This window comes from Salmo salar, chromosome 05, assembly GCF_965601325.2.
Source record: "Salmo salar chromosome 05, fSalSal1, whole genome shotgun sequence".
NCBI classification, from domain to species: domain Eukaryota; kingdom Metazoa; phylum Chordata; class Actinopteri; order Salmoniformes; family Salmonidae; genus Salmo; species Salmo salar.
In genome coordinates this window covers 81552561-81624649 of record NC_138295.1, presented here as the reverse complement: position 1 = coordinate 81624649, position 72089 = coordinate 81552561, and the positions used below count along the sequence as shown (strand labels likewise).

At 46.2% G+C, this 72089-nt stretch overlaps 1 protein-coding gene across 1 annotated transcript in view; it reads left to right on the top strand.

The window, feature by feature from the left end:
* Window positions 1–71754: 71754 nt before the first annotated feature.
* LOC106574283 (acidic leucine-rich nuclear phosphoprotein 32 family member D) overlaps window positions 71755–72089 on the top strand; it is a 4730-nt gene continuing 4395 nt past the window's right edge. The window contains exon 1 of the mRNA XM_014150081.3: window positions 71755–71960. Within this exon, the coding sequence (XP_014005556.1) occupies window positions 71907–71960 (54 nt within the window). The 5' untranslated portion in view covers window positions 71755–71906. The remainder of the gene's footprint in view (window positions 71961–72089) is intronic.

Below are 72089 nucleotides of genomic sequence, written 5' to 3'. Positions count from 1 at the left end.
GGAGGTGGTGGTATGGTTTATCTCTCTACAGGGAGGTGGTGGTATCGTTTGTCTCTCTTCAGGGAGGTGGTGGTATGGTTTATCTCTCTACATGGAGGTGGTGGTATCGTTTATCTCTCTATATGGAGGTGGGGGTATGGTTTATCTCTCTACATGGAGGTGGGGGTATGGTTTATCTCTCTACATGGAGGTGGTGGTATGGTTTATCTCTCTACGGGGAGGTGGTGGTATTGTTTTATCTCTCTACATGGAGGTGGGGGTATGGTTTATCTCTCTACATGGAGGTGGTGGTATGGTTAATCTCTCTACAGGGAGGTGTCGGTATGGTTTATCTCTCTACATGGAGGTGGTGGTATGGTTTATCTCTCTACATGGAGGTGGTGGTATGGTTTATCTCTCTACATGGAGGTGGGGGTATGGTTTATCTCTCTACAGGGAGGTGGTGGTATGGTTTATCTCTCTACATGGCGGTGGTGGTATGGTTTATCTCTCTACATGGAGGTGGGGGTATGGTTTATCTCTCTACATTGAGGTGGTGGTATGGTTTATCTCTCTACAGGGAGGTGGTGGTATGGTTTATCTCTCTACATGGAGGTGGGGGTATGGTTTATCTCTCTACATGGAGGTGGTGGTATGGTTTATCTCTCTACAGGGAGGTGGTGGTATGGTTTATCTCTCTACAGGGAGGTGGTGGTATGGTGTATCTCTCTACATGGAGGTGGGGGTATGGTTTATCTCTCTACATGGAGGTGGTGGTATGGTTTATCTCTCTACAGGGAGGTGGTGGTATGGTTTGTCTCTCTTCAGGGAGGTGGTGGTATGGTTTATCTCTCTACATGGAGGTGGGGGTATGGTTTATCTCTCTACAGGGAGGTGGTGGTATGGTTTATCTCTCTACATGGAGGTGGTGGTATGGTTTATCTCTCTACATGGAGGTGGTGGTATGGTTTATCTCTCTACAGGGAGGTGGTGGTATGGTTTATCTCTCTACATGGAGGTGGTGGTATGGTTTATCTCTCTACATGGAGGTGGTGGTATGGTTTATCTCTCTACATGGAGGTGGTGGTATGGTTTATCTCTCTACAGGGAGGTGGTGGTATGGTTTATCTCTCTACATGGAGGTGGTGGTATGGTTTATCTCTCTACATGGAGGTGGTGGTATGGTTTATCTCTCTACATGGAGGTGGTGGTATGGTTTATCTCTCTACAGGGAGGTGGTGGTATGGTTTATCTCTCTACATGGAGGTGGTGGTATGGTTTATCTCTCTACAGGGAGGTGGTGGTATGGTTTATCTCTCTACATGGAGGTGGGGGTATGGTTTATCTCTCTACAGGGAGGTGGTGGTATAGTTTATCTCTCTACATGGAGGTGGTGGTATGGTTTATCTCTCTACGGGGAGGTGGTGGTATGGTTTTATCTCTCTACAGGGAGGTGGTGGTATGGTTAATCTCTCCACAGGGAGGTGGTGGTATGGTTTATCTCTCTACATGGAGGTGGTGGTATGGTTTATCTCTCTACAGGGAGGTGGTGGTATGGTTTATCTCTCTATATGGAGGTGGTGGTATGGTTTATCTCTCTACATGCAGGTGGTGGTATGGTTTATCTCTCTACAGGGAGGTGGTGGTGTGGTTTATCTCTCTACATGGAGGTGGGGGTATGGTTTATCTCTCTACATGGAGGTGGTGGTATGGTTTATCTCTCTACATGGAGGTGGTGGTATGGTTTATCTCTCTACATGGAGGTGGTGGTATGGTTTATCTTTCTACAGGGAGGTGGTGGTATGGTTTATCTCTCTATATGGAGGTGGTGGTATGGTTTATCTCTCTACATGGAGGTGGTGGTATGGTTTATCTCTCTACAGGGAGGTGGTGGTGTGGTTTATCTCTCTACATGGAGGTGGAGGTATGGTTTATCTCTCTACATGGAGGTGGTGGTATGGTTTATCTCTCTACATGGAGGTGGTGGTATGGTTTATCTCTCTACATGGAGGTGGTGGTATGGTTTATCTCTCTACAGGGAGGTGGTGGTATGGTTTATCTCTCTACAGGGAGGTGGTGGTATGGTTTATCTCTCTACATGGAGGTGGCGGTATGGTTTATCTCTCTACAGGGAGGTGGTGGTATGGTTTATCTCTCTACATGGAGGTGGTGGTATGGTTTATCTCTCTACAGGGAGGTGGTGGTATGGTTTATCTCTCTACAGGGAGGTGGTGGTATGGTTTATCTCTCTACAGGGAGGTGGTGGTATGGTGTATCTCTCTACATGGAGGTGGGGGTATGGTTTATCTCTCTACATGGAGGTGGTGGTATGGTTTATCTCTCTACAGGGAGGTGGTGGTATGGTTTGTCTCTCTTCAGGGAGGTGGTGGTATGGTTTATCTCTCTACATGGAGGTGGGGGTATGGTTTATCTCTCTACAGGGAGGTTGTGGTATGGTTTATCTCTCTACATGGAGGTGGTTGTATGGTTTATCTCTCTACATGGAGGTGGGGGTATGGTTTATCTCTCTACAGGGAGGTGGTGGTATGGTTTATCTCTCTACATGGATGTGGTGGTATGGATTATCTCTCTACATGGAGGTGATGGTATGGTTTATCTCTCTACATGGAGGTGGTGGTATGGTTTATCTCTCTACAGGGAGGTGGTGGTGTGGTTTATCTCTCTACATGGAGGTGGTGGTTTATCTCTCTACATGGAGGTGGTGGTATGGTTTATCTCTCTACAGGGAGGTGGCGGTATGGTTTATCTCTCTACAGGGAGGTGGTGGTATGGTTTATCTCTCTACATGGAGGTGGTGGTATGGTTTATCTCTCTACAGGGAGGTGGTGGTATGGTTTATCTCTCTACATGGAGGTGGTGGTATGGTTTATCTCTCTACAGGGAGGTGGTGGTATGGTTTATCTCTCTACAGGGAGGTGGTGGTATGGTTTATCTCTCTACAGGGAGGTGGTGGTATGGTTTATCTCTCTACATGGAGGTGGTGGTATGGTTTATCTCTCTACGGGGAGGTGGTGGTATGGTTTATCTCTCTACATGGAGGTGGGGGTATGGTTTATCTCTCTACATGGAGGTGGTGGTATGGTTAATCTCTCTACAGGGAGGTGTCGGTATGGTTTATCTCTCTACATGGAGGTGGTGGTATGGTTTATCTCTCTACATGGAGGTGGTGGTATGGTTTATCTCTCTACATGGAGGTGGGGGTATGGTTTATCTCTCTACAGGGAGGTGGTGGTATGGTTTATCTCTCTACATGGAGGTGGTGGTATGGTTTATCTCTCTACATGGAGGTGGGGGTATGGTTTATCTCTCTACATTGAGGTGGTGGTATGGTTTATCTCTCTACAGGGAGGTGGTGGTATGGTTTATCTCTCTACATGGAGGTGGGGGTATGGTTTATCTCTCTACATGGAGGTGGTGGTATGGTTTATCTCTCTACAGGGAGGTGGTGGTATGGTTTATCTCTCTACAGGGAGGTGGTGGTATGGTTTATCTCTCTACATGGAGGTGGTGGTATGGTTTATCTCTCTACATGGAGGTGGTGGTATGGTTTATCTCTCTACAGGGAGGTGGTGGTATGGTTTATCTCTCTACATGGAGGTGGTGGTATGGTTTATCTCTCTACAGGGAGTTGGTGGTATCGTTTGTCTCTCTTCAGGGAGGTGGTGGTATGGTTTATCTCTCTACATGGAGGTGGTGGTATCGTTTATCTCTCTATATGGAGGTGGGGGTATGGTTTATCTCTCTACATGGAGGTGGTGGTATGGTTTATCTCTCTACGGGGAGGTGGAGGTATGCTTTATCTCTCTACATGGAGGTGGTGGTATGGTTTATCTCTCTACATGGAGGTGGTTGTATGGTTTATCTCTCTACGGGGAGGTGGTGGTATGGTTTTATCTCTCTACATGGAGGTGGTGGTATGGTTCATCTCTCCACAGGGAGGTGGTGGTATGGTTTATCTCTCTACATGGAGGTGGTGGTATGGTTTATCTCTCTACATGGAGGTGGGGCTATGGTTTATCTCTCTACAGGGAGGTGGTGGTATGGTTTATCTCTCTACAGGGAGGTGGTGGTATGGTTTATCTCTCTACATGGAGGTGGTGGTATGGTTTATCTCTCTACATGGATGTGGGGGTATGGTTTATCTCTCTACATGGAGGTGGTGGTATGGTTTATCTCTCTACAGGGAGGTGTTGGTATGGTTTATCTCTCTACATGGAGGTGGGGGTATGGTTTATCTCTCTACATGGAGGTGGTGGTATGGTTTATCTCTCTACAGGGAGGTGGTGGTATGGTTTATCTCTCTACATGGAGGTGGTGGTATGGTTTATCTCTCTACAGGGAGGTGGTGGTATCGTTTGTCTCTCTTCAGGGAGGTGGTGGTATGGTTTATCTCTCTACATGGAGGTGGTGGTATCGTTTATCTCTCTATATGGAGGTGGGGGTATGGTTTATCTCTCTACATGGAGGTGGGGGTATGGTTTATCTCTCTACATTGAGGTGGTGGTATGGTTTATCTCTCTACGGGGAGGTGGTGGTATGGTTTTATCTCTCTACATGGAGGTGGTGGTATGGTTTATCTCTCCACAGGGAGGTGAAGGTATGGTTTATCTCTCTACATGGAGGTGTTGGTATGGTTTATCTCTCTACAGGGAGGTGGTTTTATGGTTTATCTCTCTACATGGAGGTGTTGGTATGGTTTATCTCTCTACAGGGAGGAGGTGGTATGGTTTATCTCTATACATGGAGGTGGGGGTATGGTTTATCTCTCTACAGGGAGGTGGTGGTATGGTTTATCTCTCTACATGGAGGTGGTGGTATGGTTTATCTCTCTACGGGAAGGTGGTGGTATGGTTTTATCTCTCTACATGGAGGTGGGGGTATGGTTTATCTCTCTACATGGAGGTGGTGGTATGGTTTATCTCTCTACAGGGAGGTGTTGGTATGGTTTATCTCTCTACATGGAGGTGGTGGTATGGTTTATCTCTCTACATGGAGGTGGTGGTATGGTTTATCTCTCTAGATGGAGGTGGTGGTATGGTTTATCTCTCTACATGGAGGTGGGGGTATGGTTTATCTCTCCACATGGAGGTGGTGGTATGGTTTATCTCTCTACAGGGAGGTGGTGGTATGGTTTATCTCTCTACAGGGAGGTGGTGGTATGGTTTATCTCTCTACATGGAGGTGGGGGTATGGTTTATCTCTCTACATGGAGGTGGTGGTATGGTTTATCTCTCTACAGGGAGGTGGTGGTATGGTTTATCTCTCTACATGGAGGTGGTGGTATGGTTTATCTCTCTACAGGGAGGTGGTGGTATCGTTTGTCTCTCTTCAGGGAGGTGGTGGTATGGTTTATCTCTCTACATGGAGGTGGTGGTATCGTTTATCTCTCTATATGGAGGTGGGGGTATGGTTTATCTCTCTACATGGAGGTGGGGGTATGGTTTATCTCTCTACATGGAGGTGGTGGTATGGTTTATCTCTCTACGGGGAGGTGGTGGTATTGTTTTATCTCTCTACATGGAGGTGGGGGTATGGTTTATCTCTCTACATGGAGGTGGTGGTATGGTTAATCTCTCTACAGGGAGGTGTCGGTATGGTTTATCTCTCTACATGGAGGTGGTGGTATGGTTTATCTCTCTACATGGAGGTGGTGGTATGGTTTATCTCTCTACATGGAGGTGGGGGTATGGTTTATCTCTCTACAGGGAGGTGGTGGTATGGTTTATCTCTCTACATGGCGGTGGTGGTATGGTTTATCTCTCTACATGGAGGTGGGGGTATGGTTTATCTCTCTACATTGAGGTGGTGGTATGGTTTATCTCTCTACAGGGAGGTGGTGGTATGGTTTATCTCTCTACATGGAGGTGGGGGTATGGTTTATCTCTCCACAGGGAGGTGAAGGTATGGTTTATCTCTCTACATGGAGGTGTTGGTATGGTTTATCTCTCTACAGGGAGGTGGTTTTATGGTTTATCTCTCTACATGGAGGTGTTGGTATGGTTTATCTCTCTACAGGGAGGAGGTGGTATGGTTTATCTCTATACATGGAGGTGGGGGTATGGTTTATCTCTCTACAGGGAGGTGGTGGTATGGTTTATCTCTCTACATGGAGGTGGTGGTATGGTTTATCTCTCTACGGGAAGGTGGTGGTATGGTTTTATCTCTCTACATGGAGGTGGGGGTATGGTTTATCTCTCTACATGGAGGTGGTGGTATGGTTTATCTCTCTACAGGGAGGTGTTGGTATGGTTTATCTCTCTACATGGAGGTGGTGGTATGGTTTATCTCTCTACATGGAGGTGGTGGTATGGTTTATCTCTCTAGATGGAGGTGGTGGTATGGTTTATCTCTCTACATGGAGGTGGGGGTATGGTTTATCTCTCCACATGGAGGTGGTGGTATGGTTTATCTCTCTACAGGGAGGTGGTGGTATGGTTTATCTCTCTACAGGGAGGTGGTGGTATGGTTTATCTCTCTACATGGAGGTGGGGGTATGGTTTATCTCTCTACATGGAGGTGGTGGTATGGTTTATCTCTCTACAGGGAGGTGGTGGTATGGTTTATCTCTCTACATGGAGGTGGTGGTATGGTTTATCTCTCTACAGGGAGGTGGTGGTATCGTTTGTCTCTCTTCAGGGAGGTGGTGGTATGGTTTATCTCTCTACATGGAGGTGGTGGTATCGTTTATCTCTCTATATGGAGGTGGGGGTATGGTTTATCTCTCTACATGGAGGTGGGGGTATGGTTTATCTCTCTACATGGAGGTGGTGGTATGGTTTATCTCTCTACGGGGAGGTGGTGGTATTGTTTTATCTCTCTACATGGAGGTGGGGGTATGGTTTATCTCTCTACATGGAGGTGGTGGTATGGTTAATCTCTCTACAGGGAGGTGTCGGTATGGTTTATCTCTCTACATGGAGGTGGTGGTATGGTTTATCTCTCTACATGGAGGTGGTGGTATGGTTTATCTCTCTACATGGAGGTGGGGGTATGGTTTATCTCTCTACAGGGAGGTGGTGGTATGGTTTATCTCTCTACATGGCGGTGGTGGTATGGTTTATCTCTCTACATGGAGGTGGGGGTATGGTTTATCTCTCTACATTGAGGTGGTGATATGGTTTATCTCTCTACAGGGAGGTGGTGGTATGGTTTATCTCTCTACATGGAGGTGGGGGTATGGTTTATCTCTCTACATGGAGGTGGTGGTATGGTTTATCTCTCTACAGGGAGGTGGTGGTATGGTTTATCTCTCTACATGGAGGTGGTGGTATCGTTTATCTCTCTATATGGAGTGGGGGTATGGTTTATCTCTCTACATGGAGGTGGTGGTATGGTTTATCTCTCTACGGGGAGGAGGTGGTATGGTTTATCTCTATACATGGAGGTGGGGGTATGGTTTCTCTCTACAGGGAGGTGGTGGTATGGTTTATCTCTCTACATGGAGGTGGTGGTATGGTTTATCTCTCTACGGGAAGGTGGTGGTATGGTTTTATCTCTCTACATGGAGGTGGGGGTATGGTTTATCTCTCTACATGGAGGTGGTGGTATGGTTTATCTCTCTACAGGGAGGTGTTGGTATGGTTTATCTCTCTACATGGAGGTGGTGGTATGGTTTATCTCTCTACATGGAGGTGGTGGTATGGTTTATCTCTCTAGATGGAGGTGGTGGTATGGTTTATCTCTCTACATGGAGGTGGGGGTATGGTTTATCTCTCCACATGGAGGTGGTGGTATGGTTTATCTCTCTACAGGGAGGTGGTGGTATGGTTTATCTCTCTACAGGGAGGTGGTGGTATGGTTTATCTCTCTACATGGAGGTGGGGGTATGGTTTATCTCTCTACATGGAGGTGGTGGTATGGTTTATCTCTCTACAGGGAGGTGGTGGTATGGTTTATCTCTCTACATGGAGGTGGTGGTATGGTTTATCTCTCTACAGGGAGGTGGTGGTATCGTTTGTCTCTCTTCAGGGAGGTGGTGGTATGGTTTATCTCTCTACATGGAGGTGGTGGTATCGTTTATCTCTCTATATGGAGGTGGGGGTATGGTTTATCTCTCTACATGGAGGTGGGGGTATGGTTTATCTCTCTACATGGAGGTGGTGGTATGGTTTATCTCTCTACGGGGAGGTGGTGGTATTGTTTTATCTCTCTACATGGAGGTGGGGGTATGGTTTATCTCTCTACATGGAGGTGGTGGTATGGTTAATCTCTCTACAGGGAGGTGTCGGTATGGTTTATCTCTCTACATGGAGGTGGTGGTATGGTTTATCTCTCTACATGGAGGTGGTGGTATGGTTTATCTCTCTACATGGAGGTGGGGGTATGGTTTATCTCTCTACAGGGAGGTGGTGGTATGGTTTATCTCTCTACATGGCGGTGGTGGTATGGTTTATCTCTCTACATGGAGGTGGGGGTATGGTTTATCTCTCTACATTGAGGTGGTGGTATGGTTTATCTCTCTACATGGAGGTGGGGGTATGGTTTATCTCTCTACATGGAGGTGGTGGTATGGTTTATCTCTCTACAGGGAGGTGGTGGTATGGTTTATCTCTCTACAGGGAGGTGGTGGTATGGTTTATCTCTCTACATGGAGGTGGGGGTATGGTTTATCTCTCTACATGGAGGTGGTGGTATGGTTTATCTCTCTAGATGGAGGTGGTGGTATGGTTTATCTCTCTACATGGAGGTGGGGGTATGGTTTATCTCTCCACATGGAGGTGGTGGTATGGTTTATCTCTCTACAGGGAGGTGGTGGTATGGTTTATCTCTCTACAGGGAGGTGGTGGTATGGTTTATCTCTCTACATGGAGGTGGGGGTATGGTTTATCTCTCTACATGGAGGTGGTGGTATGGTTTATCTCTCTACAGGGAGGTGGTGGTATGGTTTATCTCTCTACATGGAGGTGGTGGTATGGTTTATCTCTCTACAGGGAGGTGGTGGTATCGTTTGTCTCTCTTCAGGGAGGTGGTGGTATGGTTTATCTCTCTACATGGAGGTGGTGGTATCGTTTATCTCTCTATATGGAGGTGGGGGTATGGTTTATCTCTCTACATGGAGGTGGGGGTATGGTTTATCTCTCTACATGGAGGTGGTGGTATGGTTTATCTCTCTACGGGGAGGTGGTGGTATTGTTTTATCTCTCTACATGGAGGTGGGGGTATGGTTTATCTCTCTACATGGAGGTGGTGGTATGGTTAATCTCTCTACAGGGAGGTGTCGGTATGGTTTATCTCTCTACATGGAGGTGGTGGTATGGTTTATCTCTCTACATGGAGGTGGTGGTATGGTTTATCTCTCTACATGGAGGTGGGGGTATGGTTTATCTCTCTACAGGGAGGTGGTGGTATGGTTTATCTCTCTACATGGCGGTGGTGGTATGGTTTATCTCTCTACATGGAGGTGGGGGTATGGTTTATCTCTCTACATTGAGGTGGTGGTATGGTTTATCTCTCTACATGGAGGTGGGGGTATGGTTTATCTCTCTACATGGAGGTGGTGGTATGGTTTATCTCTCTACAGGGAGGTGGTGGTATGGTTTATCTCTCTACAGGGAGGTGGTGGTATGGTTTATCTCTCTACATGGAGGTGGGGGTATGGTTTATCTCTCTACATGGAGGTGGTGGTATGGTTTATCTCTCTACAGGGAGGTGGTGGTATGGTTTATCTCTCTACATGGAGGTGGTGGTATGGTTTATCTCTCTACAGGGAGTTGGTGGTATCGTTTGTCTCTCTTCAGGGAGGTGGTGGTATGGTTTATCTCTCTACATGGAGGTGGTGGTATCGTTTATCTCTCTATATGGAGTGGGGGTATGGTTTATCTCTCTACATGGAGGTGGTGGTATGGTTTATCTCTCTACGGGGAGGTGGAGGTATGCTTTATCTCTCTACATGGAGGTGGTGGTATGGTTTATCTCTCTACATGGAGGTGGTGGTATGGTTTATCTCTCTACGGGGAGGTGGTGGTATGGTTTTATCTCTCTACATGGAGGTGGTGGTATGGTTCATCTCTCCACAGGGAGGTGGTGGTATGGTTTATCTCTCTACATGGAGGTGGTGGTATGGTTTATCTCTCTACATGGAGGTGGGGCTATGGTTTATCTCTCTACAGGGAGGTGGTGGTATGGTTTATCTCTCTACAGGGAGGTGGTGGTATGGTTTATCTCTCTACATGGAGGTGGTGGTATGGTTTATCTCTCTACATGGATGTGGGGGTATGGTTTATCTCTCTACATGGAGGTGGTGGTATGGTTTATCTCTCTACAGGGAGGTGTTGGTATGGTTTATCTCTCTACATGGAGGTGGGGGTATGGTTTATCTCTCTACATGGAGGTGGTGGTATGGTTTATCTCTCTACAGGGAGGTGGTGGTATGGTTTATCTCTCTACATGGAGGTGGTGGTATGGTTTATCTCTCTACAGGGAGGTGGTGGTATCGTTTGTCTCTCTTCAGGGAGGTGGTGGTATGGTTTATCTCTCTACATGGAGGTGGTGGTATCGTTTATCTCTCTATATGGAGGTGGGGGTATGGTTTATCTCTCTACATGGAGGTGGGGGTATGGTTTATCTCTCTACATTGAGGTGGTGGTATGGTTTATCTCTCTACGGGGAGGTGGTGGTATGGTTTTATCTCTCTACATGGAGGTGGTGGTATGGTTTATCTCTCCACAGGGAGGTGAAGGTATGGTTTATCTCTCTACATGGAGGTGTTGGTATGGTTTATCTCTCTACAGGGAGGTGGTTTTATGGTTTATCTCTCTACATGGAGGTGTTGGTATGGTTTATCTCTCTACAGGGAGGAGGTGGTATGGTTTATCTCTATACATGGAGGTGGGGGTATGGTTTATCTCTCTACAGGGAGGTGGTGGTATGGTTTATCTCTCTACATGGAGGTGGTGGTATGGTTTATCTCTCTACGGGAAGGTGGTGGTATGGTTTTATCTCTCTACATGGAGGTGGGGGTATGGTTTATCTCTCTACATGGAGGTGGTGGTATGGTTTATCTCTCTACAGGGAGGTGTTGGTATGGTTTATCTCTCTACATGGAGGTGGTGGTATGGTTTATCTCTCTACATGGAGGTGGTGGTATGGTTTATCTCTCTAGATGGAGGTGGTGGTATGGTTTATCTCTCTACATGGAGGTGGGGGTATGGTTTATCTCTCCACATGGAGGTGGTGGTATGGTTTATCTCTCTACAGGGAGGTGGTGGTATGGTTTATCTCTCTACAGGGAGGTGGTGGTATGGTTTATCTCTCTACATGGAGGTGGGGGTATGGTTTATCTCTCTACATGGAGGTGGTGGTATGGTTTATCTCTCTACAGGGAGGTGGTGGTATGGTTTATCTCTCTACATGGAGGTGGTGGTATGGTTTATCTCTCTACAGGGAGGTGGTGGTATCGTTTGTCTCTCTTCAGGGAGGTGGTGGTATGGTTTATCTCTCTACATGGAGGTGGTGGTATCGTTTATCTCTCTATATGGAGGTGGGGGTATGGTTTATCTCTCTACATGGAGGTGGGGGTATGGTTTATCTCTCTACATTGAGTTGGTGGTATGGTTTATCTCTCTACGGGGAGGTGGTGGTATGGTTTTATCTCTCTACATGGAGGTGGTGGTATGGTTTATCTCTCCACAGGGAGGTGAAGGTATGGTTTATCTCTCTACATGGAGGTGGGGGTATGGTTTATCTCTCTACATGGAGGTGGTGGTATGGTTTATCTCTCTACAGGGAGGTGTTGGTATGGTTTATCTCTCTACATGGAGGTGGTGGTATGGTTTATCTCTCTACATGGAGGTGGTGGTATGGTTTATCTCTCTAGATGGAGGTGGTGGTATGGTTTATCTCTCTACATTGAGGTGGGGGTATGGTTTATCTCTCCACAAGGAGGTGGTGGTATGGTTTATCTCTCTACAGGGAGGTGGTGGTATGGTTTATCTCTCTACAGGGAGGTGGTGGTATGGTTTATCTCTCTACATGGAGGTGGGGGTATGGTTTATCTCTCTACATGGAGGTGGTGGTATGGTTTATCTCTCTACAGGGAGGTGGTGGTATGGTTTATCTCTCTACATGGAGGTGGTGGTATGGTTTATCTCTCTACAGGGAGGTGGTGGTATCGTTTGTCTCTCTTCAGGGAGGTGGTGGTATGGTTTATCTCTCTACATGGAGGTGGTGGTATCGTTTATCTCTCTATATGGAGGTGGGGGTATGGTTTATCTCTCTACATGGAGGTGGGGGTATGGTTTATCTCTCTACATTGAGGTGGTGGTATGGTTTATCTCTCTACGGGGAGGTGGTGGTATGGTTTTATCTCTCTACATGGAGGTGGTGGTATGATTTATCTCTCCACAGGGAGGTGAAGGTATGGTTTATCTCTCTACATGGAGGTGTTGGTATGGTTTATCTCTCTACAGGGAGGTGGTTTTATGGTTTATCTCTCTACATGGAGGTGTTGGTATGGTTTATCTCTCTACAGGGAGGAGGTGGTATGGTTTATCTCTATACATGGAGGTGGGGGTATGGTTTATCTCTCTACAGGGAGGTGGTGGTATGGTTTATCTCTCTACATGGAGGTGGTGGTATGGTTTATCTCTCTACGGGAAGGTGGTGGTATGGTTTTATCTCTCTACATGGAGGTGGGGGTATGGTTTATCTCTCTACATGGAGGTGGTGGTATGGTTTATCTCTCTACAGGGAGGTGTTGGTATGGTTTATCTCTCTACATGGAGGTGGTGGTATGGTTTATCTCGCTACATGGAGGTGGTGGTATGGTTTATCTCTCTAGATGGAGGTGGTGGTATGGTTTATCTCTCTACATGGAGGTGGGGGTATGGTTTATCTCTCCACATGGAGGTGGTGGTATGGTTTATCTCTCTACAGGGAGGTGGTGGTATGGTTTATCTCTCTACAGGGAGGTGGTGGTATGGTTTATCTCTCTACATGGAGGTGGGGGTATGGTTTATCTCTCTACATGGAGGTGGTGGTATGGTTTATCTCTCTACAGGGAGGTGGTGGTATGGTTTATCTCTCTACATGGAGGTGGTGGTATGGTTTATCTCTCTACAGGGAGGTGGTGGTATCGTTTGTCTCTCTTCAGGGAGGTGGTGGTATGGTTTATCTCTCTACATGGAGGTGGTGGTATCGTTTATTTCTCTATATGGATGTGGGGGTATGGTTTATCTCTCTACATGGAGGTGGTGGTATGGTTTATCTCTCTACGGGGAGGTGGAGGTATGCTTTATCTCTCTACATGGAGGTGGTGGTATGGTTTATCTCTCTACAGGGGAGGTGGTGGTATGGTTTTATCTCTCTACATGGAGGTGGTGGTATGGTTCATCTCTCCACAGGGAGGTGGTGGTATGGTTTTATCTCTCTACATGGAGGTGGTGGTATGGTTTATCTCTCTACATGGAGGTGGTGGCTATGGTTTATCTCTCTACAGGGAGGTGGTGGTATGGTTTATCTCTCTACATGGAGGTGGTGGCTATGGTTTATCTCTCTACAGGGAGGTGGTGGTATGGTTTATCTCTCTACATGGAGGTGGTGGTATGGTTTATCTCTCTACATGGAGGTGGTGGTATGGTTTATCTCTCTACAGGGAGGTGTTGGTATGGTTTATCTCTCTACATGGAGGTGGGGGTATGGTTTATCTCTCTACATGGAGGTGGTGGTATGGTTTATCTCTCTACAGGGAGGTGGTGGTATGGTTTATCTCTCTACATGGAGGTGGTGGTATGGTTTATCTCTCTACAGGGAGGTGGTGGTATCGTTTGTCTCTCTTCAGGGAGGTGGTGGTATGGTTTATCTCTCTACATGGAGGTGGTGGTATCGTTTATCTCTCTATATGGAGGTGGGGGTATGGTTTATCTCTCTACATGGAGGTGGTGGTATGGTTTATCTCTCTACGGGGAGGTGGAGGTATGGTTTATCTCTCTACATGGAGGTGGTGGTATGGTTTATCTCTCTACATGGAGGTTGTGGTATGGTTCATCTCTCCACAGGGAGGTGGTGGTATGGTTTATCTCTCTACATGGAGGTGGTGGTATGGTTTATCTCTCTACATGGAGGTGGGGCTATGGTTTATCTCTCTACACGGAGGTGGTGGTATGGTTTATCTCTCTACATGGAGGTGGGGCTATGGTTTATCTCTCTACAGGGAGGTGGTGGTATGGTTTATCTCTCTACATGGAGGTGGGGCTATGGTTTATCTCTCTACAGGGAGGTGGTTTTATGGTTTATCTCTCTACATGGAGGTGTTGGTATGGTTTATCTCTCTACAGGGAGGAGGTGGTATGGTTTATCTCTATACATGGAGGTGGGGGTATGGTTTATCTCTCTACAGGGAGGTGGTGGTATGGTTTATCTCTCTACATGGAGGTGGTGGTATGGTTTATCTCTCTACGGGAAGGTGGTGGTATGGTTTTATCTCTCTACATGGAGGTGGGGGTATGGTTTATCTCTCTACATGGAGGTGGTGGTATGGTTTATCTCTCTACAGGGAGGTGTTGGTATGGTTTATCTCTCTACATGGAGGTGGTGGTATGGTTTATCTCGCTACATGGAGGTGGTGGTATGGTTTATCTCTCTAGATGGAGGTGGTGGTATGGTTTATCTCTCTACATGGAGGTGGGGTTATGGTTTATCTCTCCACATGGAGGTGGTGGTATGGTTTATCTCTCTACAGGGAGGTGGTGGTATGGTTTATCTCTCTACAGGGAGGTGGTGGTATGGTTTATCTCTCTACATGGAGGTGGGGGTATGGTTTATCTCTCTACATGGAGGTGGTGGTATGGTTTATCTCTCTACAGGGAGGTGGTGGTATGGTTTATCTCTCTACATGGAGGTGGTGGTATGGTTTATCTCTCTACAGGGAGGTGGTGGTATCGTTTGTCTCTCTTCAGGGAGGTGGTGGTATGGTTTATCTCTCTACATGGAGGTGGTGGTATCGTTTATCTCTCTATATGGATGTGGGGGTATGGTTTATCTCTCTACATGGAGGTGGTGGTATGGTTTATCTCTCTACGGGGAGGTGGAGGTATGCTTTATCTCTCTACATGGAGGTGGTGGTATGGTTTATCTCTCTACGGGGAGGTGGTGGTATGGTTTTATCTCTCTACATGGAGGTGGTGGTATGGTTCATCTCTCCACAGGGAGGTGGTGGTATGTTTTATCTCTCTACATGGAGGTGGTGGTATGGTTTATCTCTCTACATGGAGGTGGGGCTATGGTTTATCTCTCTACAGGGAGGTGGTGGTATGGTTTATCTCTCTACAGGGAGGTGGTGGTATGGTTTATCTCTCTACATGGAGGTGGTGGTATGGTTTATCTCTCTACATGGAGGTGGTGGTATGGTTTATCTCTCTACATGGAGGTGGTGGTATGGTTTATCTCTCTACAGGGAGGTGTTGGTATGGTTTATCTCTCTACATGGAGGTGGGGGTATGGTTTATCTCTCTACATGGAGGTGGTGGTATGGTTTATCTCTCTACAGGGAGGTGGTGGTATGGTTTATCTCTCTACATGGAGGTGGTGGTATGGTTTATCTCTCTACAGGGAGGTGGTGGTATCGTTTGTCTCTCTTCAGGGAGGTGGTGGTATGGTTTATCTCTCTACATGGAGGTGGTGGTATCGTTTATCTCTCTATATGGAGGTGGGGGTATGGTTTATCTCTCTACATGGAGGTGGTGGTATGGTTTATCTCTCTACGGGGAGGTGGAGGTATGGTTTATCTCTCTACATGGAGGTGGTGGTATGGTTTATCTCTCTACATGGAGGTTGTGGTATGGTTCATCTCTCCACAGGGAGGTGGTGGTATGGTTTATCTCTCTACATGGAGGTGGTGGTATGGTTTATCTCTCTACATGGAGGTGGGGCTATGGTTTATCTCTCTACAGGGAGGTGGTGGTATGGTTTATCTCTCTACATGGAGGTGGGGCTATGGTTTATCTCTCTACAGGGAGGTGGTTTTATGGTTTATCTCTCTACATGGAGGTGTTGGTATGGTTTATCTCTCTACAGGGAGGAGGTGGTATGGTTTATCTCTATACATGGAGGTGGGGGTATGGTTTATCTCTCTACAGGGAGGTGGTGGTATGGTTTATCTCTCTACATGGAGGTGGTGGTATGGTTTATCTCTCTACGGGAAGGTGGTGGTATGGTTTTATCTCTCTACATGGAGGTGGGGGTATGGTTTATCTCTCTACATGGAGGTGGTGGTATGGTTTATCTCTCTACAGGGAGGTGTTGGTATGGTTTATCTCTCTACATGGAGGTGGTGGTATGGTTTATCTCGCTACATGGAGGTGGTGGTATGGTTTATCTCTCTAGATGGAGGTGGTGGTATGGTTTATCTCTCTACATGGAGGTGGGGGTATGGTTTATCTCTCCACATGGAGGTGGTGGTATGGTTTATCTCTCTACAGGGAGGTGGTGGTATGGTTTATCTCTCTACAGGGAGGTGGTGGTATGGTTTATCTCTCTACATGGAGGTGGGGGTATGGTTTATCTCTCTACATGGAGGTTGTGGTATGGTTTATCTCTCTACAGGGAGGTGGTGGTATGGTTTATCTCTCTACATGGAGGTGGTGGTATGGTTTATCTCTCTACAGGGAGGTGGTGGTATCGTTTGTCTCTCTTCAGGGAGGTGGTGGTATGGTTTATCTCTCTACATGGAGGTGGTGGTATCGTTTATCTCTCTATATGGATGTGGGGGTATGGTTTATCTCTCTACATGGAGGTGGTGGTATGGTTTATCTCTCTACGGGGAGGTGGAGGTATGCTTTATCTCTCTACATGGAGGTGGTGGTATGGTTTATCTCTCTACGGGGAGGTGGTGGTATGGTTTTATCTCTCTACATGGAGGTGGTGGTATGGTTCATCTCTCCACAGGGAGGTGGTGGTATGTTTTATCTCTCTACATGGAGGTGGTGGTATGGTTTATCTCTCTACATGGAGGTGGGGCTATGGTTTATCTCTCTACAGGGAGGTGGTGGTATGGTTTATCTCTCTACAGGGAGGTGGTGGTATGGTTTATCTCTCTACATGGAGGTGGTGGTATGGTTTATCTCTCTACATGGAGGTGGTGGTATGGTTTATCTCTCTACATGGAGGTGGTGGTATGGTTTATCTCTCTACAGGGAGGTGTTGGTATGGTTTATCTCTCTACATGGAGGTGGGGGTATGGTTTATCTCTCTACATGGAGGTGGTGGTATGGTTTATCTCTCTACAGGGAGGTGGTGGTATGGTTTACCTCTCTACATGGAGGTGGTGGTATGGTTTATCTCTCTACAGGGAGGTGGTGGTATCGTTTGTCTCTCTTCGGGGAGGTGGTGGTATGGTTTATCTCTCTACATGGAGGTGGTGGTATCGTTTATCTCTCTATATGGAGGTGGGGGTATGGTTTATCTCTCTACATGGAGGTGGTGGTATGGTTTATCTCTCTACGGGGAGGTGGAGGTATGGTTTATCTCTCTACATGGAGGTGGTGGTATGGTTTATCTCTCTACATGGAGGTTGTGGTATGGTTCATCTCTCCACAGGGAGGTGGTGGTATGGTTTATCTCTCTACATGGAGGTGGTGGTATGGTTTATCTCTCTACATGGAGGTGGGGCTATGGTTTATCTCTCTACAGGGAGGTGGTGGTATGGTTTATCTCTCTACAGGGAGGTGGTGGTATGGTTTATCTCTCTACATGGAGGTGGTGGTATGGTTTATCTCTCTACATGGAGATGGGGGTATGGTTTATCTCTCTACATGGAGGTGGTGGTATGGTTTATCTCTCTACAGGGAGGTGTTGGTATGGTTTATCTCTCTACATGGAGGTGGGGGTATGGTTTATCTCTCTACATGGAGGTGGTGGTATGGTTTATCTCTCTACATGGAGGTGGTGGTATGGTTTATCTCTCTACATGGAGGTGGGGGTATGGTTTATCTCTCCACATGGAGGTGGTGGTATGGTTTATCTCTCTACAGGGAGGTGGTGGTATGGTTTATCTCTCTACAGGGAGGTGGTGGTATGGTTTATCTCTCTACATGGAGGTGGTGGTATGGTTTATCTCTCTACAGGGAGGTGGTGGTATGGTTTGTCTCTCTTCAGGGAGGTGGTGGTATGGTTTATCTCTCTACATGGAGGTGGGGGTATGGTTTATCTCTCTACAGGGAGGTGGTGGTATGGTTTATCTCTCTACATGGAGGTGGTGGTATGGTTTATCTCTCTACAGGGAGGTGGTGGTATGGTTTATCTCTCTACAGGGAGTTGGTGGTATGGTTTATCTCTCTACATGGAGGTGGGGGTATGGTTTATCTCTCTACATGGAGGTGGTGGTATGGTTTATCTCTCTACAGGGAGGTGGGGGTATGGTTTATCTCTCTACAGGGAGGTGGTGGTATAGTTTATCTCTCTACATGGAGGTGGTGGTATGGTTTATCTCTCTACAGGGAGGTGGTGGTATGGTTTATCTCTCTACATGGAGGTGGTGTTATGGTTTATCTCTCTACATGGAGGTGGTGGTATGGTTTATCTCTCTACAGGGAGGTGATGGTATGGTTTATCTCTACAGGCAGGTGGTGGTATAGTTTATCTCTCTACATGGAGGTGGGGGTATGGTTTATCTCTCTACATGGAGGTGGTGGTATGGTTTATCTCTCTACAGGGAGGTGGTGGTATGGTTTATCTCTCTACATGGAGGTGGTGGTATGGATTATCTCTCTACAGGGAGGTGGTGGTATGGTTTGTCTCTCTTCAGGGAGGTGGTGGTATGGTTTATCTCTCTACATGGAGGTTGGGGTATGGTTTATCTCTCTACAGGGAGGTGGTGGTATGGTTTATCTCTCTACATGGAGGTGGTGGTATGGTTCATCTCTCCACAGGGAGGTGGTGGTATGGTTTATCTCTCTACATGGAGGTGGTGGTATGGTTTATCTCTCTACATGGAGGTGGGGCTATGGTTTATCTCTCTACAGGGAGGTGGTGGTATGGTTTATCTCTCTACATGGAGGTGGGGCTATGGTTTATCTCTCTACAGGGAGGTGGTTTTATGGTTTATCTCTCTACATGGAGGTGTTGGTATGGTTTATCTCTCTACAGGGAGGAGGTGGTATGGTTTATCTCTATACATGGAGGTGGGGGTATGGTTTATCTCTCTACAGGGAGGTGGTGGTATGGTTTATCTCTCTACATGGAGGTGGTGGTATGGTTTATCTCTCTACGGGAAGGTGGTGGTATGGTTTTATCTCTCTACATGGAGGTGGGGGTATGGTTTATCTCTCTACATGGAGGTGGTGGTATGGTTTATCTCTCTACAGGGAGGTGTTGGTATGGTTTATCTCTCTACATGGAGGTGGTGGTATGGTTTATCTCGCTACATGGAGGTGGTGGTATGGTTTATCTCTCTAGATGGAGGTGGTGGTATGGTTTATCTCTCTACATGGAGGTGGGGGTATGGTTTATCTCTCCACATGGAGGTGGTGGTATGGTTTATCTCTCTACAGGGAGGTGGTGGTATGGTTTATCTCTCTACAGGGAGGTGGTGGTATGGTTTATCTCTCTACATGGAGGTGGGGGTATGGTTTATCTCTCTACATGGAGGTGGTGGTATGGTTTATCTCTCTACAGGGAGGTGGTGGTATGGTTTATCTCTCTACATGGAGGTGGTGGTATGGTTTATCTCTCTACAGGGAGGTGGTGGTATCGTTTGTCTCTCTTCAGGGAGGTGGTGGTATGGTTTATCTCTCTACATGGAGGTGGTGGTATCGTTTATCTCTCTATATGGATGTGGGGGTATGGTTTATCTCTCTACATGGAGGTGGTGGTATGGTTTATCTCTCTACGGGGAGGTGGAGGTATGCTTTATCTCTCTACATGGAGGTGGTGGTATGGTTTATCTCTCTACGGGGAGGTGGTGGTATGGTTTTATCTCTCTACATGGAGGTGGTGGTATGGTTCATCTCTCCACAGGGAGGTGGTGGTATGTTTTATCTCTCTACATGGAGGTGGTGGTATGGTTTATCTCTCTACATGGAGGTGGGGCTATGGTTTATCTCTCTACAGGGAGGTGGTGGTATGGTTTATCTCTCTACAGGGAGGTGGTGGTATGGTTTATCTCTCTACATGGAGGTGGTGGTATGGTTTATCTCTCTACATGGAGGTGGTGGTATGGTTTATCTCTCTACATGGAGGTGGTGGTATGGTTTATCTCTCTACAGGGAGGTGTTGGTATGGTTTATCTCTCTACATGGAGGTGGGGGTATGGTTTATCTCTCTACATGGAGGTGGTGGTATGGTTTATCTCTCTACAGGGAGGTGGTGGTATGGTTTATCTCTCTACATGGAGGTGGTGGTATGGTTTATCTCTCTACAGGGAGGTGGTGGTATCGTTTGTCTCTCTTCAGGGAGGTGGTGGTATGGTTTATCTCTCTACATGGAGGTGGTGGTATCGTTTATCTCTCTATATGGAGGTGGGGGTATGGTTTATCTCTCTACATGGAGGTGGTGGTATGGTTTATCTCTCTACGGGGAGGTGGAGGTATGGTTTATCTCTCTACATGGAGGTGGTGGTATGGTTTATCTCTCTACATGGAGGTTGTGGTATGGTTCATCTCTCCACAGGGAGGTGGTGGTATGGTTTATCTCTCTACATGGAGGTGGTGGTATGGTTTATCTCTCTACATGGAGGTGGGGCTATGGTTTATCTCTCTACAGGGAGGTGGTGGTATGGTTTATCTCTCTACAGGGAGGTGGTGGTATGGTTTATCTCTCTACATGGAGGTGGTGGTATGGTTTATCTCTCTACATGGAGGTGGGGGTATGGTTTATCTCTCTACATGGAGGTGGTGGTATGGTTTATCTCTCTACAGGGAGGTGTTGGTATGGTTTATCTCTCTACATGGAGGTGGGGGTATGGTTTATCTCTCTACATGGAGGTGGTGGTATGGTTTATCTCTCTACATGGAGGTGGTGGTATGGTTTATCTCTCTACATGGAGGTGGGGGTATGGTTTATCTCTCCACATGGAGGTGGTGGTATGGTTTATCTCTCTACAGGGAGGTGGTGGTATGGTTTATCTCTCTACAGGGACGTGGTGGTATGGTTTATCTCTCTACATGGAGGTGGTGGTATGGTTTATCTCTCTACAGGGAGGTGGTGGTATGGTTTGTCTCTCTTCAGGGAGGTGGTGGTATGGTTTATCTCTCTACATGGAGGTGGGGGTATGGTTTATCTCTCTACAGGGAGGTGGTGGTATGGTTTATCTCTCTACATGGAGGTGGTGGTATGGTTTATCTCTCTACAGGGAGGTGGTGGTATGGTTTATCTCTCTACAGGGAGTTGGTGGTATGGTTTATCTCTCTACATGGAGGTGGGGGTATGGTTTATCTCTCTACATGGAGGTGGTGGTATGGTTTATCTCTCTACAGGGAGGTGGTGGTATGGTTTATCTCTCTACATGGAGGAGGTGGTATGGTTTATCTCTCTACATGGAGGTGGTGGTATGGTTTATCTCTCTACAGGGAGGTGATGGTATGGTTTATCTCTACAGGCAGGTGGTGGTATAGTTTATCTCTCTACATGGAGGTGGGGGTATGGTTTATCTCTCTACATGGAGGTGGTGGTATGGTTTATCTCTCTACAGGGAGGTGGTGGTATGGTTTATCTCTCTACATGGAGGTGGTGGTATGGATTATCTCTCTACAGGGAGGTGGTGGTATGGTTTGTCTCTCTTCAGGGAGGTGGTGGTATGGTTTATCTCTCTACATGGAGGTTGGGGTATGGTTTATCTCTCTACAGGGAGGTGGTGGTATGGTTTATCTCTCTACATGGAGGTGGTGGTATGGTTTATCTCTCTACAGGGAGGTGTTGGTATGGTTTATCTCTCTACATGGAGGTGGTGGTATGGTTTATCTCTCTACAGGGAGGTGGTGGTATAGTTTATCTCTCTACATGGAGGTGGTGGTATGGTTTATCTCTCTACGGGGAGGTGGTGGTATGGTTTTATCTATCTACATGGAGGTGGTGGTATGGTTCATCTCTCCACAGGGAGGTGGTGGTATGGTTTATCTCTCTACATGGAGGTGGTGGTATGGTTTATCTTTCTACAGGGAGGTGGTGGTATGGTTTATCTCTCTATATGGAGGTGGTGGTATGGTTTATCTCTCTACAGGGAGGTGGTGGTATGGTTTATCTCTCTACATGGAGGTGGTGGTATGGTTTATCTCTCTACATGGAGGTGGGGGTATGGTTTATCTCTCCACATGGAGGTGGTGTTATGGTTTATCTCTCTACAGGGAGGTGGTGGTATGGTTTATCTCTCTACAGGGAGGTGGTGGTATGGTTTATCTCTCTACAGGGAGTTGGTGGTATGGTTTATCTCTCTACATGGAGGTGGGGGTATGGTTTATCTCTCTACATGGAGGTGGTGGTATGGTTTATCTCTCTACAGGGAGGTGGTGGTATGGTTTATCTCTCTACATGGAGGTGGTGGTATGGTTTATCTCTCTACAGGGAGGTGGTGGTATGGTTTATCTCTCTACAGAGAGTTGGTGGTATGGTTTATCTCTCTACATGGAGGTTTGGGTATGGTTTATCTCTCTACATGGAGGTGGTGGTACGGTTTATCTCTCTACAGGGAGGTGGTGGTATGGTTTATCTCTCTACATTGAGGTGGTGGTATGGTTTATCTCTCTACAGGGAGGAGGTGGTATGGTTTATCTCTCTACAGGGAGGTGGTGGTATAGTTTATCTCTCTACATGGAGGTGGTGGTATGGTTTATCTCTCTACGGGGAGGTGGTGGTATGGTTTTATCTATCTACATGGAGGTGGTGGTATGGTTCATCTCTCCACAGGGAGGTGGTGGTATGGTTTATCTCTCTACATGGAGGTGGTGGTATGGTTTATCTTTCTACAGGGAGGTGGTGGTATGGTTTATCTCACTATATGGAGGTGGTGGTATGGTTTATCTCTCTACAGGGAGGTGATGGTATGGTTTATCTCTACAGGCAGGTGGTGGTATAGTTTATCTCTCTACATGGAGGTGGGGGTATGGTTTATCTCTCTACATGGAGGTGGTGGTATGGTTTATCTCTCTACAGGGAGGTGGTGGTATGGTTTATCTCTCTACATGGAGGTGGTGGTATGGATTATCTCTCTACAGGGAGGTGGTGGTATGGTTTGTCTCTCTTCAGGGAGGTGGTGGTATGGTTTATCTCTCTACATGGAGGTTGGGGTATGGTTTATCTCTCTACAGGGAGGTGGTGGTATGGTTTATCTCTCTACATGGAGGTGGTGGTATGGTTTATCTCTCTTCAGGGAGGTGGTGGTATGGTTTATCTCTCTACAGGGAGGTGGTGGTATGGTTTATCTCTCTACATGGAGGTGGTGGTCTGGTTTATCTCTCTTCAGGGAGGTGGTGGTATGGTTTATCTCTCTACATGGAGGTGGGGGTATGGTTTATCTCTCTATAGGGAGGTGGTGGTATGGTTTATCTCTCTACATGGAGGTGGTTGTATGGTTTATCTCTCTACATGGAGGTGGGGGTATGGTTTATCTCTCTACAGGGAGGTGGTGGTATGGTTTATCTCTCTACATGGAGGTGGTGGTATGGATTATCTCTCTACATGGAGGTGATGGTATGGTTTATCTCTCTACATGGAGGTGGTGGTATGGTTTATCTCTCTACAGGGAGGTGGTGGTGTGGTTTATCTCTCTACATGGAGGTGGGGGTATGGTTTATCTCTCTACATTGAGGTGGTGGTATGGTTTATCTCTCTATGGGGAGGTGGTGGTATGGTTTTATTTCTCTACATGGAGGTGGTGGTATGGTTTATCTCTCCACAGGGAGGTGAAGGTATGGTTTATCTCTCTACATGGAGGTGGTGGTATGGTTTATCTCTCTACGGCGAGGTGGTATGGTTTTATCTCTCTACATGGAGGTGGGGGTATGGTTTATCTCTCTACATGGAGGTGGTGGTATGGTTTATCTCTCTACAGGGAGGTGTTGGTATGGTTTATCTCTCTACATGGAGGTGGTGGTATGGTTTATCTCTCTACATGGAGGTGGTGGTATGGTTTATCTCTCTACATGGAGGTGGTGGTATGGTTTATCTCTCTACATGGAGGTGGGGGTATGGTTTATCTCTCCACATGGAGGTGGTGTTATGGTTTATCGCTCTACAGGGAGGTGGTGGTATGGTTTATCTCTCTACAGGGAGGTGGTGGTATGGTTTATCTCTCTACAGGGAGTTGGTGGTATGGTTTATCTCTCTACATGGAGGTGGGGGTATGGTTTATCTCTCTACATGGAGGTGGTGGTATGGTTTATCTCTCTACAGGGAGGTGGTGGTATGGTTTATCTCTCTACATGGAGGTGGTGGTATGGTTTATCTCTCTACAGGGAGAGGGTGGTATGGTTTATCTCTCTACAGAGAGTTGGTGGTATGGTTTATCTCTCTACATGGAGGTTTGGGTATGGTTTATCTCTCTACATGGAGGTGGTGGTACGGTTTATCTCTCTACAGGGAGGTGGTGTTATGGTTTATCTCTCTACATTGAGGTGGTGGTATGGTTTATCTCTCTACAGGGAGGAGGTGGTATGGTTTATCTCTCTACATGGAGGTGGGGGTATGGTTTATCTCTCTACAGGGAGGTGGTGGTATAGTTTATCTCTCTACATGGAGGTGGTGGTATGGTTTATCTCTCTACGGGGAGGTGGTGGTATGGTTTTATCTATCTACATGGAGGTGGTGGTATGGTTCATCTCTCCACAGGGAGGTGGTGGTATGGTTTATCTCTCTACATGGAGGTGGTGGTATGGTTTATCTTTCTACAGGGAGGTGGTGGTATGGTTTATCTCTCTATATGGAGGTGGTGGTATGGTTTATCTCTCTACATGGAGGTGGTGGTATGGTTTATCTCTCTACACGGAGGTGGTGGTGTGGTTTACCTCTCTACATGGAGGTGGGGGTATGGTTTATCTCTCTACATGGAGGTGGTGGTATGGTTTATCTCTCTACAGGGAGGTGGTGGTATGGTTTATCTCTCTACAGGGAGGTGGTGGTATGGTTTATCTCTCTACAGGGAGGTGGTGGTATGGTTTATCTCTCTACATGGAGGTGGTGGTATGGTTTATCTCTCTACAGGGAGGTGGTGGTACGGTTTATCTCTCTACAGGGAGGTGGTGGTATGGTTTATCTCTCTACATGGAGGTGGTGGTATGGTTTATCTCTCTACATGGAGGTGGTGGTATGGTTTATCTTTCTACAGGGAGGTGGTGGTATGGTTTATCTATCTATATGGAGGTGGTGGTATGGTTTATCTCTCTACATGGAGGTGGTGGTATGGTTTATCTCTCTACACGGAGGTGGTGGTGTGGTTTACCTCTCTACATGGAGGTGGGGGTATGGTTTATCTCTCTACATGGAGGTGGTGGTATGGTTTATCTCTCTACAGGGAGGTGGTGGTATGGTTTATCTCTCTACATGGAGGTGGTGGTATGGTTTATCTCTCTACATGGAGGTGGTGGTATGGTTTATCTCTCTACAGGGAGGTGATGGTATGGTTTATCTCTACAGGCAGGTGGTGGTATAGTTTATCTCTCTACATGGAGGTGGGGGTATGGTTTATCTCTCTACATGGAGGTGGTGGTATGGTTTATCTCTCTACAGGGAGTTGGTGGTATGGTTTATCTCTCTACATGGAGGTGGTGCTATGGATTATCTCTCTACAGGGAGGTGGTGGTATGGTTTGTCTCTCTTCAGGGAGGTGGTGGTATGGTTTATCTCTCTACATGGAGGTGGGGGTATGGTTTATCTCTCTACAGGGAGGTGGTGGTATGGTTTATCTCTCTACATGGAGGTGGTGGTATGGTTTATCTCTCTTCAGGGAGGTGGTGGTATGGTTTATCTCTCTACAGGGAGGTGGTGGTATGGATTATCTCTCTACATGGAGGTGGGGGTATGGTTTATCTCTCTGCATGGAGGTGGTGGTATGGTTTATCTCTCTACAGGGAGGTGGTGGTATGGTTTATCTCTCTACATGGAGGTGGTGGTATGATTTATCTCTCTACAGGGAGGTGGTGGTATGGTTTATCTCTCTACATGGAGGTGGTGGTATGGTTTATCTCTTCACAGGGAGGTGGAGGTATGGTTTATCTCTCTACATGGAGGTGGTGGTATGGTTTATCTCTCTACAGGGAGGTGGTGGTATGGTTTATCTCTCTACATGGAGGTGGTGGTATTTTTTATCTCTCTACAGGGAGGAGGCTGTATGGTTTATCTCTCTACATGGAGTTGGGGGTATGGTTTATCTCTCTACAGGGAGGTGGTGGTATGGTTTATCTCTCTACATGGAGGTGGTGGTATGGTTTATCTCTCTACGGGGAGGTGGTGGTATGGCTTTATCTCTCTACATGGAGTTGGTGGTATGGTTCATCTCTCCACAGGGAGGTGGTGGTATGGTTTATCTCTCTACATGGAGGTGGTGGTATGGTTTTTCTCTCTACAGGGAGGTGCTGGTATGGTTTATCTCTCTACATGGAGGTGGTGGTATGGTTTATCTCTCTACAGGGAGGTGATGGTATGGTTTATCTCTACAGGCAGGTGGTGGTATAGTTTATCTCTCTACATGGAGGTGGGGGTATGGTTTATCTCTCTACATGGAGGTGGTGATATGGTTTATCTCTCTACAGGGAGGTGGTGGTGTGGTTTATCTCTCTTCATGGAGGTGGTGGTATGGATTATCTCTCTACAGGGAGGTGGTGGTATGGTTTGTCTCTCTTCAGGGAGGTGGTGGTATGGTTTATCTCTCTACATGGAGGTTGGGGTATGGTTTATCTCTCTACAGGGAGGTGGTGGTATGGTTTATCTCTCTACATGGAGGTGGTGGTATGGTTTATCTCTCTTCAGGGAGGTGGTGGTATGGTTTATCTCTCTACATGGAGGTGGTGGTATGGTTTATCTCTCTTCAGGGAGGTGGTGGTATGGTTTATCTCTCTCCATGGAGGTGGGGGTATGGTTTATCTCTCTATAGGGAGGTGGTGGTATGGTTTATCTCTCTACATGGAGGTGGTTGTATGGTTTATCTCTCTACATGGAGGTGGGGGTATGGTTTATCTCTCTACAGGGAGGTGGTGGTATGGTTTATCTCTCTACATGGAGGTGGTGGTATGGATTATCTCTCTACATGGAGGTGATGGTATGGTTTATCTCTCTACATGGAGGTGGTGGTATGGTTTATCTCTCTACAGGGAGGTGGTGGTGTGGTTTATCTCTCTACATGGAGGTGGGGGTATGGTTTATCTCTCTACATTGAGGTGGTGGTATGGTTTATCTCTCTATGGGGAGGTGGTGGTATGGTTTTATTTCTCTACATGGAGGTGGTGGTATGGTTTATCTCTCCACAGGGAGGTGAAGGTATGGTTTATCTCTCTACATGGAGGTGTTGGTATGGTTTATCTCTCTACAGGGAGGTGGTTTTATGGTTTATCTCTCTACATGGAGGTGGTGGAATGGTTTATCTCTCTACAGGGAGGAGGTGGTATGGTTTATCTCTCTACACGGAGGTGGGGGTATGGTTTATCTCTCTACAGGGAGGTGGTGGTATGGTTTATCTCTCTACATGGAGGTGGTGGTATGGTTTATCTCTCTACGGCGAGGTGGTATGGTTTTATCTCTCTACATGGAGGTGGGGGTACGGTTTATCTCTCTACATGGAGGTGGTGGTATGGTTTATCTCTCTACAGGGAGGTGTTGGTATGGTTTATCTCTCTACATGGAGGTGGTGGTATGGTTTATCTCTCTACATGGAGGTGGTGGTATGGTTTATCTCTCTACATGGAGGTGGTGGTATGGTTTATCTCTCTACATGGAGGTGGGGGTATGGTTTATCTCTCCACATGGAGGTGGTGTTATGGTTTATCTCTCTACAGGGAGGTGGTGGTATGGTTTATCTCTCTACAGGGAGGTGGTGGTATGGTTTATCTCTCTACAGGGAGTTGGTGGTATGGTTTATCTCTCTACATGGAGGTGGGGGTATGGTTTATCTCTCTACATGGAGGTGGTGGTATGGTTTATCTCTCTACAGGGAGGTGGTGGTATGGTTTATCTCTCTACATGGAGGTGGTGGTATGGTTTATCTCTCTACAGGGAGAGGGTGGTATGGTTTATCTCTCTACAGAGAGTTGGTGGTATGGTTTATCTCTCTACATGGAGGTTTGGGTATGGTTTATCTCTCTACATGGAGGTGGTGGTACGGTTTATCTCTCTACAGGGAGGTGGTGTTATGGTTTATCTCTCTACATTGAGGTGGTGGTATGGTTTATCTCTCTACAGGGAGGAGGTGGTATGGTTTATCTCTCTACATGGAGGTGGGGGTATGGTTTATCTCTCTACAGGGAGGTGGTGGTATAGTTTATCTCTCTACATGGAGGTGGTGGTATGGTTTATCTCTCTACGGGGAGGTGGTGGTATGGTTTTATCTATCTACATGGAGGTGGTGGTATGGTTCATCTCTCCACAGGGAGGTGGTGGTATGGTTTATCTCTCTACATGGAGGTGGTGGTATGGTTTATCTTTCTACAGGGAGGTGGTGGTATGGTTTATCTCTCTATATGGAGGTGGTGGTATGGTTTATCTCTCTACATGGAGGTGGTGGTATGGTTTATCTCTCTACACGGAGGTGGTGGTGTGGTTTACCTCTCTACATGGAGGTGGGGGTATGGTTTATCTCTCTACATGGAGGTGGTGGTATGGTTTATCTCTCTACAGGGAGGTGGTGGTATGCTTTATCTCTCTACATGGAGGTGGTGGTATGGTTTATCTCTCTACAGGGAGGTGGTGGTATGGTTTATCTCTCTACATGGAGGTGGTGGTATGGTTTATCTCTCTACAGGGAGGTGGTGGTACGGTTTATCTCTCTACAGGGAGGTGGTGGTATGGTTTATCTCTCTACATGGAGGTGGTGGTATGGTTTATCTCTCTACATGGAGGTGGTGGTATGGTTTATCTTTCTACAGGGAGGTGGTGGTATGGTTTATCTATCTATATGGAGGTGGTGGTATGGTTTATCTCTCTACATGGAGGTGGTGGTATGGTTTATCTCTCTACACGGAGGTGGTGGTGTGGTTTATCTCTCTACATGGAGGTGGGGGTATGGTTTATCTCTCTACATGGAGGTGGTGGTATGGTTTATCTCTCTACAGGGAGGTGGTGGTATGGTTTATCTCTCTACATGGAGGTGGTGGTATGGTTTATCTCTCTACATGGAGGTGGTGGTATGGTTTATCTCTCTACAGGGAGGTGATGGTATGGTTTATCTCTACAGGCAGGTGGTGGTATAGTTTATCTCTCTACATGGAGGTGGGGGTATGGTTTATCTCTCTACATGGAGGTGGTGGTATGGTTTATCTCTCTACAGGGAGGTGGTGGTATGGTTTATCTCTCTACATGGAGGTGGTGCTATGGATTATCTCTCTACAGGGAGGTGGTGGCATGGTTTGTCTCTCTTCAGGGAGGTGGTGGTATGGTTTATCTCTCTACATGGAGGTGGGGGTATGGTTTATCTCTCTACAGGGAGGTGGTGGTATGGTTTATCTCTCTACATGGAGGTGGTGGTATGGTTTATCTCTCTTCAGGGAGGTGGTGGTATGGTTTATCTCTCTACAGGGAGGTGGTGGTATGGTTTATCTCTCTACATGGAGGTGGGGGTATGGTTTATCTCTCTGCATGGAGGTGGTGGTATGGTTTATCTCTCTACAGGGAGGTGGTGGTATGGTTTATCTCTCTACATGGAGGTGGTGGTATGATTTATCTCTCTACAGGGAGGTGGTGGTATGGTTTATCTCTCTACATGGAGGTGGTGGTATGGTTTATCTCTCCACAGGGAGGTGGAGGTATGGTTTATCTCTCTACATGGAGGTGGTGGTATGGTTTATCTCTCTACAGGGAGGTGGTGGTATGGTTTATCTCTCTACATGGAGGTGGTGGTATTTTTTATCTCTCTACAGGGAGGAGGCTGTATGGTTTATCTCTCTACATGGAGGTGGGGGTATGGTTTATCTCTCTACAGGGAGGTGGTGGTATGGTTTATCTCTCTACATGGAGGTGGTGGTATGGTTTATCTCTCTACGGGGAGGTGGTGGTATGGCTTTATCTCTCTACATGGAGGTGGTGGTATGGTTCATCTCTCCACAGGGAGGTGGTGGTATGGTTTATCTCTCTACATGGAGGTGGTGGTATGGTTTTTCTCTCTACAGGGAGGTGCTGGTATGGTTTATCTCTCTACATGGAGGTGGTGGTATGGTTTATCTCTCTACAGGGAGGTGATGGTATGGTTTATCTCTACAGGCAGGTGGTGGTATAGTTTATCTCTCTACATGGAGGTGGGGGTATGGTTTATCTCTCTACATGGAGGTGGTGATATGGTTTATCTCTCTACAGGGAGGTGGTGGTGTGGTTTATCTCTCTTCATGGAGGTGGTGGTATGGATTATCTCTCTACAGGGAGGTGGTGGTATGGTTTGTCTCTCTTCAGGGAGGTGGTGGTATGGTTTATCTCTCTACATGGAGGTTGGGGTATGGTTTATCTCTCTACAGGGAGGTGGTGGTATGGTTTATCTCTCTACATGGAGGTGGTGGTATGGTTTATCTCTCTTCAGGGAGGTGGTGGTATGGTTTATCTCTCTACATGGAGGTGGTGGTATGGTTTATCTCTCTTCAGGGAGGTGGTGGTATGGTTTATCTCTCTACAGGGAGGTGGTGGTATGGTTTATCTCTCTACATGGAGGTGGTGGTATGGTTTATCTCTCTACAGGGAGGTGGTGGTACGGTTTATCTCTCTACAGGGAGGTGGTGGTATGGTTTATCTCTCTACATGGAGGTGGTGGTATGGTTTATCTCTCTACATGGAGGTGGTGGTATGGTTTATCTTTCTACAGGGAGGTGGTGGTATGGTTTATCTATCTATATGGAGGTGGTGGTATGGTTTATCTCTCTACATGGAGGTGGTGGTATGGTTTATCTCTCTACACGGAGGTGGTGGTGTGGTTTATCTCTCTACATGGAGGTGGGGGTATGGTTTATCTCTCTACATGGAGGTGGTGGTATGGTTTATCTCTCTACAGGGAGGTGGTGGTATGGTTTATCTCTCTACATGGAGGTGGTGGTATGGTTTATCTCTCTACATGGAGGTGGTGGTATGGTTTATCTCTCTACAGGGAGGTGATGGTATGGTTTATCTCTACAGGCAGGTGGTGGTATAGTTTATCTCTCTACATGGAGGTGGGGGTATGGTTTATCTCTCTACATGGAGGTGGTGGTATGGTTTATCTCTCTACAGGGAGTTGGTGGTATGGTTTATCTCTCTACATGGAGGTGGTGCTATGGATTATCTCTCTACAGGGAGGTGGTGGTATGGTTTGTCTCTCTTCAGGGAGGTGGTGGTATGGTTTATCTCTCTACATGGAGGTGGGGGTATGGTTTATCTCTCTACAGGGAGGTGGTGGTATGGTTTATCTCTCTACATGGAGGTGGTGGTATGGTTTATCTCTCTTCAGGGAGGTGGTGGTATGGTTTATCTCTCTACAGGGAGGTGGTGGTATGGATTATCTCTCTACATGGAGGTGGGGGTATGGTTTATCTCTCTGCATGGAGGTGGTGGTATGGTTTATCTCTCTACAGGGAGGTGGTGGTATGGTTTATCTCTCTACATGGAGGTGGTGGTATGATTTATCTCTCTACAGGGAGGTGGTGGTATGGTTTATCTCTCTACATGGAGGTGGTGGTATGGTTTATCTCTTCACAGGGAGGTGGAGGTATGGTTTATCTCTCTACATGGAGGTGGTGGTATGGTTTATCTCTCTACAGGGAGGTGGTGGTATGGTTTATCTCTCTACATGGAGGTGGTGGTATTTTTTATCTCTCTACAGGGAGGAGGCTGTATGGTTTATCTCTCTACATGGAGTTGGGGGTATGGTTTATCTCTCTACAGGGAGGTGGTGGTATGGTTTATCTCTCTACATGGAGGTGGTGGTATGGTTTATCTCTCTACGGGGAGGTGGTGGTATGGCTTTATCTCTCTACATGGAGTTGGTGGTATGGTTCATCTCTCCACAGGGAGGTGGTGGTATGGTTTATCTCTCTACATGGAGGTGGTGGTATGGTTTTCTCTCTACAGGGAGGTGCTGGTATGGTTTATCTCTCTACATGGAGGTGGTGGTATGGTTTATCTCTCTACAGGGAGGTGATGGTATGGTTTATCTCTACAGGCAGGTGGTGGTATAGTTTATCTCTCTACATGGAGGTGGGGGTATGGTTTATCTCTCTACATGGAGGTGGTGATATGGTTTATCTCTCTACAGGGAGGTGGTGGTGTGGTTTATCTCTCTTCATGGAGGTGGTGGTATGGATTATCTCTCTACAGGGAGGTGGTGGTATGGTTTGTCTCTCTTCAGGGAGGTGGTGGTATGGTTTATCTCTCTACATGGAGGTTGGGGTATGGTTTATCTCTCTACAGGGAGGTGGTGGTATGGTTTATCTCTCTACATGGAGGTGGTGGTATGGTTTATCTCTCTTCAGGGAGGTGGTGGTATGGTTTATCTCTCTACATGGAGGTGGTGGTATGGTTTATCTCTCTCAGGGAGGTGGTGGTATGGTTTATCTCTCTCCATGGAGGTGGGGGTATGGTTTATCTCTCTATAGGGAGGTGGTGGTATGGTTTATCTCTCTACATGGAGGTGGTTGTATGGTTTATCTCTCTACATGGAGGTGGGGGTATGGTTTATCTCTCTACAGGGAGGTGGTGGTATGGTTTATCTCTCTACATGGAGGTGGTGGTATGGATTATCTCTCTACATGGAGGTGATGGTATGGTTTATCTCTCTACATGGAGGTGGTGGTATGGTTTATCTCTCTACAGGGAGGTGGTGGTGTGGTTTATCTCTCTACATGGAGGTGGGGGTATGGTTTATCTCTCTACATGGAGGTGGTGGTATGGTTTATCTCTCTACAGGGAGGTGGTGGTATGGTTTATCTCTCTACATGGAGGTGGTGGTATGGTTTATCTCTCTACAGGGAGGTGGTGGTATGGATTATCTCTCTACAGGGAGGTGGTGGTATGGTTTATCTCTCTACAGGGAGGTGGTGGTATGGTTTATCTCTCTACAGGGAGGTGGCGGTATGGTTTATCTCTCTACAGGGAGGTGGCGGTATGGTTTATCTCTCTACATGGAGGTGGTGGTATGGTTTATCTCTCTACAGGGAGGTGGTGGTATGGTGTATCTCTCTACATGGAGGTGGGGGTATGGTTTATCTCTCTACATGGAGGTGGTGGAATGGTTTATCTCTCTACAGGGAGGTGGTGGTATGGTTTATCTCTCTACATGGAGGTGGTGGTATGGTTTATCTCTCTACAGGGAGGTGGTGGTATGGTTTGTCTCTCTTCAGGGAGGTGGTGGTATGGTTTATCTCTCTACATGGCGGTGGTGGTATGGTTTATCTCTCTACATGGAGGTGGGGGTATGGTTTATCTCTCTACATTGAGGTGGTGGTATGGTTTATCTCTCTATGGGGAGGTGGTGGTATGGTTTTATCTCTCTACATGGAGGTGGTGGTATGGTTTATCTCTCCACAGGGAGGTGAAGGTATGGTTTATCTCTCTACATGGAGGTGTTGGTATGGTTTATCTCTCTACAGGGAGGTGGTTTTATGGTTTATCTCTCTACATGGAGGTGGTGGTATGGTTTATCTCTCTACATGGAGGAGGTGGTATGGTTTATCTCTCTACATGGAGGTGGGGGTATGGTTTATCTCTCTACAGGGAGGTGGTGGTATGGTTTATCTCTCCACATGGAGGTGGTGGTATGTTTTATCTCTCTACGGGGAGGTGGTGGTATGGTTTTATCTCTCTACATGGAGGTGGTGGTATGGTTTATCTCTCTACAGGGAGGTGGTGGTATGGTTTGTCTCTCTTCAGGGAGGTGGTGGTATGGTTTATCTCTCTACATGGAGGTGGTGGTATGGTTTATCTCTCTACAGGGAGGTGGGGGTATGGTTTATCTCTCTACATGGAGGTGGTGGTATGGTTTATCTCTCTACGGGGAGGTGGCGGTATGGTTTATCTCTCTACATGGAGGTGGGGGTATGGTTTATCTCTCTACAGGGAGGTGGTGGTATGGTTCATCTCTCCACAGGGAGGTGGTGGTATGGTTTATCTCTCTACGGGGAGGTGGTGGTATGGCTTTATCTCTCTACATGGAGGTGGTGGCTATGGTTCATCTCTCCACAGGGAGGTGGTGGTATGGTTTATCTCTCTACAGGGAGGTGGTGGTATGGTTTTTCTCTCTACAGGGAGGTGGTGGTATGGTTTATCTCTCTACATGGAGGTGGGGGTATGGTTTATCTCTCTACAGGGAGGTGGTGGTATGGTTTATCTCTCTACAGGGAGGTGGTGGTATGGTTTATCTCTCTACATGGAGGTGGGGGTATGGTTTATCTCTCTACATGGAGGTGGTGGTATGGTTTATCTCTCTACAGGGAGGTGGTGGTGTGGTTTATCTCTCTTCATGGAGGTGGTGGTATGGTTTATCTCTCCACAGGGAGGTGGTGGTATGGTTTGTCTCTCTTCAGGGAGGTGGTGGTATGGTTTATCTCTCTACAGGGAGGTTGGTGGTATGGTTTATCTCTCTACAGGGAGGTGGTGGTATGGTTTATCTCTCTACAGGGAGGTGGTGGTATGGTTTGTCTCTCTTCAGGGAGGTGGTGGTATGGTTTATCTCTCTACATGGAGGTGGGGGTATGGTTTATCTCTCTTCAGGGAGGTGGTGGTATGGTTTATCTCTCTCCATGGAGGTGGGGGTATGGTTTATCTCTCTACAGGGAGGTGGTGGTATGGTTTATCTCTCTACATGGAGGTGGTGGTATGGTTTATCTCTCTACATGGAGGTGGGGGTATGGTTTATCTCTCTACAGGGAGGTGGTGGTATGGTTTATCTCTCTACAGGGAGGTGGTGGTATGGTTTATCTCTCTACATGGAGGTGGTGGTATGGTTTATCTCTCTACATGGAGGTGGTGGTATGGTTTATCTCTCTACAGGGAGGTGGTGGTGTGGTTTATCTCTCTACATGGAGGTGGGGGTATGGTTTATCTCTCTACATTGAGGTGGTGGTATGGTTTATCTCTCTATGGGGAGGTGGTGGTATGGTTTTATTTCTCTACATGGAGGTGGTGGTATGGTTTATCTCTCCACAGGGAGGTGAAGGTATGGTTTATCTCTCTACATGGAGGTGTTGGTATGGTTTATCTCTCTACAGGGAGGTGGTTTTATGGTTTATCTCTCTACATGGAGGTGGTGGAATGGTTTATCTCTCTACAGGGAGGAGGTGGTATGGTTTATCTCTCTACACGGAGGTGGGGGTATGGTTTATCTCTCTACAGGGAGGTGGTGGTATGGTTTATCTCTCTACATGGAGGTGGTGGTATGGTTTATCTCTCTACGGCGAGGTGGTATGGTTTTATCTCTCTACATGGAGGTGGGGGTATGGTTTATCTCTCTACATGGAGGTGGTGGTATGGTTTATCTCTCTACAGGGAGGTGTTGGTATGGTTTATCTCTCTACATGGAGGTGGTGGTATGGTTTATCTCTCTACATGGAGGTGGTGGTATGGTTTATCTCTCTACATGGAGGTGGTGGTATGGTTTATCTCTCTACATGGAGGTGGGGGTATGGTTTATCTCTCCACATGGAGGTGGTGTTATGGTTTATCTCTCTACAGGGAGGTGGTGGTATGGTTTATCTCTCTACAGGGAGGTGGTGGTATGGTTTATCTCTCTACAGGGAGTTGGTGGTATGGTTTATCTCTACATGGAGGTGGGGGTATGGTTTATCTCTCTACATGGAGGTGGTGGTATGGTTTATCTCTCTACAGGGAGGTGGTGGTATGGTTTATCTCTCTACATGGAGGTGGTGGTATGGTTTATCTCTCTACAGGGAGAGTGGTGGTATGGTTTATCTCTCTACAGAGAGTTGGTGGTATGGTTTATCTCTCTACACGGAGGTTTGGGTATGGTTTATCTCTCTACATGGAGGTGGTGGTACGGTTTATCTCTCTACAGGGAGGTGGTGGTATGGTTTATCTCTCTACATGGAGGTGGTGGTATGGTTTATCTCTCTACAGGGAGGAGGTGGTATGGTTTATCTCTCTACATGGAGGTGGGGGTATGGTTTATCTCTCTACAGGGAGGTGGTGGTATAGTTTATCTCTCTACATGGAGGTGGTGGTATGGTTTATCTCTCTACGGGGAGGTGGTGGTATGGTTTTATCTCTCTACATGGAGGTGGTGGTATGGTTCATCTCTCCACAGGGAGGTGGTGGTATGGTTTATCTCTCTACATGGAGGTGGTGGTATGGTTTATCTTTCTACAGGGAGGTGGTGGTATGGTTTATCTCTCTATATGGAGGTGGTGGTATGGTTTATCTCTCTACATGGAGGTGGTGGTATGGTTTATCTCTCTACACGGAGGTGGTGGTGTGGTTTACCTCTCTACATGGAGGTGGGGGTATGGTTTATCTCTCTACATGGAGGTGGTGGTATGGTTTATCTCTCTACAGGGAGGTGGTGGTATGGTTTATCTCTCTACAGGGAGGTGGGAGGTGATGGTATGGTTTATCTCTACAGGCAGGTGGTGGTATAGTTTATCTCTCTACATGGAGGTGGGGGTATGGTTTATCTCTCTACATGGAGGTGGTGGTATGGTTTATCTCTCTACAGGGAGGTGGTGGCATGGTTTATCTCTCTACATGGAGGTGGTGGTATGGATTATCTCTCTACAGGGAGGTGGGTGGTATGGTTTGTCTCTCTTCAGGGAGGTGGTGGTATGGTTTATCTCTCTACATGGAGGTTGGGGTATGGTTTATCTCTCTACAGGGAGGTGGTGGTATGGTTTATCTCTCTACATGGAGGTGGTGGTATGGTTTATCTCTCTTCAGGGAGGTGGTGGTATGGTTTATCTCTCTACAGGGAGGTGGTGGTATGGCTCTCCACAGGGAGGTGGTGGTATGGTTTATCTCTCTACATGGAGGTGGTGGTATGGTTTTTCTCTCTACAGGGAGGTGCTGGTATGGTTTATCTCTCTACATGGAGGTGGTGGTATGGTTTATCTCTCTACAGGGAGGTGATGGTATGGTTTATCTCTACAGGCAGGTGGTGGTATAGTTTATCTCTCTACATGGAGGTGGGGGTATGGTTTATCTCTCTACATGGAGGTGGTGATATGGTTTATCTCTCTACAGGGAGGTGGTGGTGTGGTTTATCTCTCTTCGTGGAGGTGGTGGTATGGATTATCTCTCTACAGGGAGGTGGTGGTATGGTTTGTCTCTCTTCAGGGAGGTGGTGGTATGGTTTATCTCTCTACATGGAGGTTGGGGTATGGTTTATCTCTCTACAGGGAGGTGGTGGTATGGTTTATCTCTCTACATGGAGGTGGTGGTATGGTTTATCTCTCTTCAGGGAGGTGGTGGTATGGTTTATCTCTCTACATGGAGGTGGTGGTCTGGTTTATCTCTCTTCAGGGAGGTGGTGGTATGGTTTATCTCTCTCCATGGAGGTGGGGGTATGGTTTATCTCTCTATAGGGAGGTGGTGGTATGGTTTATCTCTCTACATGGAGGTGGTTGTATGGTTTATCTCTCTACATGGAGGTGGGGGTATGGTTTATCTCTCTACAGGGAGGTGGTGGTATGGTTTATCTCTCTACATGGAGGTGGTGGTATGGATTATCTCTCTACATGGAGGTGATGGTATGGTTTATCTCTCTACATGGAGGTGGTGGTATGGTTTATCTCTCTACAGGGAGGTGATGGTATGGTTTATCTCTACAGGCAGGTGGTGGTATAGTTTATCTCTCTACATGGAGGTGGGGGTATGGTTTATCTCTCTACATGGAGGTGGTGATATGGTTTATCTCTCTACAGGGAGGTGGTGGTGTGGTTTATCTCTCTTCATGGAGGTGGTGGTATGGATTATCTCTCTACAGGGAGGTGGTGGTATGGTTTGTCTCTCTTCAGGGAGGTGGTGGTATGGTTTATCTCTCTACATGGAGGTTGGGGTATGGTTTATCTCTCTACAGGGAGGTGGTGGTATGGTTTATCTCTCTACATGGAGGTGGTGGTATGGTTTATCTCTCTTCAGGGAGGTGGTGGTATGGTTTATCTCTCTACATGGAGGTGGTGGTATGGTTTATCTCTCTTCAGGGAGGTGGTGGTATGGTTTATCTCTCTCCATGGAGGTGGGGGTATGGTTTATCTCTCTATAGGGAGGTGGTGGTATGGTTTATCTCTCTACATGGAGGTGGTTGTATGGTTTATCTCTCTACATGGAGGTGGGGGTATGGTTTATCTCTCTACAGGGAGGTGGTGGTATGGTTTATCTCTCTACATGGAGGTGGTGGTATGGATTATCTCTCTACATGGAGGTGATGGTATGGTTTATCTCTCTACATGGAGGTGGTGGTATGGTTTATCTCTCTACAGGGAGGTGGTGGTGTGGTTTATCTCTCTACATGGAGGTGGGGGTATGGTTTATCTCTCTACATTGAGGTGGTGGTATGGTTTATCTCTCTATGGGGAGGTGGTGGTATGGTTTTATTTCTCTACATGGAGGTGGTGGTATGGTTTATCTCTCCACAGGGAGGTGAAGGTATGGTTTATCTCTCTACATGGAGGTGTTGGTATGGTTTATCTCTCTACAGGGAGGTGGTTTTATGGTTTATCTCTCTACATGGAGGTGGTGGAATGGTTTATCTCTCTACAGGGAGGAGGTGGTATGGTTTATCTCTCTACACGGAGGTGGGGGTATGGTTTATCTCTCTACAGGGAGGTGGTGGTATGGTTTATCTCTCTACATGGAGGTGGTGGTATGGTTTATCTCTCTACGGCGAGGTGGTATGGTTTTATCTCTCTACATGGAGGTGGGGGTATGGTTTATCTCTCTACATGGAGGTGGTGGTATGGTTTATCTCTCTACAGGGAGGTGTTGGTATGGTTTATCTCTCTACATGGAGGTGGTGGTATGGTTTATCTCTCTACATGGAGGTGGTGGTATGGTTTATCTCTCTACATGGAGGTGGTGGTATGGTTTATCTCTCTACATGGAGGTGGGGGTATGGTTTATCTCTCCACATGGAGGTGGTGTTATGGTTTATCTCTCTACAGGGAGGTGGTGGTATGGTTTATCTCTCTACAGGGAGGTGGTGGTATGGTTTATCTCTCTACAGGGAGTTGGTGGTATGGTTTATCTCTCTACATGGAGGTGGGGGTATGGTTTATCTCTCTACATGGAGGTGGTGGTATGGTTTATCTCTCTACAGGGAGGTGGTGGTATGGTTTATCTCTCTACATGGAGGTGGTGGTATGGTTTATCTCTCTACAGGGAGAGGGTGGTATGGTTTATCTCTCTACAGAGAGTTGGTGGTATGGTTTATCTCTCTACATGGAGGTTTGGGTATGGTTTATCTCTCTACATGGAGGTGGTGGTACGGTTTATCTCTCTACAGGGAGGTGGTGTTATGGTTTATCTCTCTACATTGAGGTGGTGGTATGGTTTATCTCTCTACAGGGAGGAGGTGGTATGGTTTATCTCTCTACATGGAGGTGGGGGTATGGTTTATCTCTCTACAGGGAGGTGGTGGTATAGTTTATCTCTCTACATGGAGGTGGTGGTATGGTTTATCTCTCTACGGGGAGGTGGTGGTATGGTTTTATCTATCTACATGGAGGTGGTGGTATGGTTCATCTCTCCACAGGGAGGTGGTGGTATGGTTTATCTCTCTACATGGAGGTGGTGGTATGGTTTATCTTTCTACAGGGAGGTGGTGGTATGGTTTATCTCTCTATATGGAGGTGGTGGTATGGTTTATCTCTCTACATGGAGGTGGTGGTATGGTTTATCTCTCTACACGGAGGTGGTGGTGTGGTTTACCTCTCTACATGGAGGTGGGGGTATGGTTTATCTCTCTACATGGAGGTGGTGGTATGGTTTATCTCTCTACAGGGAGGTGGTGGTATGGTTTATCTCTCTACAGGGAGGTGGTGGTATGGTTTATCTCTCTACAGGGAGGTGGTGGTATGGTTTATCTCTCTACATGGAGGTGGTGGTATGGTTTATCTCTCTACAGGGAGGTGGTGGTACGGTTTATCTCTCTACAGGGAGGTGGTGGTATGGTTTATCTCTCTACATGGAGGTGGTGGTATGGTTTATCTCTCTACATGGAGGTGGTGGTATGGTTTATCTTTCTACAGGGAGGTGGTGGTATGGTTTATCTATCTATATGGAGGTGGTGGTATGGTTTATCTCTCTACATGGAGGTGGTGGTATGGTTTATCTCTCTACACGGAGGTGGTGGTGTGGTTTACCTCTCTACATGGAGGTGGGGGTATGGTTTATCTCTCTACATGGAGGTGGTGGTATGGTTTATCTCTCTACAGGGAGGTGGTGGTATGGTTTATCTCTCTACATGGAGGTGGTGGTATGGTTTATCTCTCTACATGGAGGTGGTGGTATGGTTTATCTCTCTACAGGGAGGTGATGGTATGGTTTATCTCTACAGGCAGGTGGTGGTATAGTTTATCTCTCTACATGGAGGTGGGGGTATGGTTTATCTCTCTACATGGAGGTGGTGGTATGGTTTATCTCTCTACAGGGAGTTGGTGGTATGGTTTATCTCTCTACATGGAGGTGGTGCTATGGATTATCTCTCTACAGGGAGGTGGTGGTATGGTTTGTCTCTCTTCAGGGAGGTGGTGGTATGGTTTATCTCTCTACATGGAGGTGGGGGTATGGTTTATCTCTCTACAGGGAGGTGGTGGTATGGTTTATCTCTCTACATGGAGGTGGTGGTATGGTTTATCTCTCTTCAGGGAGGTGGTGGTATGGTTTATCTCTCTACAGGGAGGTGGTGGTATGGATTATCTCTCTACATGGAGGTGGGGGTATGGTTTATCTCTCTGCATGGAGGTGGTGGTATGGTTTATCTCTCTACAGGGAGGTGGTGGTATGGTTTATCTCTCTACATGGAGGTGGTGGTATGATTTATCTCTCTACAGGGAGGTGGTGGCATGGTTTATCTCTCTACATGGAGGTGGTGGTATGGTTTATCTCTTCACAGGGAGGTGGAGGTATGGTTTATCTCTCTACATGGAGGTGGTGGTATGGTTTATCTCTCTACAGGGAGGTGGTGGTATGGTTTATCTCTCTACATGGAGGTGGTGGTATTTTTTATCTCTCTACAGGGAGGAGGCTGTATGGTTTATCTCTCTACATGGAGTTGGGGGTATGGTTTATCTCTCTACAGGGAGGTGGTGGTATGGTTTATCTCTCTACATGGAGGTGGTGGTATGGTTTATCTCTCTACGGGGAGGTGGTGGTATGGCTTTATCTCTCTACATGGAGTTGGTGGTATGGTTCATCTCTCCACAGGGAGGTGGTGGTATGGTTTATCTCTCTACATGGAGGTGGTGGTATGGTTTTTCTCTCTACAGGGAGGTGCTGGTATGGTTTATCTCTCTACATGGAGGTGGTGGTATGGTTTATCTCTCTACAGGGAGGTGATGGTATGGTTTATCTCTACAGGCAGGTGGTGGTATAGTTTATCTCTCTACATGGAGGTGGGGGTATGGTTTATCTCTCTACATGGAGGTGGTGATATGGTTTATCTCTCTACAGGGAGGTGGTGGTGTGGTTTATCTCTCTTCGTGGAGGTGGTGGTATGGATTATCTCTCTACAGGGAGGTGGTGGTATGGTTTGTCTCTCTTCAGGGAGGTGGTGGTATGGTTTATCTCTCTACATGGAGGTTGGGGTATGGTTTATCTCTCTACAGGGAGGTGGTGGTATGGTTTATCTCTCTACATGGAGGTGGTGGTATGGTTTATCTCTCTTCAGGGAGGTGGTGGTATGGTTTATCTCTCTACATGGAGGTGGTGGTATGGTTTATCTCTCTTCAGGGAGGTGGTGGTATGGTTTATCTCTCTCCATGGAGGTGGGGGTATGGTTTATCTCTCTATAGGGAGGTGGTGGTATGGTTTATCTCTCTACATGGAGGTGGTTGTATGGTTTATCTCTCTACATGGAGGTGGGGGTATGGTTTATCTCTCTACAGGGAGGTGGTGGTATGGTTTATCTCTCTACATGGAGGTGGTGGTATGGATTATCTCTCTACATGGAGGTGATGGTATGGTTTATCTCTCTACATGGAGGTGGTGGTATGGTTTATCTCTCTACAGGGAGGTGGTGGTGTGGTTTATCTCTCTACATGGAGGTGGGGGTATGGTTTATCTCTCTACATGGAGGTGGTGGTATGGTTTATCTCTCTACAGGGAGGTGGTGGTATGGTTTATCTCTCTACATGGAGGTGGTGGTATGGTTTATCTCTCTACAGGGAGGTGGTGGTATGGATTATCTCTCTACAGGGAGGTGGTGGTATGGTTTATCTCTCTACAGGGAGGTGGTGGTATGGTTTATCTCTCTACAGGGAGGTGGCGGTATGGTTTATCTCTCTACAGGGAGGTGGCGGTATGGTTTATCTCTCTACATGGAGGTGGTGGTATGGTTTATCTCTCTACAGGGAGGTGGTGGTATGGTGTATCTCTCTACATGGAGGTGGGGGTATGGTTTATCTCTCTACATGGAGGTGGTGGAATGGTTTATCTCTCTACAGGGAGGTGGTGGTATGGTTTATCTCTCTACATGAGGTGGTGGTATGGTTTATCTCTCTACAGGGAGGTGGTGGTATGGTTTGTCTCTCTTCAGGGAGGTGGTGGTATGGTTTATCTCTCTACATGGCGGTGGTGGTATGGTTTATCTCTCTACATGGAGGTGGGGGTATGGTTTATCTCTCTACATTGAGGTGGTGGTATGGTTTATCTCTCTATGGGGAGGTGGTGGTATGGTTTTATCTCTCTACATGGAGGTGGTGGTATGGTTTATCTCTCCACAGGGAGGTGAAGGTATGGTTTATCTCTCTACATGGAGGTGTTGGTATGGTTTATCTCTCTACAGGGAGGTGGTTTTATGGTTTATCTCTCTACATGGAGGTGGTGGTATGGTTTATCTCTCTACATGGAGGAGGTGGTATGGTTTATCTCTCTACATGGAGGTGGGGGTATGGTTTATCTCTCTACAGGGAGGTGGTGGTATGGTTTATCTCTCTACATGGAGGTGGTGGTATGTTTTATCTCTCTACGGGGAGGTGGTGGTATGGTTTTATCTCTCTACATGGAGGTGGGGGTATGGTTTATCTCTCTACATGGAGGTGGTGGTATGGTTTATCTCTCTACAGGGAGGTGTTGGTATGGTTTATCTCTCTACATGGAGGTGGTGGTATGGTTTATCTCTCTACATGGAGGTGGTGGTATGGTTTATCTCTCTACATGGAGGTGGGGGTATGGTTTATCTCTTCACATGGAGGTGGTGTTATGGTTTATCTCTCTACAGGGAGGTGGTGGTATGGTTTATCTCTCTACAGGGAGGTGGTGGTATGGTTTATCTCTCTACAGGGAGTTGGTGGTATGGTTTATCTCTCTACATGGAGGTGGGGGTATGGTTTATCTCTCTACATGGAGGTGGTGGTATGGTTTATCTCTCTACAGGGAGGTGGTGGTATGGTTTATCTCTCTACATGGAGGTGGTGGTATGGTTTATCGCTCTACAGGGAGGTGGTGGTATCGTTTGTCTCTCTTCAGGGAGGTGGTGGTATGGTTTTATCTCTCTACATGGAGGTGGGGGTATGGTTTATCTCTCTACATGGAGGTGGTGGTATGGTTTATCTCTCTACAGGGAGGTGGTGGTATGGTTTATTTCTCTACATGGAGGTGGTGGTATGGTTTATCTCTCTACAGGGAGGTGGTGGTATGGTTTATCTCTCTACATGGAGGTGGTGGTATGTTTTATCTCTCTACGGGGAGGTGGTGGTATGGTTTTATCTCTCTACATGGAGGTGGGGGTATGGTTTATCTCTCTACATGGAGGTGGTGGTATGGTTTATCTCTCTACAGGGAGGTGTTGGTATGGTTTATCTCTCTACATGGAGGTGGTGGTATGGTTTATCTCTCTACATGGAGGTGGTGGTATGGTTTATCTCTCTACATGGTGGTGGGGGTATGGTTTATCTCTCCACATGGAGGTGGTGTTATAGTTTATCTCTCTACAGGGAGGTGGTGGTATGGTTTATCTCTCTACAGGGAGGTGGTGGTATGGTTTATCTCTCTACAGGGAGTTGGTGGTATGGTTTATCTCTCTACATGGAGGTGGGGGTATGGTTTATCTCTCTACATGGAGGTGGTGGTATGGTTTATCTCTCTACAGGGAGGTGGTGGTATGGTTTATCTCTCTACATGGAGGTGGTGGTATGGTTTATCTCTCTACAGGGAGGTGGTGGTATCGTTTGTCTCTCTTCAGGGAGGTGGTGGTATGGTTTATCTCTCTACATGGAGGTGGTGGTATCGTTTATCTCTATATGGAGGTGGGGGTATGGTTTATCTCTCTACATGGAGGTGGTGGTATGGTTTATCTCTCTACGGGGAGGTGGAGGTATGGTTTATCTCTACATGGAGGTCGTGGTATGGTTTATCTCTCTACATGGAGGTGGTGGTATGGTTTATCTCTCTACGGGGAGGTGGTGGTATGGTTTTATCTCTCTACATGGAGGTGGTGGTATGGTTCATCTCTCCACAGGGAGGTGGTGGTATGGTTTATTTCTCTACATGGAGGTGGTGGTATGGTTTATCTCTCTACATGGAGGTGGGGCTATGGTTTATCTCTCTACAGGGAGGTGGTGGTATGGTTTATCTCTCTACAGGGAGGTGGTGGTATGGTTTATTTCTCTACATGGAGGTGGTGGTATGGTTTATCTCTCTACAGGGAGGTGGGGGTATGGTTTATCTCTCTACATGGAGGTGGTGGTATGGTTTATCTCTCCACAGGGAGGTGAAGGTATGTTTATCTCTCTACATGGAGGTGTTGGTATGGTTTATCTCTCTACAGGGAGGTGGTTTTATGGTTTATCTCTCTACATGGAGGTGGTGGTATGGTTTATCTCTCTACAGGGCGGAGGTGGTATGGTTTATCTCTCTACATGGAGGTGGTGGTATGGTTTATCTCTCTACATGGAGGTGGTGGTATGGTTTATCTTTCTACAGGGAGGTGGTGGTATGGTTTATCTCTCTACATGGAGGTGGTGGTATGGTTTATCTCTCTACACGGAGGTGGTGGTGTGGTTTACCTCTCTACATGGAGGTGGGGGTATGGTTTATCTCTCTACATGGAGGTGGTGGTATGGTTTATCTCTCTACAGGGAGGTGGTGGTATGATTTATCTCTCTACATGGAGGTGGTGGTATGGTTTATCTCTCTACATGGAGGTGGTGGTATGGTTTATCTCTCTACATGGAGGTGGTTGTATGGTTTATCTCTCTACAGGGAGGTGATGGTATGGTTTATCTCTACAGGCAGGTGGTGGTATGGTTTATCTCTCTACATGGAGGTGGTGCTATGGATTATCTCTCTACAGGGAGGTGGTGGTATGGTTTGTCTCTCTTCAGGGAGGTGGTGGTATGGTTTATCTCTCTACATGGAGGTGGGGGTATGGTTTATCTCTCTACAGGGAGGTGGTGGTATGGTTTATCTCTCTACATGGAGGTGGTGGTATGGTTTATCTCTCTTCAGGGAGGTGGTGGTATGGTTTATCTCTCTACAGGGAGGTGGTGGTATGGTTTATCTCTCTACATGGAGGTGGGGGTATGGTTTATCTCTCTGCATGGAGGTGGTGGTATGGTTTATCTCTCTACAGGGAGGTGGTGGTATGGTTTATCTCTCTACATGGAGGTGGTGGTATGATTTATGTCTCTACAGGGAGGTGGTGGTATGGTTTATCTCTCTACATGGAGGTGGTGGTATGGTTTATCTCTCCACAGGGATGTGGAGGTATGGTTTATCTCTCTACATGGAGGTGGTGGTATGGTTTATCTCTCTACAGGGAGGTGGTGGTATGGTTTATCTCTCTACATGGAGGTGGTGGTATTTTTTATCTCTCTACAGCGAGGAGGCTGTATGGTTTATCTCTCTACATGGAGGTGGGGGTATGGTTTATCTCTCTACAGGGAGGTGGGGGTATGGTTTATCTCTCTATATGGAGGTGGGGCTATGGTTTATCTCTCTACAGGGAGGTGGTGGTATGGTTTATCTCTCTACAGGGAGGTGGTGGTATGGTTTATCTCTCTACATGGAGGTGGTGGTATGGTTTATCTCTCTACATGGAGGTGGGGGTATGGTTTATCTCTCTACATGGAGGTGATGGTATGGTTTATCTCTCTACAGGGAGGTGTTGGTATGGTTTTTCTCTCTACATGGAGGTGGTGGTATGGTTGATCTCTCTACATGGAGGTGGTGGTATGGTTTATCTCTCTACATGGAGGTGGTGGTATGGTTTATCTCTCTACATGGAGGTGGGGGTATGGTTTATCTCTCCACATGGAGGTGGTGGTATGGTTTATCTCTCTACAGGGAGGTGGTGGTATGGTTTATCTCTCTACATGGAGGTGGTGTTATGGTTTATCTCTCTACATGGAGGTGGTGGTATGGTTTATCTCTCTACAGGTAGGTGATGGTATGGTTTATCTCTACAGGCAGGTGGTGGTATAGTTTATCTCTCTACATGGAGGTGGGGGTATGGTTTATCTCTCTACATGGAGGTGGTGGTATGGTTTATCTCTCTACAGGGAGGTGGTGGTATGGTTTATCTCTCTACATGGAGGTGGTGGTATGGATTATCTCTCTACAGGGAGGTGGTGGTATGGTTTGTCTCTCTTCAGGGAGGTGGTGGTATGGTTTATCTCTCTACATGGAGGTTGGGGTATGGTTTATCTCTCTACAGGGAGGTGGTGGTATGGTTTATCTCTCTACATGGAGGTGGTGGTATGGTTTATCTCTCTTCAGGGAGGTGGTGGTATGGTTTATCTCTCTACAGGGAGGTGGTGGTATGGTTTATCTCTCTACATGGAGGTGGTGGTATTGTTTATCTCTCTTCAAGGAGGTGGTGGTATGGTTTATCTCTCTCCATGGAGGTGGGGGTATGGTTTATCTCTCTATAGGGAGGTGGTGGTATGGTTTATCTCTCTACATGGAGGTGGTTGTATGGTTTATCTCTCTACATGGAGGTGGGGGTATGGTTTATCTCTCTACAGGGAGGTGGTGGTATGGTTTATCTCTCTACATGGAGGTGGTGGTATGGATTATCTCTCTACATGGAGGTGATGGTATGGTTTATCTCTCTACATGGAGGTGGTGGTATGGTTTATCTCTCTACAGGGAGGTGGTGGTGTGGTTTATCTCTCTACATGGAGGTGGGGGTATGGTTTATCTCTCTACATGGAGGTGGTGGTATGGTTTATCTCTCTACAGGGAGGTGGTGGTATGGTTTATCTCTCTACATGGAGGTGGTGGTATGGTTTATCTCTCTACAGGGAGGTGGTGGTATGGTTTATCTCTCTACAGGGAGGTGGTGGTGTGGTTTATCTCTCTACATGGAGGTGGCGGTATGGTTTATCTCTCTACAGGGAGGTGGTGGTATGGTTTATCTCTCTACATGGAGGTGGTGGTATGGTTTATCTCTCTACAGGGAGATGGTGGTATGGTTTATCTCTCTACAGGGAGGTGGTGGTATGGTGTATCTCTCTACATGGAGGTGGGGGTATGGTTTATCTCTCTACATGGAGGTGGTGGAATGGTTTATCTCTCTACAGGGAGGTGGTGGTATGGTTTATCTCTCTACATGGAGGTGGTGGTATGGTTTATCTCTCTACAGGGAGGTGGTGGTATGGTTTGTCTCTCTTCAGGGAGGTGGTGGTATGGTTTATCTCTCTACATGGCGGTGGTGGTATGGTTTATCTCTCTACATGGAGGTGGGGGTATGGTTTATCTGTCTACATTGAGGTGGTGGTATGGTTTATCTCTCTATGGGGAGGTGGTGGTATGGTTTTATCTCTCTACATGGAGGTGGTGGTATGGTTTATCTCTCCACAGGGAGGTGTTGGTATGGTTTATCTCTCTACAGGGAGGTGGTTTTAAGGTTTATCTCTCTACATGGAGGTGGTGGTATGGTTTATCTCTCTACAGGGAGGAGGTGGTATGGTTTATCTCTCTACATATAGGTGGGGGTATGGTTTATCTCTCTACATGGAGGTGGTGGTATGGTTTATCTCTCTACATGGAGGTGGTGGTATGTTTTATCTCTCTACGGGGAGGTGGTGGTATGGTTTTATCTCTCTACATGGAGGTGGGGGTATGGTTTATCTCTCTACATGGAGGTGGTGGTATGGTTTATCTCTCTACATGGAGGTGGTGGTATGGTTTATCTCTCTACATGGAGGTGGTGGTATGGTTTATCTCTCTACATGGAGGTGGGGGTATGGTTTATCTCTCCACATGGAGGTGGTGTTATGGTTTATCTCTCTACAGGGAGGTGGTGGTATGGTTTATCTCTCTACAGGGAGGTGGTGGTATGGTTTATCTCTCTACAGGGAGTTGGTGGTATGGTTTATCTCTCTACATGGAGGTGGGGGTATGGTTTATCTCTCTACATGGAGGTGGTGGTATGGTTTATCTCTCTACAGGGAGGTGGTGGTATGGTTTATCTCTCTACATGGAGGTGGTGGTATGGTTTATCTCTCTACAGGGAGGTGGTGGTATCGTTTGTCTCTCTTCAGGGAGGTGGTGGTATGGTTTATCTCTCTACATGGAGGTGGTGGTATCGTTTATCTCTCTATATGGAGGTGGGGGTATGGTTTATCTCTCTACATGGAGGTGGTGGTATGTTTTATCTCTCTACGGGGAGGTGGAGGTATGGTTTATCTCTCTACGGGGAGGTGGAGGTATGGTTTATCTCTACATGGAGGTCGTGGTATGGTTTATCTCTCTACATGGAGGTGGTGGTATGGTTTATCTCTCTACATGGAGGTGGTTGTATGGTTTATCTCTCTACATGGAGGTGGGGGTATGGTTTATCTCTCTACAGGGAGGTGGTGGTATGGTTTATCTCTCTACATGGAGGTGGTGGTATGGATTATCTCTCTACATGGAGGTGATGGTATGGTTTATCTCTCTACATGGAGGTGGTGGTATGGTTTATCTCTCTACATGGAGGTGGTGGTATGGTTTATCTCTCTACAGGGAGGTGTTGGTATGGTTTATCTCTCTACATGGAGGTGGGGGTATGGTTTATCTCTCTACATGGAGGTGGGGGTATGGTTTATCTCTCCACATGGAGGTGGTGTTATGGTTTATCTCTCTACAGGGAGGTGGTGGTATGGTTTATCTCTCTACAGGGAGGTGGTGGTATGGTTTATCTCTCTACAGGGAGTTGGTGGTATGGTTTATCTCTCTACATGGAGGTGGGGGTATGGTTTATCTCTCTACATGGAGGTGGTGGTATGGTTTATCTCTCTACAGGGAGGTGGTGGTATGGTTTATCTCTCTACATGGAGGTGGTGGTATGGTTTATCTCTCTACAGGGAGGTGGTGGTATCGTTTGTCTCTCTTCAGGGAGGTGGTGGTATGGTTTATCTCTCTACATGGAGGTGGTGGTATCGTTTATCTCTCTATATGGAGGTGGGGGTATGGTTTATCTCTCTACATGGAGGTGGTGGTATGTTTTATCTCTCTACGGGGAGGTGGAGGTATGGTTTATCTCTACATGGAGGTCGTGGTATGGTTTATCTCTCTACATGGAGGTGGTGGTATGGTTTATCTCTCTACATGGAGGTGGTTGTATGGTTTATCTCTCTACATGGAGGTGGGGGTATGGTTTATCTCTCTACAGGGAGGTGGTGGTATGGTTTATCTCTCTACATGGAGGTGGTGGTATGGATTATCTCTCTACATGGAGGTGATGGTATGGTTTATCTCTCTACATGGAGGTGGTGGTATGGTTTATCTCTCTACAGGGAGGTGGTGGTGTGGTTTATCTCTCTACATGGAGGTGGGGGTATGGTTTATCTCTCTACATGGAGGTGGTGGTATGGTTTATCTCTCTACAGGGAGGTGGTGGTATGGTTTATCTCTCTACATGGAGGTGGTGGTATGGTTTATCTCTCTACAGGGAGGTGGTGGTATGGTTTATCTCTCTACAGGGAGGTGGTGGTATGGTTTATCTCTCTACATGGAGGTGGCGGTATGGTTCATCTCTCTACAGGGAGGTGGTGGTATGGTTTATCTCTCTACATGGAGGTGGTGGTATGGTTTATCTCTCTACAGGGAGATGGTGGTATGGTTTATCTCTCTACAGGGAGGTGGTGGTATGGTGTATCTCTCTACATGGAGGTGGGGGTATGGTTTATCTCTCTACATGGAGGTGGTGGAATGGTTTATCTCTCTACAGGGAGGTGGTGGTATGGTTTATCTCTCTACATGGAGGTGGTGGTATGGTTTATCTCTCTACAGGGAGGTGGTGGTATGGTTTGTCTCTCTTCAGGGAGGTGGTGGTATGGTTTACCTCTCTACATGGCGGTGGTGGTATGGTTTATCTCTCTACATGGAGGTGGGGGTATGGTTTATCTCTCTACATTGAGGTGGTGGTATGGTTTATCTCTCTATGGGGAGGTGGTGGTATGGTTTTATCTCTCTACATGGAGGTGGTGGTATGGTTTATCTCTCCACAGGGAGTTTAAGGTATGGTTTATCTCTCTACATGGAGGTGTTGGTATGGTTTATCTCTCTACAGGGAGGTGGTTTTATGGTTTATCTCTCTACATGGAGGTGGTGGTATGGTTTATCTCTCTACAGGGAGGAGGTGGTATGGTTTATCTCTCTACATGGAGGTGGGGGTATGGTTTATCTCTCTACAGGGAGGTGGTGGTATGGTTTATCTCTCTACATGGAGGTGGTGGTATGGTTTATCTCTCTACATGGAGGTGGGGCTATGGTTTATCTCTCTACAGGGAGGTGGTGTTATGGTTTATCTCTCTACAGGGAGGTGGTGGTATGGTTTATTTCTCTACATGGAGGTGGTGGTATGGTTTATCTCTCTACAGGGAGGTGGGGGTATGGTCTATCTCTCTACATGGAGGTGGTGGTATGGTTTATCTCTCTACAGGGAGGTGTTGGTATGGTTTATCTCTCTACATGGAGGTGGGGGTATGGTTTATCTCTCTACATGGAGGTGGTGGTATGGTTTATCTCTCTACATGGAGGTGGTGGTATGGTTTATCTCTCTACATGGAGGTGGGGGTATGGTTTATCTCTCCACATGGAGGTGGTGGTATGGTTTATCTCTCTACAGGGAGGTGGTGGTATGGTTTATCTCTCTACAGGGAGGTGGTGGTATGGTTTATCTCTCTACATGGAGGTGGTGGTATGGTTTATCTCTCTACAGGGAGGTGGTGGTATGGTTTGTCTCTCTTCAGGGAGGTGGTGGTATGGTTTATCTCTCTACATGGAGGTGGGGGTATGGTTTATCTCTCTACAGGGAGGTGGTGGTATGGTTTATCTCTCTACAGGGAGGTGGCGGTATGGTTTATCTCTCTACAGAGAGTTGGTGGTATGGTTTATCTCTCTACATGGAGGTTTGGGTATGGTTTATCTCTCTACATGGAGGTGGTGGTACGGTTTATCTCTCTACAGGGAGGTGGTGGTATGGTTTATCTCTCTACATGGAGGTGGTGGTATGGTTTATCTCTCTACAGGAAGGAGGTGGTATGGTTTATCTCTCTACATGGAGGTGGGGGTATGGTTTATCTCTCTACAGGGAGGTGGTGGTATAGTTTATCTCTCTACATGGAGGTGGTGGTATGGTTTATCTCTCTACGGGGAGGTGGTGGTATGGTTTTATCTCTCTACATGGAGGTGGTGGTATGGTTCATCTCTCCACAGGGAGGTGGTGGTATGGTTTATCTCTCTACATGGAGGTGGTGGTATGGTTTATCTTTCTACAGGGAGGTGGTGGTATGGTTTATCTCTCTATATGGAGGTGGTGGTATGGTTTATCTCTCTACTTGGAGGTGGTGGTATGGTTTATCTCTCTACACGGAGGTGGTGGTGTGGTTTACCTCTCTACATGGAGGTGGGGGTATGGTTTATCTCTCTACATGGAAGTGGTGGTATGGTTTATCTCTCTACAGGGAGGAGGTGGTATGGTTTATCTCTCTACATGGAGGTGGTGGTATGGTTTATCTCTCTACAGGGAGGTGGTGGTATGGTTTATCTCTCTACATGGAGGTGGTGGTATGGTTTATCTCTCTACAGGGAGGTGGTGGTATGGTTTGTCTCTCTTCAGGGAGGTGGTGGTATGGTTTATCTCTCTACATGGAGGTGGGGGTATGGTTTATCTCTCTACAGGGAGGTGGTGGTATGGTTTATCTCTCTACATGGAGGTGGTGGTATGGTTTATCTCTCTACAGGGAGGTGGTGGTATGGTTTATCTCTCTACAGAGAGTTGGTGGTATGGTTTATCTCTCTACATGGAGGTTTGGGTATGGTTTATCTCTCTACATGGAGGTGGTAGTACGGTTTATCTCTCTACAGGGAGGTGGTGGTATGGTTTATCTCTCTACATGGAGGTGGTGGTATGGTTTATCTCTCTACAGGAAGGAGGTGGTATGGTTTATCTCTCTACATGGAGGTGGGGGTATGGTTTATCTCTCTACAGGGAGGTGGTGGTATAGTTTATCTCTCTACATGGAGGTGGTGGTATGGTTTATCTCTCTACGGGGAGGTGGTGGTATGCTTTTATCTCTCTACATGGAGGTGGTGGTATGGTTCATCTCTCCACAGGGAGGTGGTGGTATGGTTTATCTCACTACATGGAGGTGGTGGTATGGTTTATCTTTCTACAGGGAGGTGGTGGTATGGTTTATCTCTCTATATGGAGGTGGTGGTATGGTTTATCTCTCTACATGGAGGTGGTGGTATGATTTATCTCTCTACACGGAGGTGGTGGTGTGGTTTACCTCTCTACATGGAGGTGGGGGTATGGTTTATCTCTCTACATGGAGGTGGTGGTATGGTTTATCTCTCTACAGGGAGGAGGTGGTATGGTTTATCTCTCTACATGGTGGTGGTGGTATGGTTTATCTCTCTACATGGAGGTGGTGGTATGGTTTATCTCTCTACATGGAGGTGGTGGTATGGTTTATCTCTCTACAGGGAGGTCGTGGTACGGTTTATCTCTCTACAGGGAGGTGGTGGTATGGTTTATCTCTCTACATGGAGGTGGTGGTATGGTTTATCTCTCTACATGGAGGTGGTGGTATGGTTTATCTTTCTACAGGGAGGTTGTGGTATGGTTTATCTCTCTATCTGGAGGTGGTGGTATGGTTTATCTCTCTACATGGAGGTGGTGGTATGGTTTATCTCTCTACACGGAGGTGGTGGTGTGGTTTACCTCTCTACAGGGAGGTGGTGGTATGGTTTATCTCTCTACATGGAGGTGGTGGTATGGTTTATCTCTCTACAGGGAGGTGGTGGTATGGTTTATCTCTCTACAGGGAGGTGGTGGTATGGATTATCTCTCTACATGGAGGTGGGGGTATGGTTTATCTCTCTACATGGAGGTGGTGGTATGGTTTATCTCTCTACGGGGAGGTGGTGGTATGGTTTATCTCTCTACATGGAGGTGGTGGAATGGTTTATCTCTCTACAGGGAGGTGGTGGTATGGTTTGTCTCTCTTCAGGGAGGTGGTGGTATGGTTTATCTCTCTACATGGAGGTGGGGGTATGGTTTATCTCTCTACAGGGAGGTGGTGGTATGGTTTATCTCTCTACATGGAGGTGGTGGTATGGTTTATCTCTCTACGTGGAGGTGGGGGTATGGTTTATCCCTCTACAGGGAGGTGGTGGTATGGTTTATCTCTCTACATGGCGGTGGTGGTATGGTTTATCTCTCTACATGGAGGTGGGGGTATGGGTTATCTCTCTACGTTGAGGTGGTGGTATGGTTTATCTCTCTGCAGGGAGGTGGCGGTATGGTTTATCTCTCTACAGGGAGGTGGTGGTATGGTTTATCTCTCTACATGGAGGTGGTGGTATGGTTTATCTCTCTACAGGGAGGTGGTGGTATGGTTTATCTCTCTACAGGGAGGTGGTGGTATGGTTTATCTCTCTACAGGGAGGTGGTGGTATGGATTATCTCTCTACATGGAGGTGGGGGTATGGTTTATCTCTCTACATGGAGGTGGTGGTATGGTTTATCTCTCTACGGGGAGGTGGTGGTATGGTTTATCTCTCTACATGGAGGTGGTGGTATGGTTTATCTCTCTACAGGGAGGTGGTGGTATGGTTTGTCTCTCTTCAGGGAGGTGGTGGTATGGTTTATCTCTCTACAGGGAGGTGGGGGTATGGTTTATCTCTCTACAGGGAGGTGGTGGTATGGTTTATCTCTCTACATGGAGGTGGTGGTATGGTTTATCTCTCTACATGGAGGTGGGGGTATGGTTTATCCCTCTACAGGGAGGTGGTGGTATGGTTTATCTCTCTACATGGCGGTGGTGGTATGGTTTATCTCTCTACATGGAGGTGGGGGTATGGGTTATCTATCTACATTGAGGTGGTGGTATGGTTTATCTCTCTACTGGGAGGTGGCGGTATGGTTTATCTCTCTACAGGGAGGTGGTGGTATGGTTTATCTCTCTACATGGAGGTGGTGGTATGGTTTATCTCTCTACAGGGAGGTGGTGGTATGGTTTATTTCTCTACAGGGAGGTGGTGGTATGGTTTATCTCTCTACATTGAGGTGGGGGTATGGTTTATCTCTCTACATGGAGGTGGTGGTATGGTTTATCTCTCTACAGGGAGGTGGTGGTATGGTTTATCTCTCTACAGGGAGGTGGTGATATGGTTTGTCTCTCTTCAGGGAGGTGGTGGTATGGTTTATCTCTCTACATGGAGGTGGGGGTATGGTTTATCTCTCTACAGGGAGGTGGTGGTATGGTTTATCTCTCTACATGGAGGTGTTGGTATGGTTTATCTCTCTACATGGAGGTGTTGGTATGGTTGATCTCTCTACATGGAGGTGGTGGTATGGTTTATCTCTCTACATGGAGGTGGTGGTATGGTTTATCTCTCCACATGGAGGTGGTGGTATTGTTTATCTCTCTACATGGAGGTGGTGGTATGGTTTATCTCTCTACAGGGAGGTGATGGTATGGTTTATCTCTACAGGCAGGTGGTGGTATAGTTTATCTCTCTACATGGAGGTGGGGGTATGGTTTATCTCTCTACATGGAGGTGGTGGTATGGTTTATCTCTCTACAGGGAGGTGGTGGTATGGTTTATCTCTCTACATGGAGGTGGTGCTATGGATTATCTCTCTACAGGGAGGTGGTGGTATGGTTTGTCTCTCTTCAGGGAGGTGGGGGTATGGTTTATCTCTCTACATGGAGGTGGGGGTATGGTTTATCTCTCTACAGGGAGGTGGTGGTATGGTTTATCTCTCTACATGGAGGTGGTGGTATGGTTTATCTCTCTTCAGGGAGGTGGTGGTATGGTTTATCTCTCTACAGGGAGGTGGTGGTATGGTTTATCTCTCTACATGGAGGTGGGGGTATGGTTTATCTCTCTGCATGGAGGTGGTGGTATGGTTTATCTCTCTACAGGGAGGTGGTGGTATGGTTTATCTCTCTACATGGAGGTGGTGGTATGATTTATCTCTCTACAGGGAGGTGGTGGTACTGTTTATCTCTCTACATGGAGGTGGTGGTATGGTTTATCTCTCCACAGGGAGGTGGAGGTATGGTTTATCTCTCTACAGGGAGGTGGTGGTATGGTTTATCTCTCTACATTGAGGTGGGGGTATGGTTTATCTCTCTACATGGAGGTGGTGGTATGGTTTATCTCTCTACAGGGAGGTGGTGGTATGGTTTATCTCTCTACAGGGAGGTGGTGATATGGTTTGTCTCTCTTCAGGGAGGTGGTGGTATGGTTTATCTCTCTACATGGAGGTGGGGGTATGGTTTATCTCTCTACAGGGAGGTGGTGGTATGGTTTATCTCTCTACATGGAGGTGTTGGTATGGTTTATCTCTCTACATGGAGGTGGTGGTATGGTTGATCTCTCTACATGGAGGTGGTGGTATGGTTTATCTCTCTACATGGAGGTGGTGGTATGGTTGATCTCTCTACATGGAGGTGGTGGTATGGTTTATCTCTCTACATGGAGGTGGTGGTATTGTTTATCTCTCCACATGGAGGTGGGGGTATGGTTTATCTCTCCACATGGAGGTGGTGGTATGGTTTATCTCTCTACAGGGAGGTGGTGGTATGGTTTACCTCTCTACATGGAGGTGGTGGTATGGTTTATCTCTCTACATGGAGGTGGTTGTATGGTTTATCTCTCTACAGGGAGGTGATGGTATGGTTTATCTCTACAGGCAGGTGGTGGTATAGTTTATCTCTCTACATGGAGTTGGGGGTATGGTTTATCTCTCTACATGGAGGTGGTGGTATGGTTTATCTCTCTACAGGGAGGTGGTGGTATGGTTTATCTCTCTACATGGAGGTGGTGCTATGGATTATCTCTCTACAGGGAGGTGGTGGTATGGTTTGTCTCTCTTCAGGGAGGTGGTGGTATGGTTTATCTCTCTACATGGAGGTGGGGGTATGGTTTATCTCTCTACAGGGAGGTGGTGGTATGGTTTATCTCTCTACATGGAGGTGGTGGTATGGTTTATCTCTCTTCAGGGAGGTGGTGGTATGGTTTATCTCTCTACAGGGAGGTGGTGGTATGGTTTATCTCTCTACATGGAGGTGGGGGTATGGTTTATCTCTCTGCATGGAGGTGGTGGTATGGTTTATCTCTCTACAGGGAGGTGGTGGTATGGTTTATCTCTCTACATGGAGGTGGTGGTATGATTTATCTCTCTACAGGGAGGTGGTGGTATGGTTTATCTCTCTACATGGAGGTGGTGGTATGGTTTATCTCTCCACAGTGAGGTGGAGGTATGGTTTATCTCTCCACATGGAGGTGGTGGTATGGTTTATCTCTCTACAGGGAGGTGGTGGTATGGTTTACCTCTCTACATGGAGGTGGTGGTATTTTTTATCTCTCTACAGGGAGGAGGCTGTATGGTTTATCTCTCTACATGGAGGTGGGGGTATGGTTTATCTCTCTACAGGGAGGTGGTGGTATGGTTTATCTCTCTACATGGAGGTGGTGGTATGGTTTATCTCTCTACGGGGAGGTGGTGGTATGGCTTTATCTCTCTACATGGAGGTGGTGGTATGGTTCATCTCTCCACAGGGAGGTGATGGTATGGTTTATCTCTCTACATGGAGGTGGTGGTATGGTTTTTCTCTCTACAGGGAGGTGGTGGTATGGTTTATCTCTCTACAGGGAGGTGGTGGTATGGTTTATCTCTCTACATGGAGGTGGTGGTATGGTTTATCTCTCTACATGGAGGTGGGGGTATGGTTTATCTCTCTACATGGAGGTGATGGTATGGTTTATCTCTCTACAGGGAGGTGTTGGTATGGTTTATCTCTCTACATGGAGGTGGTGGTATTGTTGATCTCTCTACATGGAGGTGGTGGTATGGTTTATCTCTCTACATGGAGGTGGTGGTATGGTTTATCTCTCTACATGGAGGTGGGGGTATGGTTTATCTCTCCACATGGAGGTGGTGGTATGGATATCTCTCTACAGGGAGGTGGTGGTATGGTTTATCTCTCTACATGGAGGTGGTGTTATGGTTTATCTCTCTACATGGAGGTGGTGGTATGGTTTATCTCTCTACAGTGAGGTGATGGTATGGTTTATCTCTACAGGCAGGTGGTGGTATAGTTTATCTCTCTACATGGAGGTGGGGGTATGGTTTATCTCTCTACATGGAGGTGGTGGTATGGTTTATCTCTCTACAGGGAGGTGGTGGTATGGTTTATCTCTCTACATGGAGGTGGTGGTATGGATTATCTCTCTACAGGGAGGTGGTGGTATGGTTTGTCTCTCTTCAGGGAGGTGGTGGTATGGTTTATCTCTCTACATGGAGGTTGGGGTATGGTTTATCTCTCTACAGGGAGGTGGTGGTATGGTTTATCTCTCTACATGGAGGTGGTTGTATGGTTTATCTCTCTTCAGGGAGGTGGTGGTATGGTTTATCTCTCTACAGGGAGGTGGTGGTATGGTTTATCTCTCTACATGGAGGTGGGGGTATGGTTTATCTCTCTGCATGGAGGTGGTGGTATGGTTTATCTCTCTACAGGGAGGTGGTGGTATGGTTTATCTCTCTACATGGAGGTGGTGGTATGGTTTATCTCTCTACAGGGAGGTGGTGGTATGGTTTATCTCTCTACATGGAGGTGGTGGTATGGTTTATCTCTCTACAGGGAGGAGGTGGTATGGTTTATCTCTCTACATGGAGGTGGGGGTATGGTTTATCTCTCTACAGGGAGGTGGTGGTATGGTTTATCTCTCTACATGGAGGTGGTGGTATGGTTTATCTCTCTACGGGGAGGTGATGGTATGGCTTTATCTCTCTACATGCAGGTGGTGGTATGGTTTATCTCTCTACAGGGAGGTGGTGGTATGGTTTATCTCTCTACATGGAGGTGGGGGTATGGTTTATCTCTCTGCATGGAGGTGGTGGTATGGTTTATCTCTCTACAGGGAGGTGGTGGTATGGTTTATCTCTCTACATGGAGGTGGTGGTATGGTTTATCTCTCTACAGGGAGGTGGTGGTATGGTTTATCTCTCTACATGGAGGTGGTGGTATGGTTTATCTCTCTACAGGGAGGAGGTGGTATGGTTTATCTCTCTACATGGAGGTGGGGGTATGGTTTATCTCTCTACAGGGAGGTGGTGGTATGGTTTATCTCTCTACATGGAGGTGGTGGTATGGTTTATCTCTCTACGGGGAGGTGATGGTATGGCTTTATCTCTCTACATGGAGGTGGTGGTATGGTTTATCTCTCTACATGGAGGTGGTGGTATGGTTTATCTCTCTACAGGGAGGTGGGGGTATGGTTTATCTCTCTACATGGAGGTGGTGGTATGGTTTATCTCTCTACAGGGAGGTGGTGGTATGGTTTATCTCTCTACATGGAGGTGGTGTTATGGTTTATCTCTCTACATGGAGGTGGTGGTATGGTGTATCACTTGATATGAAATAATATCTTAATTCCTGTCTCTGCCCTCTGCAGCACAGGAAGATGAAAAAAATACTATTTGGTACCAATCTATATTTTTTATAACTGGTAAATCCAAGGCCCCAGGGAGACAAAAATCCTTCTAATGCAGTTAGACCATGAACAGATAAGACCACCTGCCGACAGCAGTACAAACCAAACAGTGGGGACCCTCATCATGGGAGAAAGACCATGCAGAGTGGTGTGGTATGACATGAGAGGCTGGTAACCTGAATCCTCACTGTGCCAGCCTAAGTGCTGCTAACAGCTAAACAGCAGGCTTAAACCACCAGCATCACCTGCAGCTCTATGACACCTGGGCTGGCCATGCTACAACTCTACGAGCCATGCTGAAATTCCATCCTAAAGAAAATCCCCACTGACAACTAAAACAATAAGCCACCGAGATGTCATCTCTGCTTATGGAAAATGACTATGAGAAAGTGAAAGTAACATTTAACAGCTGGTTGATTTTTGAACTCTGCTCCCTCTTTCTTTTGCTCTTTCTCACATTCTCTTTTATTCTTATCTCCAAGACAACCTTACTATTGTGATGAACATCTGTCATCTGTCGTTGAAGCGTGAACAGTGAGCGATGGCATAAAGGCATATTCATCTCTCTAGCCAGCCAAGCGATCATTGGGTAAATTACATCACAGGTAAGTTAAGGACACATCGTCTCTCCTCTTTCTCTCTGTCTCAAAAACAATTGACAGATACTGATACACAGAACACAAATGGGCACCTTTAGAGACTAAACTACTTTCCTTTCGTTACACATGTGGAAAGGCTCTGGATTATGTTACTACTTAAGTGCCCCTCCTGTCCCTCCTGCCCCTCCTGCCCCTCCTGTCCCTCCTGCCCCTCCTGCCCCCCCTGCCCCCCCTGTCCCTCCTGCCCCTCCTGCCCCTCCTGTCCCTCCTGCCCCTCCTGTCCCTCCTGCCCCTCCTTCCTCTCCTGCCCCTCCTGTCCCTCCTGCCCCTCCTGCCCCTCCTTCCCCTCCTGCCTCTCCTGCCCCTCCTGCCCCTCCTGTCCCTCCTGCCCCTCCTGCCCCTCCTGCCCCTCCTGTCCCTCCCGACCCTCCCGCCCCTCCCGCCCCTCCCGTCCCTCCTGCACCCTCCTGTCCCTCCTGCCCCTCCTGTCCCTCCTGCCTCTCCTGCCCCTCCTGCCCCTCCTGCCCCTCCTGTCCCTCCTGCACCCTCCTGCCCCTCCTGCCCCTCCCATCTCATTCCATGCCATGTTCTGTGTCACTGCATTATTGGTAGGCTTTTTGTGATAAGGGTCATAACCACTTGACCAGATTCAGTCTTTGGTGGTTAGCAGACCCATCAGTGACCGTAGAGTTCTCTCTGCTTTATCATCAAATCTCTATTTGACAAGCCTCAGCCAAACAGGCAACATGGCTTTGTTATTCAAACTGGGCTCTGTCTCAACAAGTCTTTGAAGTCACTCTCTACAAAGAGGGCCAGTACTGCCATTACGGGGCTAGTTGTTGGGGAATATGAGTCATTGAAGGCAGATTAATCTATGCCAACACAGTGTTAGCTAGGCCTGCGGCTATGGTGAGGAATCGGTCATGCCATGCAATATGAAAGACCTTATTGACAAACTGATGGATTGTCTGCATTGAATTTAAGAGATCATTTAGAATCTGTCATATGATGGAATTTTCCCATCTTGAGCCTGTTCATTGACTACCCTATGAAACAGTATTTCTGTAGTGCTTTCTGACTTGGCAGACGGACAATAGTGCATTCATGATTATTTGTATATCCATACAGGACATCTCTTAGTCTTAGTCCAGTATAGAATCTGAAATATAACAGGAAGTACTAAACTGCTCCATCCCAAACCGCCTTATGATGGACTATTGTTCTTACTATTCGTATTCATCATTCAATCTTTTTATTATGTTTGCTTCGTAAATTACTCATTGTATTGTATGTTTTCATGACGTTGTATGTTTGCATGTTGTATATTTTATACATTTGAAAAAGAGGCTCTGGTCTCAATGGGGCTCCTTGCTAAAATAAAGGATAAGTAAAATCTACAGCATTTTTACTACTTGGATTTGCACTTTTCTGAGAATTATGGACTTTCCCGTTTCAAACACCTGCGAGCCAACATACTCCCACATTACAGCTAATATCCAACCCCCTAAATCCCCACCCTACTAAACACACACATCCCTGGATAAGGAGTGCCCTAAATGCTTGAATCAAAGAGGGCTGACCCACAGCAGAAACATTCACACCAGTCCCCCAATGAGACATCTCAGTATGATTTACTGGAGGAAGACTTGTTCCACCGTCCTGGAAATCTTTCTGTCCCAGGGCCTTTGCTTTTCATCTCTCTCTCTCTCTCTTCACCATCTCTGTTCAGCGTCTAGCAAATTAATAATGACAATGCAGCCTAATGGGAACAGGGGAAGCATTACTGAGGCCAAAGAACATACAGTATGTTGCTATGGACACCATTTGAGTTCCAATATCCTAGCATGTAAGTGGTTTACATACACTCCTACTTACTCACATGTACCGCATCAAACACTGTCCAGAATGTTGCTCAAATGAAAATGACAAGTGCAAACAGTATAATGAATGGGAGAGATGATCAACCCAGACGGTATATTATTACTGGCTCCATGTTAATAAATTAACACACGTCACACTAAAATACACAGCATGACCTACCACATCCCACAGCTTTATTATCTCAGTCACAGGAGGCGGCAGAGGGGAGGACGGCTCATAATAATGTCCGGAAGGGAGTGAATGGAATGGCATCAAACACATGGTTTTCATTCATTCACTCCCTTCACTCCATTCCAGCCATTATATTCCATAACAGCGATTATTATGAGCCATCCTCCCCTCAGCAGCCTCCACTGGTATTGGGTGATAGCGCTAGAGTCATTTGCCATCTTCAGCAGCTCCTGTGGACAGGTCTATGATTAGGGGGCTCTTGACAATATACACTGAGTGTACAAAACATTAGGAACATGTTGACTCCAATGCTTCCCACAGTTGTCAAGTTGGCTGTATGTCCTTTGGGTGGTGGACCATTCTTGATACACACGGGAAACTGTTGAGCATGAAAAACCCAGCAGCGTTGCAGTTCTTGACACACTCAAACCGGTGTGGCTAGCACCTACTACCATACCCCGTTCAAAGGCATGTGTTTTGTACACTCAGTGTAGACAGGCTCATTCCCCCTTAGCCTCTGCCCTTGCTTGAAGCACGGCTGGGTTCTGTTACCTTCACTCCCTACTAGACCAGTTGACGCGGGACATGTTGACACATCTGGTCCGGCATCTGAGCCCTGAGAACGCCTCCCCTCATATGCATGTCTATGTTGATGCACAGTGACGTGAGTATTTATTTTCCCATTAACTGCAATTCCAAAGACACATGCCATTTGACCATGTAACACTTTCTATGTGACCTTATTGGACTGTGGATTCTGAGACCAACATTTGGGGTAAAACACTCAAATCCACACAAGAATTTGTAGGTTTCTAAATCTGCCGTCTGGAGCAAGTATGCACACAAACGGCGCTCAAACATGCACTGTGTGTTCAATGTTCATCTTGGGCTCAGAGTCCACAGTACAAAAATACAAATATTCTCTGGGATTACATAGGAGTTTGTGTCTTTGGAATTGCAGTGCAATGTCTCTCCCATACTGGACCCAGTGCTCTTCAAGCTCATCCTGTAACTGACCAGGAATCAAACACGGCTCAGCAGTGCAATGTGCTCAGAAGGAGACAGTGTTAACATGTCAAGCTAAAGGCTAGCGACTTTAGCGATGAGATGAGGCTAGCGGCTAACATCTGTACTCATGTCTCAGGCAAGGAAACATTATCACGGCAACAGAAACAAAAAATGCTTTGCACAATGAACCATTTAATCAAACATTGCTGTTCCATGGACCCTATCCGATGGAAAAATATTGCACTCGCAGGTATCCCCTATGCTCCCAAAGGAAAGTGCACAGTTCACACTGAATCCTGTCATCAGTGGGATTTTCTGTTGACAAAGCTGTTTGTTCCGTCAGTAAACCATGAGCAGCGTGTTCAGCACCCTCTAAACCAGACAGTCCATGAAAACCACCGCAGCCACTGTAACACACATCTGGAAGGAGTCACACTGATGGAAATGGCCTGGGGGTCAAAGGGGCAGGGGTCATGGCATAAACGACTGACACCCAGGTGCTGGGAAACAGTCTCTATGGGAGGAGTAAAACAAGCCATCAATTGAGTAGGAAAATGTGTGTGTGAGCGTGTGTGTGCGTGTGTGTGTGCGTGCGTGTGCGTGCGAGCGTGTGGGTGCATGTGTGTGTGTACCTGTTGTATTTCTCTGATGGTGTTTTGGGGTTTTTAACGAAGTTATGACTTCAGCTACTTATTCATTTCCTAATGGCTGCTATGTGTTACAAAGGAGGGGTGATAAAGTATATTCTAGAAGTGATCTGGATGCAGCACTCTCACTCACTGTGGCATTAACCAGTGTCATGACGTTGCCCTCTTTGGACACAGCGAGCACCATCCCCCTACCTCTGCACCATCTCCGTTGTCTCCTACACCCAGGCTGCTGTGGTCAGAGAGATCGTAAATTCCTGGAGGAGACTATCTCCTCATGGTCACAGTATAGAGAGAGAGTGAGTTTTCATAGAGAGAACAAGGGAATTTCTTCCACCTCACAGAACTGGAGGTCTGAACAATATTTATGTTCTGGAGAATGTATAAAAGATCGGTGAAGAATCCAGCTACGAACTGGTCCGTTTGGTACAATTTTGTGAAACTCATGAGAGACAATACCGCCACATTACCATAACCATGTTTATAGAAGAGTCTCTGGAATGAGACTTACATCTAATGGTTGTATAAAATGAATGAATAAGGATGAAGCTATTTGTGAGATGATGGGATGCTATGTAATGATGTTAATGTGAGAGAGTTGTATTTCTGTTTAAAGTTTCACTAAGTCATTGGCACGCCCCCAGGGGCACAGACAGGACCTGGCGTCATGAGACAGCCTTTTTCTGTGTCCCGAATAAAACCCCCACCTAGGTTTTCTATCACCAGACCAGCTTACCTCGATAACGAGAGGGCCAAGGTTTGAGAGGAGACCGAGCTTACCTCAATTACGAGATGGCTAAAGGTTGCAGACCATGCATTTCTCTTGCTGAACTTTTAACTATACCACGTGGTTAACCTGTTAGGGCTAGGGGGCAGCATTTGCACGTCTGGATAAAAAAAATGTACCCGATTTAATCTGGTTACTAATCCTACCCAGTAACTAGAATATGCATATACTTATTATATATGGATAGAAAACACTCTAAAGTTTCTAAAACTGTTTGAATGGTGTCTGTGAGTATAACAGAACTCATTTGGCAGGCAAAACCCTGAGACATTTTCTGACAGGAAGTGGATACCTGATGTGTTGTATTGACTTTAAACCTATCCCATTGAAAAACACAGGGGCTGAGGAATATTTTGGCGCTTCCTATTGCTTCCACTAGATGTCACCAGCCTTTACAAAGTGTTTTGAGTCTTCTGGAGGGAGATCTGACCGAATAAGAGCCATGGAACGATGATGTCCCATTAGACACCTGGCGCGCGAGTTCATGTTGGGTACCCTCGTTCCAATACGTTATAAAAGAGTATGCATTCGTCCACCTTGAATATTATTCATGTTCTGGTTAAAAAAGGCCCTAATGATTTATGCTATACAACGTTTGACATGTTTGAACGAACGGAAATATATTTTTTCCCCTCGTTCATGACGAGAAGTCCGGCTGGCTTAGATCATGTGCTAACAAGACGGAGATTTTTGGACATAAATGATGAGCTTTTTTGAACAAAACTACATTCGTTATGGACCTGTGATACCTGGAAGTGACATCTGATGAAGAGAATCAAAGGTAATGGATTATTTACATAGTATTTTCGATTTTAGATCTCCCCAACATGACGTCTAGTCTGTATCGCAACGCGTATTTTTCTGGGCGCAGTGCTCAGATTATTGCAAAGTGTGATTTCCCAGTAAGGTTATTTTTAAATCTGGCAAGTTGATTGCGTTCAAGAGATGTAAATCTATAAATGACAATATAATATTTTACCAATGTTTTCTAATTTTAATTATTTAATTTGTGACGCTGACTTGTCTGCCGGTTATTGGAGGGAAACGATTTCCTCAACATCAATGCCATAGTAAAACGCTGTTTTTGGATATAAATATGAACTTGATAGAACTAAAAATGCATGCATTGTCTAACATAATGTCCTAGGAGTGTCATCTGATGGAGATTGTAAAAGGTTAGTGCATCATTTTAGCTGGTTTTATGGTTTTGGTGACCCTGTCTTTGACTTGACAAAACATTACACACAACTCTTGTAAATGTACTGTCCTAACATACTCTAAATTTATGCTTTCGCCGTAAAACCTTTTTGAAATCGTAAAACGTGGTTAGATTAAGGAGATGTTTATCTTTCAAATGGTGTAAAATAGTTGTATTTTTGAAAAATTTGAATTTTGACATTTATTTGGATTCAAATTTGCTGCTCTTGAAATGCACCTGCTGTTGATGGAGTGCACCACGGGTGGCACGCTAGCGTCCCACCTAGCCCATAGAGGTTAAACTCTTAGACTATCGATACCGACAGAATAAGAACAAGTCTTTGATATTAATTACTAGTCTGCAGCTAGGAATTCGGTATCATTGAACGCGAAGACCGACAACCGCTGAAACAGCTATTCTATAACGACATGAATGAATGTTACTCTGAACTATCCATTCTAACCACAACCCAGAGAGAGAGAGAGAGAGGGCGGACAGACTCTCCAACAGAAACAAACTTTTCAACAGAGATCCCGACGACACATTGAGCGTAAATATATATATTGATTGCAATTGTTCCCGAATGAGTGAGCATTCATGTGCAAAGGATTAGCATTTCAATTGTTATAATATTCACCTCTGTAGTGTCTCCTCAGATGACCCCCCACTCCCCTTTTGTCTAACAAGCCGCCATGCCGGTTTAGCCCACTAGGGCACATTCCTCTATCATTTTTTTGTAACCATATCTATTGTTTGTTATGCATTTCTGTGAATTACTTAGTTAGTAAATAAATGATTTTAAGACAATTGATGTATGGATGACTCATAGTGAAGACTGGGTTCGTGCAGATAACCAACAATCTACGACGTTTGGAATGAGACTAATGTGAGGTAAATAATAATTAATTAATTCAAAGACTAATTGATAAGATATTAAAATTTATGAAAGTTATATTAGGAAAATTATAACTTTGTAATCTGAATATTTTCCTTGGTGCCCCGACTTCCTAGTTAATTACAGTTACATGATTAATCAGTTTAATCGCGTAATTATAATTACAGAGAGTTATTTGACAAATAGGTCTTCAGTTTTAATGATGCCAAAGACACGACACCAGGGCTCTGACACTCTAATCTCTCTGTGTGAGATACAAGACAGAGCAACTTATGGACAGATACATTATCTTCAGGAAAAAAAAGTGTTGAAAAAGCTCTACGCTGTAAAATAACCCCAAACCCCTCCCTTGCTTGGTATTAACAGGCAAAGCCAGGTCATGAGAAGCTCGCTTCATGTGCCTGACGTGTTTCAAGACTGGCTTGACTCGGGGCTGTCTAAATGTTACATACAGTACCTCCCACTCCAGTCCATAGACAGTGGGATTCCCCTTTCTAATGTAATTCAAGGGCCTATCATTACATCGCCAGGCATACCCATGACCTGTCGTTGACCCTTTAGAGGTCAAGCTGTGTGCATCCCTGATTCTCCACACTTTTCTCAAATTGTGCACTTGCACACACCCCCCACGGAAAAGTGTGGAGAATCGGGACTAAGGCACAGTCATAGATGGGAGATGGTGTCGCAAGCTGTCAGCTATTTTAAAGTGCTGTAAACACAAGGCCGTAAATGTATAGAAACAGTTTAAAACGTAAAGCATGTCAAAAGTGAGAAAAAAGAAGAAACCTGCACACTGCTCTTGCTAGTATCACTGCTCTTTATTAAGCTCTGACGAAAGCCTTGAGGTCGATACGTAAAGCTTAATAAAGAGCAGTGACACTATCAAGAGCAGTGTGCTGGTTTCTTCTTTTTTCTCATCTTATTCAACTGTTACCATACACCTGCAACAGGGCAGATGTGCGAGTGCCTTTTGAATTTTGAGAAGTGAGACATCTAAACTCACCAACAGCTGTAGCCACAAACAGATTTTTGGGAGATAAATCAAATGTTCGGCCGTCTGAGCTTCTGTCTGATTCTTCCGATTAATAGAACCTTTCAGCAAGTTCGTCTGAGTAGAAAAAAAGAGTAAGCAGAGGCCTCTAGAGGCAAGCCGTTGAACCCTAGGTCAGCAGACCATGGCTGTCCGGCAGTTTAGTCCATCAACCCACTACATTGTGTTGCCTGACATCTAGATGACCTTCTGGCAGGTTAGTCCATCAGAACACTACATTGTGTTGCCTGACATCTAGATGACCTTCTGGCAGGTTAGTCCATCAGCCCACTACATTGTGTTGCCTGACATCTAGATGACCTTCTGGCAGGTTAGTCCATCAGCCCACTACATTGTGTTGCCTGACATCTAGATGACCTTCTGGCAGGTTAGTCCATCAGCCCACTACATTGTGTTGCCTGACATCTAGATGACCTTCTGGCAGGTTAGTCCATCAGAACACTACATTGTGTTGCCTGACATCTAGATGACCTTCTGGAAGGTTAGTCCATCAGAACACTACATTGTGTTGCCTGACATCTAGATGACCTTCTGGCAGGTTAGTCCATCAGCCCACTACATTGTGTTGCCTGACATCTAGATGACCTTCTGGCAGGTTAGTCCATCAGAACACTACATTGTGTTGCCTGACATCTAGATGACCTTCTGGCAGGTTAGTCCATCAGAACACTACATTGTGTTGCCTGACATCTAGATGACCTTCTGGCAGGTTAGTCCATCAGAACACTACATTGTGTTGCCTGACATCTAGATGACCTTCTGGCAGGTTAGTCCATCAGCCCACTACATTGTGTTGCCTGACATCTAGTGAGCATCACTGATACTACAACATAAACACAGTACAACACATCATCAAATAGAGATACATGGGATAAAATGGAATGAATATTATCTTCTAATAGCAGTATTGATATAAGGAAGAGATGCCATACCTCATCTAGTAAATTGTGTAGCTATAATTTATATGCATAGGTTCCTACTGGGAACTATGCTAGTGTTGAAATGGGACGGGGGCGCCACAGGGAACTATGAAGGAAGATAGTGAAGCTCAATAGACACTTTTGCCACACTGGAGGGAAATCAGCACAATAAGCTTGGTTTTAGCCTGTGTTTCAGTCTTTTTGTGCCATCATGCCACTCCTCGCAGTTGCCACTCATTGTCATGCATGAAAGAATGGAATAGGCAATAGCCCACAGCCTGGCTTGCCAAGCCTAACATTCAATTACTTTGTTTTGAAAGTTGGGTTGATTACTTAGTTTTTAATTACATTTCGAATAATATATGCCATTTAGCAGACACTTTAATCCAAAGTGACTTACATTTACATTTTAGTCATTTAGCAGACGCTCTTATCCAGAGCAACTTAGTAGTAGTGAATGCTTACATTTCATTTCATGCATTTTTTTTGTACTGGCCCCCCGTGGGAATCGAACCCACAACCCTGGCGATGCACACACCATGCTGGCGTTGCAAACACCATGCTCTACCAACTGAGCCACAGGGATGCATTCATTATGCATCCATTTGTTATATATGATTGGTTCCAGGAATCGAACCACCATGCTCTACCAACTGAGTCACAGAGGACCACATTTTAAAAAATGTAATACTTGAAAATACTTGTCTTTGCTTACTAGCACAGACTTTGCTGATAGATGCTTTATCGAGAAAATAATTTACTTGCAATGACTTTGATGTGTGGTTGTCTTACCTGCCTTGAATGCACTTACTGTAAAGTCGCTCTGGATAAGAGTGTCTGGTAACTTACCAAAATGCTAATGTATTTATATTGAATATTTTCATAGTGTCAAAATGTGTATTATACATTACATTTATTATAGCGGAACACTCTAACGCTGCATTTATAACCAATTGGGAAGGTGGTATTTACCACATACGACTGGGGAAACTCTATACTGAACAAAAATATAAACCCATGTTTCATGAGCTGAAATAAAAGATCCCAGAATTTTTCCATATGCACAAAAAGCTTATTTCTCAATATTTTTTGGCACAAATTTGGTTACATCCCTGTTAGTGAACATTTCTCCTCCTGACAGGTGTGGCATATCAAGAAGCTGATTAAACAGCATGATCAATCATTACACAGGCACACCTTGTGCTGGGGACAATAAAACGCAACACAATGCCACAGATGTCTCAGGTTTTGAGGGAGCGTGCAATCGGCATGCTGACTGCAGGAATGTCCACCAGAGCTGTTGCCAGAGAATTGAATGCTCATTTTTCTAAAACTTATTTTGATTGTCTGGGCCTGGCTCCCCATGGCTGCACCCCTGCCCAGTCATGTGAAATCCATAGATTAGTGCCTAATTTGTTTATTTAAATGGACTGATTTCCTTATAGGAACTGTAACTCAGTAAAATTATTGAAATTGTTGCATGTTGCATTTATATTTTTGTTCAGTACACTTGAACGCCCCACGAACTGGTAATTTGTGAAAACTCCTATATCATCCCTGAGCGCCAACTTCTCCCACAGGCTGATCTTTGACATCACCAGCATTTTCAGCAGTTTAATGGAACAACAAAAAATATTATTTATAAAAAGCAATCTATTAATATTGTTTTTGAACACTATATTTTGTTTGTGAGCATGATAGCTGTACTTTTAGTTTATGGTGGACGCAGCTTGTTTGACATTACCCAATCAGCGTTTCTCAACAAGTTAAAATTGCATGAATGCATCCAACTAGTATTTACTATCGAGAGCATCCTGACTGGTTGCATCACTGCCTGGTATGGCAACTGCTCAGCCTCCGACCGCAAGGCACTACAAAGAGTAGTGAGTACGGCCCAGTACATCACTGGGGCCAAGCTTCCTGCCATCCAGGACCTCTCTACCAGGCGGTGTCAGAGGAAGGCCCTAAAAATTGTCAAAGACTCCAGCCACCCTAGTCATAGACTGTTCTCTCTGCTACCGCATGGCAAGCGGTACCGGAGCGCCAAGTCTTGGTCCAAGAGGCTTCTAAACAGCTTCTACCCCCAAGCCATAAGACTCCTGAACATCTAATCAAATGGCTACCCAGACTATTTGCATTGCCCCCCCCCCCCCCCCTTTTTACACTGCTGCTACTCTCTGTTATTATCTATGCATAGTCACTTTAATAACTCTACCTACATGTACATAGTACCTCAATTACTTTGACTAACCAGTGCCCCCACACATTGACTCTGTACCGGTACCCCCTGTATATAGCCTCACTATTGTTATTTTGCTGCTGCTCTTTAATTATTAGTAACTTTTATTTCTTATTCTTTTTTTCTGTATATTTTTCTGTAATTATTATTATTTTTAACTGCATTGTTGGTTAGGGCTTGTAAGTAAGCATTTCACTGTTGTATTCGGCGCATGTAAAGTTCCCCCTTATCTCAGCTCGCTGGTCACCATAGCAGCACCCACCTGTAGCCCGTGCTCCAGCAGGTATATCTCTCTGGTCACCCCCAAAGCCAATTCCTCCTTCGGCCGCCTCTCCTTCCAGTTCTCTGCTGCCAATGACTGGAACGAACTACAAAAATCTCTAAAACTGGAAACACTTATCTCCCTCACTAGCTTTAAGCACCAGCTGTCAGAGCAGCTCACAGATCACTGCACCTGTACATAGCCCATCTATAATTTAGCCCAAACAACTACCTCTTCCCCTACTGTATTTATTTATTTTTGCTCCTTTGCACCCCATATTTCTATTCCTACTTTGCACTTTCTTCCACTGCAAATCTACCATTCCAGTGTTTTACTTTCTATATTGTATTTACTTCGCCACCATGGCCTTTTTTGCCTTTACCTACCTTATCTCACCTCATTTGCTCACTTTGTATATAGACTTATTTTTCTACTATATTATTGGCTGTATGTTTGTTTTACTCCATGTGTAACTCTATGTTGTTGTATGTGTCAAACTGCTTGCTTTGTCTTGGCCAGGTCGCAATTGTAAATGAGAACTTGTTCTCAACTTGCCTACCTGGTTAAATTAAGGTTAAATAAATGTGACAAATACAATTTTATTTGATACTACTCAACTAGAAATGACCACTTTCCCCACTTGGTTTTGAACACAGCATTATATCAACTGTCGATACTTGATAATGGCGCCAATGAGAACAAAGAGGAGGCGTATCCTAAGTTTAAAAGTGAGGTATTAATCATCTCATTGGTTGACCTGTATTAAATGACCACGCAATCCTGACCTATTACAACTACCACCAAGCCATATTATGTAAATTAGGGCGGTCCCTGTTGAATGGCGCAATAGCTGGCCCAATAGCATGATTAAAAACAGAAAAACGTAATATTCATGCAGAAGAAGGCGTGTCTTAGAAAGGGGGTTGGGTGCGAGGTAACATGGTGGTTTGGTTATCGCCTATCAGCCATAGACAGAAGAAGGTTGGAGTGACTGAGCGCTTGAGTGGTCGGCTTTTTATTTTCATTTTTCCTTTGATTTTGTGCTTTCGTTTGTCTTCAAAATGGAGATGGAGAAGAGGATCAGTTTGGAGTTGAGGAACAAGACCCCAGCCGAGGTATAGTATTACGTCTTTATTTATTTATTTCCCAATGCATTTTGTGAAGGATGACGACTCAACCATGGTGGATGCGAAATGACGATGCGCGATACTCTTTAGCTTGCTAACTTATAGTATACAACTGGT